This window comes from Oryx dammah, unplaced genomic scaffold (genome assembly GCF_014754425.2).
Source record: "Oryx dammah isolate SB20612 unplaced genomic scaffold, SCBI_Odam_1.1 HiC_scaffold_10, whole genome shotgun sequence".
NCBI lineage: Eukaryota > Metazoa > Chordata > Mammalia > Artiodactyla > Bovidae > Oryx > Oryx dammah.
Genome location: NW_024070194.1, coordinates 23,856,893 through 23,928,511, shown reverse-complemented (window position 1 = coordinate 23,928,511; position 71,619 = coordinate 23,856,893). Strand labels below are relative to the sequence as shown.

At 44.7% G+C, this 71,619-nt stretch overlaps 2 protein-coding genes and 1 pseudogene across 2 annotated transcripts; 1 reads left to right on the top strand and 2 right to left on the bottom strand.

The window, feature by feature from the left end:
• Window positions 1-16,146: 16,146 nt before the first annotated feature.
• Window positions 16,147-17,578, bottom strand: LOC120869357 (annotated as a pseudogene).
• A 2,778-nt stretch (window positions 17,579-20,356) lies between these two features.
• RTF2 (replication termination factor 2) lies at window positions 20,357-64,058 on the bottom strand. Its single transcript, XM_040248638.1, has 9 exons — window positions 63,701-64,058; window positions 59,244-59,338; window positions 58,008-58,101; window positions 56,119-56,258; window positions 48,582-48,660; window positions 24,799-24,912; window positions 21,968-22,022; window positions 21,768-21,863; window positions 20,357-21,009 (listed from the first exon to the last, which is right to left on the bottom strand). The coding sequence occupies exons 1-9, from the start codon at window positions 63,767-63,769 to the stop codon at window positions 20,855-20,857; spliced, it is 897 nt and encodes a 298-aa protein (XP_040104572.1). The 5' UTR covers window positions 63,770-64,058; the 3' UTR covers window positions 20,357-20,854.
• LOC120869355 (beta-1,3-galactosyl-O-glycosyl-glycoprotein beta-1,6-N-acetylglucosaminyltransferase 7) lies at window positions 30,582-40,391 on the top strand. The gene is made up of 4 exons (XM_040248637.1): window positions 30,582-31,569; window positions 36,542-37,570; window positions 38,285-38,380; window positions 39,772-40,391. The coding sequence occupies exons 2-4, from the start codon at window positions 36,601-36,603 to the stop codon at window positions 39,993-39,995; spliced, it is 1,290 nt and encodes a 429-aa protein (XP_040104571.1). The 5' UTR covers window positions 30,582-31,569; window positions 36,542-36,600; the 3' UTR covers window positions 39,996-40,391.
• Window positions 64,059-71,619: the final 7,561 nt, after the last annotated feature.

The window sequence follows — 71,619 nt, the reverse complement described above, 5'->3', positions numbered from 1 at the left end:
TATTATGCCACAGCATCTTTTTATTATTATTATTATTAGAGTACGATTCACTAACAGGCCAGGTCACTGTCACTTAAAACAGAAGCTCCTGACCCCAGCAGTTCTATCCTTCAACTTCTACATCCTTGCTTTCTCATCTCTTGGCAGGATTCATACCCTCCACCCCCGACCCCCGTGACCAGGAAAACGTTGATTGGCAGGTGGCAGGAGATGAAAAGTTATCCTTTTTCTCCATCTTCACATCTAAGCCAAGAGGTACTGCCCTGTTTATCACCAGTCTGTATTAGAGTTCTGCCAAAAGTTCAGTTAATAATAATGAAGCTGCTCTTCCCTGGCAGTCCAGTGGCTAAGCTTCCACTGCAAGGAGCATGGGTTCAATCCCTGGCTGGGTAACTGAGATCCCACATGCCCTAGGCTAAGGCCTAAAGATATTTAAAAAAATAAATGAAGATTTCCTAATTCTATAATGACCATGAATCATTGTATAAACCCTGGGGAAAAAAAAAGTTTAAAATAAATGTTAAACCAACTCTAAAGTACCCCCCGCCTTTTCTTTTAAAGGCAGTGCTAATAACCTGAAAAATGATTATAATGATTGCTTCTTATTTCTTTCTGGCTTTTCCAATCAATCCAGCTAAAAGTCGGTTGCAAGGTGACATGTGCATGTGGGGTGCTTGACATGATAAATACAGGTGTAGAGCCAAGCTTGAGAGATTCGGCTTTTCAAACGCCACTGTTCGCTCAAGAAATACTCTATTGGCTCAGAAGGAGAAAGGCTTATATTTTTCAAGTGAAAATGGTATGAGGAAACTTGACAGAAGTCCAAGGTTATAGGGTCCAAAGATGTCTCTTTTATGAAAAAAAAAAAAAATGCCGAAGAGGCAACACTTTCCAAACAATTCGCTTTCCCCATTGGCCCTGAAGGGTCCCGGGTGACAAAAAGCCCCAGGTCCTCTGCAAATCCAGGTTGTGTTTCTACTTAAGTAAACCCAGAGAAGAATCTTGAGAGTGCCTGGGAACTAGAAAAACTGGTTCAAGCTTCCCTCTTGAATCCTCCTCCTGAATCCAACAAGTCCCCCCTCCCACTCCCACCACCTAAGCTTAATGTATCATGACCCCAGGCAAGCAAGGGATTCTTTAGCAAAGCTTACACTGTAATTAAGGAGGAAATTTTCAAAGAGCTCCTTTCAAACAGTTCAGTGTGGCTGGGACCAGGCTGCAGGAACCAACAGGGACTGTCCTGGATTATCAGTACAGGGCCAGTGGGATTCCTAAAGAAGTGGCCTTAATTTAGGGGTTTGCAAAGTTGCAAGATCTTGGGTCCGCAGGCATGACTTAGAAAATGTCCATTTTTCAGCCCTTCAGAGCTTAGAGACCAGGACTGGGCTGGGAGAGAAGTCAGGCAGGGCTTGGGGAACCCTTGTCCCGTTGCTTTTCAAATTCAGAAGGTGTCTTCCACTGCTGCCAAACTTTTTAAGACCACGCTGTGTGGTATGCGGGATCCCAGCTCCCCGATCAGGAATCAAACCCGGCCCCCCTGCATTGGGAACACAAAGCCCCAACCACTGGACCACCAGAAGTCCCAGCAAACTCAGTTTTGAGAGCATTTCCCGGGGAAATTAACCTTCTCAGCAGAACAACTTTGGAAATGTCTATGGAAGGGAAGGGCTTACCAGGTGGCTCAGTGTTAAAGGGTCCGCCTGCCCATCTAGCAGACTCAGGTTCTATCCCTGGGTCTGGAAGGTCCCCTGGAGAAGGGAACGGCAATCCACTTCAGTATCCTTGCCTGGGAAATCTCATGGACAGAGGAGCCTGGGCGGCTACCGTCTCTGGGGCTGCAGAGTCAGACACGACTGACTAAGCAACGACAAATGGAAGGGAAGCAAAATGCAGTGACTGAAAGTGGTGGTGAGGAAGGGTGTTTACTGACTTGGAAGACATTCATAGTCTGTGACAAGGCTGGTAAACGATTTCCATAAAGGGCTTGATAGGAATTTTAGGTACATATGGTCTTAAAGCAGCCTCAGGCAGTGTGTGAATAATATGGCTGCTGTCACCACAACAGAGGAGTTCAGCAGATGGGACACAGACCAGCTGGCCCTCAGAGCCCCAAATATTTACTGTTTCCGGCCAATTACAGAAAAAGTGTGTGGGCCTCTGAGTATACTAGATGGGTTACAAGCCAGTGAAGGAAGGAACCAGGAGAAGCAGCGCTGCTACTCTCTCATCATTGTCAAGGTGAGAGAATCGACTCAAAGGAAGAATCCACCGGATGCCACCACCACCTGAGCCAGGCGGCCCATGGATGTGACTTGCTCTCTATGGGATGCTGACTCATATCCCCCAGCTGCATCTAAGCTGCAAGTACCTGCCTGTGGTTCCCCAGTCTGGCCCCACCTACCCCTGAGCTTAAGCCCCAATGCTCCAGGTTTTCACTTTACATTCCCATGGAGATGGTATTTGCTGTCCCTTGCCACTTTTCCTCTGTCCTTCAGTGGGGGAAACACGTGCCCTCCATGCCCCTGCTCCCACTCCACAGCTTCCCCCATGCTTTTATTTCTGTATGTGGCTGCACCAGCTCTTAGCTGTGGCACACAGGATGGATATTCGCTGCAACAGGCGGGGTCTTGTAGCTGCAGCATGCTAACTCTTTTCCTCACTGAACACTACCACGTGGAAAAGCTTAATGCTAACTGATAACTCTAGTTCATTCTTCCTCTCTGCTGCACAACATTCCAAGATGGAATATTCTATTATTTCTTTACTTATAGGATTGTGTACCTGGAAAACCCCCAATATGCTAGTTAGTGAAAAAATAACAACAAAAACCCTAGTGGCTTTCCTGGTGGCTTGGTGGATAAGAATCTGCCTGCCAATGCAGGAGACACAGGTTGGATCCCTGGTCTGGGAAGATCCCACTGAGCAACTTAACCCGTGCCCCACAACTGCTGAGCCTGTGCTCTAGGGCTCAGGAGCTGCAATTACTGAGGCCCACAGACTCTCTCTCTCCTTTTCCTATAAGTTGTATAGGATTAAGAGCCCACCCTTCTCCAGCATGACCTCAGCTTAACTTTCATCATAATTACATCTGCTAGGACCCTGTTCCCAAATCAGGTCAGATTTACAAGTCCTGGTGGCTTAGATGGTTAAGAATCTGCCTGCAATGAGAGAGACCTGGGTTTGTGCTCTGCAACAAGAGTCTGTGCTCTGCAACGAGAGAAGCCAGTGCAGTAAGAAGCCCGCACACCACAACTAGAGAAAAATCCTCACAGCAAAGAAGACCCAGCACAGCCAAGAAATAAACAAATAAAATTATTTTGTAAAATACCTAGAATAAATAAGAGACTTTGGTTAGCTGTCTGGGTCCAAGATAAATACACAAAAGCAACAGCTTTCCTACACTCTGGCAATAGACACATAAACATAAGTTTTTAAAAAATGCATTCACACACAAAAAAATGCATTCACAATATAGAGAGAAATGATGAAATACTCAGAAATAAATTTAGCAAGAAAGGCATGGTTCTTTATGAGGAAAATTAAAAAAAAAAAATCTTACTGGATGACAACACACAGAATAGGAACAAAGGAAGGGACATTCCACGTCCTTGAGTAAGAAGAGACAAAAATTATGATATGCGTGTGTTAGTAGCTCAGTCGTGTCTGACTCTTTGCGATCCCATAGACCAGGCTCCTCTGTCCATGGGATTCTCCAGGCAAGAATATTCCCCACCCAGGGATCAAACCCAGGTCTCCCTCACTGCAGGCAGATTCTTAACCATCTAAGCCACCAGGACTTGTAAATCTGACCTGATTTGGGAACAGGGTCCTGGCAGATGTAATTATGATGAAAGTTAAGCTGAGGTCATGCTGGAGAAGGGTGGACTCTTAATCCTATACAACTGGTGTCCTTATAGGAAAAGGAGAGAGAGACTGAGGGAGGAGAGGTCACATGGAGACCCTCACACAGAGGAGAAATCATGTGACCATGGAGGCCCAGACAGGAGGGACGAACCCACAAGCCCAACACCCCCAAGGATTTCCAGCCAGCACCAGAGGCCCCGAGAAGGACCTGGGCCAGACTCTTCCCAGAGCCTTGGGAGAGAACATGGCCCTCCTAGTCCTTGGTTTTGGACTTCTAGCCTCCAGAACTGTGAGAGAATAAATGTCTGTTGTGTTAAAGCCACTCCGCGTGTTTTGTCTCATTCAATCCCTCAGTCATGTCCAACTCTTTGGGACGCCGTGGACTGCAGCACGCCAGGCTTCCCTGTCCTTCGCCATCTCTCGGAGCCTGCTCAAACTCATGTGCATTGAGTCTGTGATGCCATCCAACCATCTCACCCTTTGTCACCCACTTATCCTCCTGCCCTCAATCTTTCCCAGCATCAGGGTCTTTTCTAATAAGTCAGCTCTTTGCATCGTGTGGCCAAGGTATTGGAGCTTCAGCTTCAGCATCAGTCCCTCCAATGAATATTCGGGGTTGATTTCCTTTAGGATTGACTGATCTGATCTCCTTGCAGTCCAAAGGACTCTCATCATTGTTATGACAACCCTGAGAAGCTAATGCACAGTGGAATTACATAAATCTTGAAAGAACAAATAGAGTCCTGACTCAGATGGGTAGATGGAAATTTCCTTTGCCAAGAAAGAGGGTGTATTTGGCAAAATTTCCCCAAACTGCAAAAATAAAATAAAAAGCTAAATAGAGGGGACTGTGGGCATCCTTTTCTAGGCTAGGAGAGTGGGTCACAGAGGGGAACCTCCTCCATGGGGTAACTGTTGAAACCAAGACACATTTGGTGTCTCAGTGGTACCAGCAAGTTTCAGGAATTGGATCCCAGAAGATGGCGGCTTCTCCCACCCCCACAACCCCTGCCCGCCCAACACATCCATCTTCCCACTTGTCCCAACACCTCTCCTTTAAGAGAATGGTTCAGAGGAAGATAAATTCTATGATGTGTCTGTGTGCCCAGTCACTCAGTTGTGTCCGACTCTTTGTGACCCCATGGACAGCCCACCAGTCTCCTCTGTCCATGGAATTCTCCAGGCAAGAATACTGAAGTGGGGTTGCCACTTCCTACTCGAGGGGATCTTCCCAACCCAGGGATCAAACTCTCGGCTCCTGCATTGGCAGGTGGATTCTTTACCACTGAGCCACCAGGGAAGACAAAGTCGACGGAGCAGACTCTCAAAGCAGAGGCCGCTCTGGCCAAGAGGAAAGCAGTGGCTCCTGGCCATGCCTGGAAATTATAAGAACTTTCTCCTGTGTCAGCTCCTGAGCCCTCACTTCCCAGAGGCCTGACTCAGTGGGAGCAGATCCACTTCCAATCTCTCTTTCATCCTCGTGGGCCAGGCACACCGCAGTGACTCACACAGAACTCTGTGCCTGCTTGGAGCTTCCAGTGCAGGAGGAGGGGCGGAAAACCAATAGATAAGGGTAGATAAGTTGGATGATGGCGTAATGACTATGATGGAAGTAAGGGGATATGATTAAGAGTGAGGGAGATGGCACTTTCCTGGCAGTCCAAGTGGTTAAGACTCCGAGTTTCCAATGCAGAGGATGTGGGTTTGATCCCTGGTCAGGGAACTGAGATTCCACAGGCTACGTGGCATGGCCAAAAAATTAAAAACAAAACAGACAAAATAAAATTAGACTGTTATATTATCTAAAAATTAGTTTCAAAAAAAAAAGAGTGAGAGAGATAAGCACCCCAAAGATAGAAACAACCTAAATGTCCGTTGATGGACAAATAGATCAACAAAATGTGGTCCATCCCTGCAATGGAATGGTATTCAGCCGTGAGAAAGAGCAGAATACACAAAAGGCTGCACGTAGCTGACGCAGTTTATGAGAAATGCCCAGAAGAGGCAAATCCACAGAAACAGAAAGTAGAGTAGTGGTTGCCAGGGGCTGGGGTAAGGATGGAAAGTGAGTGTTAAAGGTATGGGATTTATTTTTTATATCATTTTTTTAAGGCTGCACTGCACAGCACGCATTGCAAGGAAGATTCTTAATCCCTGGACCACCAGGAAGTCCCTTCATTCCTTTTCATAGCTGAATAATATTCTACTCCATGACTAGTCCACACTTTATTACTCCATTTATCAGATGATGGACATTTGAGTTGTTGCCACTTCTGGCTATTATGAATAACATTCCTATGAACGTTCGTGTGTAAGCTTTTTATGAGTTATTTTTGTTTGTTTATTTATGGCTGCCCTGGGTCTTCATTGCTTCACCCGGGCTTTCTGCAGTTGCTGTGAGGGGGCTACTCTCTAGCTGCGGTGTGCTGGCGTCTGTTGCTGCAGAACGTGAACTCTGGGGCATGCCAGCTTCAGGAGCTGTGGCTCACGGGCTCATTGCTCCCTGGCATGTGGCGTCTTCTCAGACCACTGATCGAGTCTGTGTCTCCTGCCTTGGCATGCAGATTCTTTATACCCCTGAGCCACCAGGGAAGCCTCATGTACAAGCTTTATACGGGACGTATGTTTTCATTTGCGGCGGGTGTTGACACCTAGGAATAGAATGGCTGGGTCGCACTGTGACTCTGTATGTTTAACCCTTTGAGGAAATGCTAGACTTTTTCAAAATTAACTGCCTGATTTTACATTTCTGCTAGCAGCGTGTGAGGGTTCCAATTTCTCTGCCTCCTCACCAACCCTTGCTATTGTCGGTCTTTTTGATGACCGCCATCCTGGTGGGTATAAAATGGTGTCTCATGCTTGCTTTGATTTGCATTCCCCTGATGAGTAATGATGAGCGTCTTTTTATGTGCTTATTGGCCATTTGTGCATCTTCTTTGAAGAAATATCTATTTAAGTCCTTTGCACATTTTCAGTTGGTTTTTATTGAGTTGTGAGTTTTTCATATATTCTTAATACTAGATCCTTGTCAGATATATGATATTCAAATATTTGCTCCTATTCTCTCAGTTGTCTTTTCACTTTCTGATAGTTTCCTTTTGGAGTGCAAAAGCTTTTAATTTCTACGAAGTCTCACTTACTCATTATTTTTTGGTTTCTTGTGCTTTGAGTTGCATCACTTTTGTAATCAGAAAAAAAGAAAATATTTTTTAGGCATTTCCCTGTGGCTCAGTGGTAAAGAATCTGTTTGCCAAGGCAGGAGACATGGGTTCTATCCCTGGTCCACGTGCTGTGGAGCAACTTAGCCTGTGCACCACATCTACGGACCCTGTGCTCTAGAGTGAGGAAACTGCAACTACTGAGCCCACGTGTGCAGCTACTGAAGCCCATGTGTCCTGGAGCCCGTGCTCCACAACAGAAGTCACCGCAACGAGAAGCCTGTGTACTGCAACTAGAGAGGATCCCCCATCGCTGCAACTAGAGAATGCAGGCATGAAGCAACGAAGACTTAGCATAACCAATAAACTAATAAAATATATTTTTTAGAAAAATAGGCCCAGACATCATGCAGTTTATTTATTCACCAACATTCCTGTCTTCAAGGAGCTGACACTCAGTTGATGTTTCTTGGGACTCCCTCTCTGTGGTTAAAAACCACTTCTGTTTTTCCTCTTGGGTACTTTTCCAGGTTGCTGGGCAAAGTCTTTGATATTCTGATGAACCAGATGGTCCATTAAACAGCTCAGATTTAAGTGGGATGAATCATCACTTAACTGTACTTAGAAATTCTAAAATAAGTCACGTGTAAGCTGTTGCAAGGGTTTTTGTTTTCAGTGCCTTGCCTGGCTGTGCTTTCAGTGTTTGCTGACTGTGGAATAAACCCAAACACTGGCAGATGGCAGTTGTACTGCCTGAAGTGGGAAGCATCAACTCCTGCCCACTCTGGGGAAATAGGAACCATATGTGTTCATGAGAACACAACACTGGGGAGCACCCAGCATCCACAAGGAGGGAACTGGCTAAGTGTGGTACATCCGAACTCTAGAATAAGAATCACTCTTCTCCCCGGGGGCAGGGGAGGGGCACCTCCCTCTATGAAACGTCTACCCTGCTTTGGGGCAGAAAAGGGGAGGCAGAGAGCACTTTCTGCCTCAGCCGCCTCCAGCTCAAAACAATCCTTGTGCCAAAGCGGTATACTTTGGGTCAGCACGCCGTCAAGGACCCAATTACAGCACAAATGAAGGTATAATGAAGGATGGAGGCCAGCCCTCAGAAGGAAGGTGGGTTTCTCGGAGAACCTTGGGGCCTTTGCACTGGCTTCCCATCCCCAGGGCCTCACCTCACACAGCGTGCTGTTCAAAGTGTCCTCCGAAAGGTCATCCCTAACCATCTGGCTTCAGGGGCCCCTCTCCAGAGTATTTTTCTTCACAGCAGTCACCTGCTCCTGAACAATGTTGTATATTTATGTGTTTGTGGCCAATGTCGGTGTTTCATCATTGTCTGACAAAATCCCCCAAAATACTGTAGGATTTTATATCTTTGCATTCTCGGTGCCCAGAAGGAATTTGGCCTTTTTGGAGTTGAATAATATTCAATGTATGGATAAGTCACATTGTGTTTATTGATTCATCCATCCACCCATGGACACTGAGGCTGCTTCTGCTTCTTGGTGGCTGTGAAAATCATTGCTATGAACTAGGATGTGCAAACAGCTTTCCCCAATCCTGGTTTTAATCCTCTGGGGTGTTTACCCAGAAGTGGAGTTGCCAGATCATATGGAAATCCTGCTTTTTGAGTTTTGGGGGAAGCTCCGTCCTGTTCTTCGCCGTGGCTGCACCATGTTCCAGTCTCTTTCCCGGGAGCCGCCTCTAAGGGGTGTGAGGAGGCCCTGTGCGCCACGTTCACACATCACTGGATCTGCCGTGCTCACACAGAGATGCTCCTGAGCCCTGGCTGAATGATGAGCAGATACATGACAGAGCGAAGGGTGAGTGAGCGAAGGGGAGACGGGGTTTCCGGAATATCGAGGTCAAGGAAGGTGGCTATGATGGCAAAGCTCCAGCGCATCTGCCTGAGGGCTGAGGCCACACACACTGGGAGAGGAAGGCGCTGAGCAGCCTCTTCAAGCTCAAGGCTCAGAACCGCAGCCCCAGCAGGGGAAGCAAGGGTCCAGGTGAGGGCCAGGGGCCAGACAAGGAGGGGCTCGGCCCCCAGGAACTCAGGGCCTCCCTGTGGCCCAGGGAGCTCCATCCCAAGTCTCTGCCTCTCCCAGGTCACCACTCTGGGGCAGGTCCCTGCTGGGCCTCCCCAGGTACCCCTAGGAAAGAGAGACAGAAGAGCCTGGGCGGCAGTGGGTCCTCCGACGGCCACTGTCCCCTCCTCTCCACCAGGTTTCCTTGTCTATGGGTTTTCAAGATGGAAGGGAATCTAATTTCTTCATCTCTGGGAGTAATGTACTTCAGAGCTGTCTTCATGTCAGCACTGTCGCTGAGAAGGGCTCAGGGCTCCGTGTAAGGGAATTATGACTCTTTTACAATATGATGATCACATGTCAAAGATGTTACTCAGGGGGCTTCACTGGTGGTCCAGTGGTTAAAGATCCGCCTTGCAACGCAGCGAATGTGAGTTCTATTCCTGGTCAGGGAACAAAGATCTCTCATGCTGAGGGCAAGGAGATCACACCAGTCAATCCTAAAGGAAATCAACCCTGAATATTTCCTGGAAGGACTGATGCTGAAGATGAAGCTCCAATACTTGAACCACCTGACGTGAAGAGCCAACTCATTGGAAAAGACCCTGATGCTGGGAAAGATTGAGGGCAGGGGACAAGAGGGCAACAGAGGATTAGATGGTTGGATGGCATCACTGACTCAATGGACATAAGTTGTAGCAGGTTCCAAGAGATGATGAAGGACAGGGAAGCCTGGCGTGCTGCAGTCCATGGGGTCGCAAAGAGTGAGGCACGACTTAGCAGCAACTGAACAAAAACACACTAAGATGCAACTAAGACCCAACACAGCCAAACAAATAAATAATAAAGAAAGAAACAAAAAAAAAATTATCAAAAAAAGAGAGATGTCATTCAGTAGTTATGGGGGGGCCAGCTGCACGTTATAGATGAGATTCAGACGAGGCTTCAAAGGACCGGCAGTCTACAGGAGGATGACAGACAGACAGACAGAGGCAGAGCTGCTTGACTGGGTCCCCCACGTGCAACCCACCTGCATCTGCATAAAATCTAACGCTGTGTATTATCTGTTTTCTAGAGTAAGTGGTAAGTGGCTCCAAGGCGCCAGAAAGCAGAGCTCACCCTCAGGGCCTCCAGAAGACTCCTTGTTTCCCACGGAAGCCTCGACTCTCTATTGTCCCCTGAGGCCCCCCCTCCCCACCCCCACCAAGGGCTCCTGAGAGACCAGCACTCACTCGGCATCTATCGGTTGTGGCCCAGGCTGGGCCATCTGGAGATACCTGGAGAAATGGGTGCATCCTGGCCTGTTCCAGTCTCCTCTCCCCAAGGCTCGCATCTCACCAGGAGGGAAACTCAAGTCCTATCGGTGGCCTGCAAGGCACCTGCTCCCTGGGCCCCAACTCATCCCCTCTCCAGCTCCACCCCAAGCACAGGACACCCCAGGGCTCCCCATCAGGCTGGGCTCCCTCCAGCCTCAGGGCTTTTGCACCTCCCCTCCCAGTGTCCTCCACACTCATCTCTAGCTGGTCTTCAGGGCCGACCCCCTCCAGTAACGGCTTCTCAGTAGCCCTTCTGTGACCACACCATTTAAGATCTAAAGAACCATCTCACTCACTGACCCCCACACCCTCACCTCCTGCCTTGGAGAGTCTACCTATTGGACTCATGGGCGTGCTTCTCATTTCTCCCTCAGTGGACAGCGAACTCTGTCCTGGGAAGATATTTGTTTGTTTTTATCTTCTCATGCCCAGAACCTGGAGAAGTACACAGAACAAACACTAGAATAAATGAATAAATACAATCAATGACAAAAGTTCATTGTTAATAAAAAGTAATGTTCTTATTACTGCTTTTAAATATATATTAATATATAAAATATATAATGTTAAATATATAATTAATATAAATATTTATTTATTTATTTATTTATTTATTTATTTATTTATTTATTTGGCTGCACCAGCTATTAGTTGAGGTATGTGGACTCTAGTTCTCTGACCAGGAATCGAACCCAGGCCCCCTTCATTGGGAACACAGGGCCACTGGACCATTAGAGAAGTCCTTGTTATTACTACTAGTAAAAAGAATGCCAGTTGCTAACTATGATAAAAGTGTTACGACCACTTCATCAGATGAAGTGTTACCATCACTTCATCTCACACATTATTTTCATCAAGGGTCTTTGAAAACAGTCTGGGAAACCAGAGTGCTGTTTCCCGTGACGGGCTTCGTCTGCCACCTAGCAGCAATCTTAGGTAACTGCAAGCCTCACAAGGCCATCTAAGACAGGTACTTCAGGCAGAAGTGTCCAGTCAGCTGTCCACACATCCGTTAAAAAAAAATAAAAATCTGTATTGGCATTTCTGGTGAGAATTCGAGCTGGCACAAGCCTCCTGGAGGGAAATTTGGCAATACCTAACAAAACTATGCCTGGGCTTATACCTTTCTCCCCAACTAAGCTCATTCCTAGAAATCTACCCTAAAGTTATGTCTCCAACAACACAAAAACAGGTATGTACAAAGTGATTCAGTGCATTATCATTTGTCATTTCAAACTTGTGGAAACTACCTGAATATTTGCATGTAAGACAGAGGCTGAACAAACATGATGGAGCACTCCGCAGCGGGGAAAAAAGCATGAGAAAGACCCTCTCAAAGCCAATAAGAAGGGATTTTCAAGGACATTCTGTTAAATGGAGAAAGCAAAGCCCCAAAGAATATAGAACGCTTGCTCTCCTTCACATCAGAAAGAAGGAGCATAAGAAAATACATGTGTATCTGTTCATTTGCGCAAAAGAAATGCAGGAAAGACAGAAAGCAACGAGGATGATCACAGCCCTGCAGGGCTTTGTGGAGGGGAAGAGGGCATGGGATTTGGGTAGCAGGGATGAGAAAGAGAGGCAGTTCTCTAGGTGCATCTTTTTTTCTAAATCTTTGACTCTCAGTGAAGGCCAAAACCTACACTTCTCATGTGAACCAGTGGCCATAAGCCTGGACATCTAAACCAGAGAAATGAAAGTGTGTGTTCACATAGAAACCTGCACACCATTCTTCATAGCAGTCCTGTTATCATAAGCGAAAACCACAAAAGACTAAAATGTTCCCCCACAAGTGGACGGTTCAACAGACTCAGCAGCAGACAAGCATGAATTGTTGGCGTATGACACCACCTGGATGTATCTGAAGGGCTGTATGGCGTGAAAGAGGCCAACCTCAAGGGTCCCATACTGTGTGATTTCATTCGCATAACATTGCCATAGAGACGGAAACAAACTGGTGGTTGCCAGGGGTCAGGGGAGGTGGGGAAGGCTGCTGAGTGTCTCTGCCAGGATAGTGTAGTTGGGGGAGGGTGGGTCCACGCTTCCACACCAGGGACAGAACAACACAGAACTCTCCCCACACACTGTTGCAACATCTGTCTTCTGGTTCTGTGATTGTTCTCAAGTTGCATAAGATGCAACCACTGGGGAATCCAGGTGAAGGGTCTAAGAAGATACTCTGTTACCTTTGCAACTTCCTGTGACTCTACAATTATTTCAAATAAAATGCTAAAAAATGTGATTATGGTCAAACAAACGTGTCAGGGCAGGGGGAGGTTTGGTCCCTGGGCCAATAGTTTGTAACTTCTGGCTTCAAGGAGCAGGACAATCCTATTCTTGATCCCCTGCCATTCATTATTCCTTTGGACCCATTCTCCTGGTTCAGAGGCCAGAGACTAGGTCAGAGGGAGTGTGGACTTGTCCTCCAAGGCATTGGGAACAACAATGGTGTTCAGCAATTGGGAACAGAAAGATGGGGTGTGGGGTGTGTGTGTGTGTGTGTTACTGATTTTCTACTGTTGTGTCATAAACTATCACAAACTTGGTGGCTTTCAGCAACACACATCTATTCTCCTACAGTTTCTGTGGACCGAGAGTCTGTGTTCCGTGGGTGGGCTCCTCTGTGAGGGTCTCACACAACAGAGGTCCCCTCTGACACATGGTCTGGGGGCTCTTCCAGACCATGTCCTTGCAGCTATGTGACTGAGACTCTGGGCTTCTTTTCTAGCTGTTGACTGGGGACTGTTCTCAGATCCTGGAGGATGCTTTCACATCTCTGCCTCATGACCCACCACCTCTGGCAGTGGCCTCTTCAGGCCGCCAGGAGAGGGTCTTGGCTACGAATCCTGCCAACCCTCCGAGTGAATCTCCTCTGACGGAGACAGCAGGTGTAGACGACTACAGCCATCTGGTGGCTTCGAGCTGCTGAGTCACTGTAGAGTGCAGAAACCCTGGGGTTTCAGCTGACACTCAAACAGCAGAGGTGAGCGGCTTTGTGGGGCTCTCACTCCTTGATCTATATCTATTACATTTTTGTATGAAAATAATGCACGAAATAGACTGGGGCGAGGAAAACACTATTTTCTAGGCAACACCGGGGTCTGCAAATCTTTGTGTTAGTCAAGGCAAAGACTCGGGACACTCCTTTATGGGAATTGTTAAATCCACTTGTACAGCAGATATTGTTCTAATTATATCATAGATCAACTTCCTATAAGAAATTTTGATGTTTTGCTCTTTCATAGGATTCCCATCATTAGCTGGAACAAAACGACACAAAAATGATACGGAATTACATTTTTGCTTATCAGACAAAGGGGGATGTTTGTGAAGGTTATTGAATGTATCAGATCCTACTGAACATATTTTCTGTTTGTTAACATATAAATTAGGACTTCCCTGGTGGTTCGGATGGTAAAGAATCTGCCTGCAAAGCAGAAGACCCAGGTTTGATCCCTGGGTCAGGAAGATCGCCTGGTGAAGGGAATGGCAATCCATTCCAGTATTCTTGCCTGGAGAATTCCATGGACAGAGGAGCCTGGCGGGCTCTAGTCCAGGGGGTCACAAAGAGTTGGACACGACTGAGCGAGATTAGCATAAACTAGGATCAGCAAACTTTTCCTGTGAAAAGCTACTTAGTAAATATTTTCAGTTCTGTGGGTCATAATGGTTTCTGCGCAGTAACTTAACTCTGCCACAGAGCACAAAAGTCACCATAGGCAACATGTAAATGGTAGTGTGTCTCTGTTTCAATAAAAATTTATCTATGGTCACTGAAATTCGAGTTTCATGTAATTTTCACATCATGAAATGTGATTCATCAGTTGATTTTTTTCAACCATTTAAAAATATAAAATCCATTACTGGACTTCCCTGATGGTCCAAGTGATTAACACTCTACTCTTCCACTGTGGGTGGAATGGGTTCTATCCCCGATCAGGGAACTAAGACCTTGCCTGCCACATGGCGTGGCCAAAAATATTAAAATTAAAAATTAAAAAACCACTGTTAGTTCAAGGGCTGTTTGAAAAACAGGCAGAAGCTGATTTGACCTGTGAGTCGTGATTTGGCAACCTTTCGATTGTCTCCATTCTAATCTAAAATATGCTCCATGTTGACATCACAGGTTAAAACCGAAGCCTTTTTTCCTTATCTACATTTCTTCAGAATGTGCTGGGAAAATAACTTTTGCTTGAAAATACCCAGAAAGAGTACAAGAGGCACCGAGGAGACATCTCAACTCCTTCCAGTTTCTTTTTCTTTTTTTTAATATTCTGAAAGTTGAAATTAAGACAAAGAGCAAAGGGTTCAGGGACCACTTTTCAAAGACAGGGTGACAATGATGAGAGGGGAAGAGGTGGGCAGGTCTAACCTGAGGTCTCTCAGATACTGTGTGGTACTGGTCTTGAAGATGGTGCTCGAACCACGAGGATTAACTCTTTTTAGCCAGATGGAAGGCAATGGAGGTTCAAGCACACTTTAATTAGGTGTGAAGTGGAAATAGGGAACCTCCAGAGCGGACGTCTCTGCCTAGGCCTGCATCTGCTCGTCCTAAAACTATCAGGGTGGCCTATATGAGGCGTCATGAGCTAATAGAACAGCCCAGAGAAAGTGTAGTTTCCATTAGCCATACGAACATGCCAAAATACCCATATTTTAATTATTTGTTTGCAAGGCATGTGGGATCTTAGTTCCCCAACCAGGGATCAAACCCTCGTCCCCTGCAATGGAAGCCTGGAGTCTTAAACACTGGGCTGGCTGCCAGAGAAGTTTCCCAAATATCCATACTTTAAACAAGTATTATAAAGAACATTCAGGAGACATAAGAGATGTAGGTTTGATCTCTGAGTCGGGAGGAGGCATGGCAACCCACTCCAGTATTCTCGTCTGGGAAATCCCAGACAGAGTGGTCTACGGGGTCGCAAAGGGTCAGAAACAACTGAAGCGACTTAGCACTCACAAAGAATGTTAACACTGACTGCTTTGGAAGCTCCTGATTAGCTTGCCTATATCCAAATGACATTAGAAACGTGGTTTAAGTCTCTATTTTTCTTAACCCACTTAGATACATGTAATCGTCAGTTTTGTAATAGAAAAAGTCAATACGTTAGACCCACAAGATAGAATGAATAAGTCTCTGAAGGTAAGAAAATGAAGTGAGGGACTTCCCTAGTGATCCAGTGGCTAAGATGCCACATTCCCAGTGCAGGGAGCCCAGGTCAGGGAACTGGATCCCACAGGTCGCAGCTATGACCAGGAGCAGCTAAATAAATAAACATAAAAAAAAAAAGAAAGTGAAGTGAATCCACCATCTTCCGGACACACACACCTCCTAATTCAATCATTTTATAATTTTAAACCTATAATTAAAGTTGTCCTTTGTAATGTAGTAGATTAGGGAAAAAATAGTTTTCTGCCCTTTCCAAAAATAGCTACTATAAAGATAAGCTATTATAGAAATAATATTAGCATCTTATCCCAAAATCTCCCAAGCCTTATTCTACGAAGGTCATGGTGCAGTGGCCAAGCTTGTCATCCAGTGCAAATGTCACTGTCTTCACGCTTCTCTCCACCCTCAGCTCTAGAGGTAAGAAGCAAAAACAGTAACTGCAATGGCTTCTGGCCTCACATTTTTTTTTTTCCAGTTTAAAAAAAAAATGAGAAAGGAAAAAGGTCACAAATTCGAGAATTGCTTTTCTTCACAACAGTTTTATAGTTTGGATACAGTTTGTCAGTACCAAACTTTTCCTCTCCTTCTTGGACACACAAACCCACTCAATCGGCAAAGTCGTCTTTGCCCCAAATCTCATATATTGTAATGTTACGGATTTACATTCCTTAAGTTCTGAAGCCTGAAGTGACTGTTGGTTGCCATGGTGACTTTCAGATTCCGCACCCTGGACACAAATTTCACAAGGTCCATCTCAAGCTGGATTAAGCTATTGAATGCATGGTTTTTGTTGGGTGAAGCGTTTTTTCCTTCCTGGAGGGCGAAATGTACAGCCCCGAATGGCGGGAGGAGTCTGCACCTGTCAAGAAAGATACTCAGGGTGAATGATACCATTGCCATTGCTGGTTTGTGTTGACAGAGTTCTAAGAGAGTTGGGCTCGCCTGAGAGAAGTTGGCTCTAGCATTGATCTAGTCAAGGACTGGCAAATGATGGCCAAATCTGGCCTGCCAGCTGTTTTTGTTGATAAAGCTTTATTGGAACAGCCAGGCTCATTCATTTGCCTATAGTCTATGACTGCTTTCATGCTCAAAGGGCAGAGTCCTTGCAACAGAGACTGAATGGGCTACAAAGCTGAAAATATCGACTATGTGGCCTCTTGCAGAAAAGGTTTGCCAATCCCCTGCTCCCATCAGTTTGGACACAGTATCCTGGAGCTTTGGGTCTGTTGAAGAGGGAACAAGCCACCGTATTTCTCTTCCCATCCCCTTCTCAGAGCTCTTCAGCCACTTCATGGACAGGCTGTTACTTCTTTACACCTCTGACCCTTTATGACAGATCTTTTCCTTTACTTGGAATAATGATACCACTTCCATTCAGTTCAGCAACTGGTAATAATTCAGATGCCAGGGAAATGAAAAGTCAGGGGCAGTGAATCTGGCTCTGTAAATAATTTTGACCTGAAACATGCCAAGTTCTTGAATCTATCCTCATTTGAAAAAAACCTGATTTAACAGGATAAACATTGAGCCAAAGTTTTAGTTGCCTAATAAACAAAAGGTGGCCTTCAACTATATGAGTCCCAACCTCTGTGAGCTCAGGTCTAGTTTTCTCTAAGGATATGTGGGGAAATGAGTTAACTAGCACACTCAGGACTGGGAGTAGATACTCCACATTCAAACTTGTTATACCTAACAGTCTTGCCTGTAATAACGAGAGCATCTCTTTCTCTTGAGTCTGAGTTTTCTGAGATGGAATCAATGTGGAGTAACAAACAGAGCCACCCTTACCTTCTTCTTCTCACCATCTCCTCGAAACTTCAGTATCATGTACAGCACAACAATAAAAATGAGCCAGAGCCACTTGCTCCCAAGCCAGCTTTGGGTATGCTCTGATAGATTCTGCCGAATTCGAAAGTGCCCTCCGCAGGGCACCTTCACCTGGGTTTCTTTGGGTTTATCTCTCAGAGAAGAAAACATAAAGGCATAGCCACAGGACAGACACAGAGGCAAGAACAAGCACCATTTCAGAGGCTGCATGGTGAGCAGAGATGATGCAGAGTGTGGCTCACAGTGGGCTGGTATGCCCTTGCACCTGGAGACAAGGGGCCAGGCAGGGCTGGATCGTTGCTGACGTCATAGAGGCCCCCCCAGCCAGAGCCTGCTCTGGCCATTGTGATGACTTCAGGGTGGAGGATAAAGAGGCTTGAGGGGGTTGCCTGGGAGTAGGATTTAAAGGGAAATGGCGTCATTTCCAGCGAGCAGTCGAAAAAGAGGCCGGGAGTGACAAAATGCCATCTCCTTGCCAGTGTATGCTTTCTCCTGGTGCTCTACTGGGAGGGTGGATCCATCTCCTATTTTTATTTTTCCATTTGTTGAATCTAGACACTGTGGTGAGCAGAGCAGACTCGAGGCATGTGCCCCCACGGAGCAGAAAGCCGAATGGGAAAGAAAGATATTAAACCAGAGGCTGCAAACTAGGAGCTACTCATGTGTTTTGTGTGGCCTACACTGTTCTGAAAAAGGATTGTGCTCAGTCGCTAAGTCGTTTGTGACTCTTTGTGACCCCATGGCCTGTAGCCCGCCAGGCTCTTCTGTCCATGGGATTCTCCAGGAAAGAATACTGGAGTGGGTTGCCATTTCCTCCTCCAGGGGATCTCCCCAACCCAGGGATCAAAGCAAGTCTCCTGCATCTCTTGCTTTGGCTGAGGTATTTAAATGGGGGTGGGGGAGCTCCATTTACAAAAGTCAGATTTCTGATTTCCTTGAAAAGTATGGAAGATCTGATAACACAGGGCCCCTCTCTGCTGGAGCCAAGTAGGAACCGCCCCTTCGGTGGCCACGTTCTACTGCCCCACCACTTCCTATCACCTCACATCCACACTCACTGACATCACCTGAGTGTACAATGCCTGGCTTAATTAAGAGTATCATTTATTTCATTAAAATTGTGATAAGGGAATTAGGAAAGACCTTTTTTGCTTTATTTTTACTATTTCTAAATTGAAGACAAATCAACACTTGAGCATGTTTTACATGACCAGTTATCAAATGGTCACAGTATGAAGTGTGCAGTTGTTCATTAGCAAACTATGTTTGAGTTTTAGACTAATAAGTACTAATAGCTGAGATGAAAACTGAAGAAAAATGCCAATGTGAAGTTTGTGAATAGCTAGCCTTAAAAAAAGCTCCATCCTTTTAGGTGATCTTTTTTTCCTGTTAGTTCTCTGGAAAAACAATGGAGACTGGACATCTCAATTTCAAATGTAAACTAATTTTTAATATTTAATATAACTGCTATTGAAAAAAGTGTTAGTTGTTCAGTCATGTCTGACTCTTTGTGATCCCATGAACACAGACTCCTCTGTCTATGGGATTCTCCAGGCAAGAATCCTGGAGTGGGTAGCAATTCCTTTATCCAGGGGATCTTCCAAATCCAGGGACTGAACTGTTATTACTGTGAAAAAACAAACTGATGAGAGAACTTCCCTGGTGATCCAGTGGTTAAGACTCCAATGCAGGAGACACAGGTTCGATCCCTGATTGGGGAATGAAGACGGCGCAGGCTGAACGGCATGGCCAAAAAAAACAAAAAAATTGTGGTAAGAAATGAGAGCTTTAAGAGTGCCAGGGGGTAGCTGGAGGTTAGTTCAGGCAGGCAGGTTTTCCTGACGAAGACATCCGGGCAGAGTGTGAGGGATGATCAGTTGGCTGGATGAAGTGGGGGAAAGGTTGACATCCAGGCAGGTATGGGTACGGTGAGGCGATAGGGGTGCCGTGGATAGAGGCCGCCGCCAGGAACACAACCAGGCCCACAGGCCACTGCGTTCGAAACCACCAGCTTCTGAAAGTGACACAAAACAAAAAAAATCCCAATCAGCGGGACACAGGGCTTGCACCTGTTCCGCTGGGTCATCTGATTCACTTATTCCTCGGAAAGAAGACTTCTGCTGCTACAACCCAGGGTCCACGGGGTGTCTGCACTCAGCCTCTGACTGTGTCGAGCCCAGGGAAGTTTCGTGAGAGGATGTGAAATCAGAAGGGGAGACAGAGGAGAGTCGGACGTACCACACAGGCTGACCTGGGGCTCACACTCCCCCTAGCTTTAGGGGCGGGGGGCTCCCGAGTAGAGAGCTTACAGGAGTGTGAGACCCCAGGGTTGATCAGAAATAGGCACAGTGATTATAACTAGATGTATCTGTATGTAAATGTACATAAACGGTAATTTTCACATTTCTTCTGGAAAAAGTCCGCAACAAAAATTCACTGATGTTAATATGATCTGATGAGAATGCATCTATACTCACATATCCTGGGGTCCAACTTCCCCAGAATGCTAAGGCAGAGGACAGGGTGACAGAGCAGCCTGGCTTTGGCTCTCCAGCCTCTTCCCCTCCCCAACCCCAGGCTGCTCCCTCCCGCTTCCAACCTCCTCTCCCAGCTCCTTTGCCTGCTTTTAAAAAAATTTTATTTTCCTGAAGTATAGTTGACTTACAGTGTTGTGTTTCCTCTGCCTGCTTTTTAATGGAACCCCATGCCCTGGGTCTCCTATAAAGAACCATGTCAGTAACATGCCCCTGTCTCCAGAAGGCAGGGCTCACAATCTTGATGCTCCTGCCTTTAGAGCAGAGTTTCATTAATTATTGACTTTAACACACTTTATGCATGAGACATACCAATTTTATGTCGTTTCCCTTTTCAAAATCTGCTGAGAGAGAACATGGAATTGACATGATGTCACAGAATTACTGTCACTAACAATGCAATGGCTGCCAAGTTTCTTACTCAAATATTAGTGGAAGAAGGAAAACACAGAGATGAGAGGAAAAGCAGACTTTAGACTTAATTTTTGTACCAAATCATCAGGTGCGCAACTAAATCTCCTTTCTCATCACAGCGATGGAGCAAGGAAACCCCCTAAGTCCCCTGCTCTGGTGCAAAACACTCCCTCCCACAGCCCCGCAGGCAGAATGTACTTGAAACTCAACTCGTCCTTTCTCAAGTTCAGTCTCACTCGGCTTATTTAATTAATTAACCATTGGCAGCAAAACCATGAAAATTTTAGTCAAAATGAGCTGATCACACACCCAGGAGGAACCTGGAGTCTTTAATTATTTTGAGCATAAATATGCAGCCAACATGCTCTTAGGGCCACGGGAAGGTCCAAGTGCACAGAGTGGAGGTGAGTGGGACAGGGTGACGGGCGAGGCCAGCGGGGTCACAGAGTCCCCACTGTGCCTGAAGGCACCGTGCCTGGCTCCAGCTTTAAGGGGACGAGCAAGTGCACCGGGCCCAGCTGAGGCCGCACCGCTAGCCTCAGAAGCAGTAGGATGTGTGGGTGACCCAGTGGGCCGACTCCTCCTTGGAGCGCTTGGCGGAGCTGTGGGTGGTGAAGAGAGACTTGTAAGCTTCTGACTCTTTGCTGTTGGCAATGGACCTCTTTGCGGCTTTTCCAGAAGCGATCCCGTGTGCTGCTGGAAAAACGAAAAGCTTTGAACTCTGAGGCTGGGGCTGCAGACCATTCCAACCATCACATTCTCAAGAGGCCACCAAGCCCAGGAATTTCCCTCCTCCTTTCTGGGGAGGAATGTTGAAATACAGTATCTCAATCACCAAGCCCCAAAAACAAACGAAGCTGCTGTATGTAAATCTGTCATTTAAAATCAGCTTAATCACTACTTGCACTGGCCCCTGCTTCAGAGACTGACGTACATGAGACCCTGAGGCCAGGTGGCTGGTATGTGGAGGGGTAGCTGGAACCCATGACACAAGATGACTCACTCCTCACCTCATCCATCTATGCTTCTCTTCTTTGTGAAATAAATACTCGGGTCTCTAAATTCTGGACTAGCCACCAAACAGCTCCTGGTTGGGAGGCCAGAGGAGGGAGGCTGGCTCCAGCGCACATCTGGTGCACAGAGAACCCAGCCTTAAAACGGGGAACGACCGAGTCAGGTCTTTGGTCTCTGCGCCCCGTTCGCCTGGGCCTATGAGCAGGCTCCACAGGAAAACTGGACAGCAGCACGTGTGAACACCCGCGTCAATTCTGACAGGTCTTCTGCTCCAAGGTGAATCAACTGTTTCTTAGTCACCCCCCAAGAGAGCTCAGGGAGCCCCCAAGAGAGCTGGAGACACGATCAGGATAAGCTCCAGTCTTCAGAGTCACCCCAACAAACAGTGCCACAACCACGCCGTCTGAGTGGCCCACAGTCATCTCAACTGGACCCACCTGAACTTTTGGGAGCCGAGTTGGTCTTCTTCTCTCGAGTATCAAGGCTGGTTTCTTCGGGCTTCCCTGTTTTCATTTTTGATGGTCCTGGGGTTTCTGTGAAAAAACAAAGCAAAACAAAACCAAAGCAGGAACTTATTTATCAAAACAGGCCTAAGGTCTTATTTTTGCTAAATAAGGACTTCTTTTTAGCATCTTACCTTCACTGACATCTGATTTTGAGACAGACTCTGCCGCCTTAGGTTTCCTTGTTTTCTGTGAAAAGAAAGGGAGAGAGGACATGTGCTCCAATTCACTGATTTTAACGTCCCTGTGGCTGCCACTGGCCTGGGAGTCCAACTTCAGGCTGACACAGGTCACCTAGGGCAGGGCTCCCTCTGAAGATGACTCTGACCCTCAGCCCTGCACCTTGGTCCTGCCTAGGTGTTTCTGGCTGCACACTTATGCCTCACGCAATACACATCTGGAGAGATCTGCTCAGCTGTACAGTTATATTCCAAAACCACATCCTCAGACAATTTCAATGAGGAGGGTAAGTTTCGGTGAGAACAGTCTGTTTTAATAGTGACCACTACACACATAAGAGCAGTTAGCTGGATAATAACATAAAATCCAGACAGGGTAACTATGGACTGAATCCTAACCTTTTCAGGAAGACCTCTTCAAAGTGGTCAAAATGCTCTGACATTTGTGTATTTAACTAAGGACTTGAGGCCTGTACTAAAGAACATTTTAGCCAATTCTCACCCGTGGATTACTTCTGTTAGAATTCTGTTGCTCATAATAGTTAAGCTGGTCAGCAAAAAATTACGAAATGGAACTTCTAAAAACCACACAGCTGGGCTTCCCTGCTGGCGCAGCAGTAAAGAACCCATCTAACAATGCAAGAGACACAAGTTCGATCCCTGAACTGAGAAGATCCCACAGGCCGAGGAGCAACTAAGCCCGTACGTCACAACTACTGAAGCTTGCACACCCTAGAGGCCATGCTCTGTAACAAGAAAAGCCACCGGAATGAGAAGCCCATGCATCACAACTAGAGAAAGCCCACACAGCAATGAAGACCCAGTGCAGCCATAAATAAATAAGCATTAAGAGAAAAAGAATAGTAAAAACCACACAGCTGATTCAATCATAGGACAAACAGGACTCTCTTTACTGAGGGAATTTACTTTAATCATGCCATTTCCTTCAGTATGCAAAAGGTGGTGCTAAAGATACAGAGCCTAACCCTTTCAGGAGGCTCCCATATCTAGAAAACAAACATCCCATCTCTAGAAAACATCAGAGACCCTGCTCAGACAGTGGCCTCTTGGGCTCGTAATATATAGATATGCCATGTGATTCATAACACCTGTACAAAACACAATGTCCTGTTCATTTCAAACAGGCAAGACATGCATTCAACTCTGAGGGTCACACATCATGATTCAAAAATAATACAGAAAACTGACTTCTAAGCCCTCCACTCACAGCTAAGGTTATGATGTTTGAAAAGCATGGGCAATGGGGCATTAGAAAGGAAATGCTATGTCCTATTCTTAGCTGTGGGTATATTTGGGAAATATTTTGGTTTCCTGGCAGCCGTCTCTAAGAGGCATTCCCAGAAGCTCCAGGGAGGACCCTGCGGAGATGGGCAGGTTAGCTCCGCTGGGCTTTCAACAGCTTGGCGGAAGCCTGGGACACAGGAGACAACTAAGGTAAGAGGGCTACAACCACACCACCATCTCCACTAACACTTCCTTCAAAACACAATCTTCCCCTTCTGTGCTTTCTAAAAACTGAACTTGATTGATAGTAGCAATCAAGGACAAGCAGATCCTTTTTGGTAAATGTCCTCTGTCAAAAACATCTCAAACTTTTTCTTTTTTTGCTCGTTTGATAATGAGATCACAGCTATTTAGAAAACCAACTTAAAATGAACGCATTTATAGATTTAATTGCTCCTAAACCTAAAGTCACCCCTTTAAAACACAGAGTGGCTCTTTATCCTCATGAATGTTGTAATAACCCTGTACAAGACCACTTCAGGGAACACTTCTATTGGCATTTGATCACATAAGTTGGACACAATTTCCTGTACTACAGAATAATTCACACATATTGTTTATTTTCTACCTAAGTGAGACAATAAGAGGAGGAAACCCAAATGGTTTAGCTCTTTCTGAGAATTCTGGACACATAATACCAACACCACATTCTCAAGCATCAGGCTTTTAAAGTCCCATGAGCATAAATTACATATTATTTGAGAGTGATACAGTCCTTCCTCTATTATGATTTTTAAAAAAGAATAACCTGAAAAATCTTTAATTATTACATCACTGGTAGATGTACTCCAACTGCATAAAAACAGACAGGCTATTTTTCCTTCCCCACAATTTTATGTCCTCAATTTTCTAGTATTTTAGGCATTCTTTTGCCTTCGTTCTGAGGACATGGAAGTTACTCTCACATTTAACCTAAACCTAACTTTTTTTTTTAAGAATGAAAAAAGACCATAGCTATCACCTTAAGTACTCAAGAAATAACAAAATTTACTGCTGGATACAGAATCGATGGCATACTAAACACATTTCTTAGCTGATCAATTGTTTTGAGCCTGGGGCACAAAACAAAGCCTGCACCCCCACACCCCCACCCAGAGCGTTGCCTGCAGTTGATGCTCACCGAGGCGCCACTCAAAACAGGTGGGCGGGAGGAGAGACCAAGCAGCGGCTCCGGTGGTGGGAAGGCTGTTCTCTACTCTCCTGCCCATGCCCAGCCCCTGCGGGTGGGCTGACCACTCCTCCCTCCACACTGATGAGGAAGCTGAGTGCAGAGCAGACCATAGAGCCCAAGCTGCGAGGAATCTTCCTAGAGCCCAGGCTCTTCTAGGTCATAAAAGCCACCTCCATCACAGCAAACCCTGAGGGCACCGCCAGCAGTGTGGTTGTGGGGTTGCAACAGGCTCCAGAGCAGGGGCCATAGCTGGGCAGGACCTACTTTTGCCCAGACTCAGAGGCTGAGGGAAAAGCCCAGGATGTAGTACCTTCCCCAGCTTGGCTCGCAGCCGCCTCTCCTCCATCCTACTCTTCAGCACTTCCACGTCTTCCTTGGTGCCATTGAGCACGATGACGTCATCCTCCTGGAAGGCAGCCCCACACTGGAGAGGAGAGAGGAGACAGGTCCTGTGAGCACGGGGACAGCAGTGATCCCAGGTCCTGGCTCTCAGCCCAGCCCGTTGTTTTCCCGCCTGCACCTCGGCTTGATCAGCTGTGGAGGTCCCGCCCTGCTTGGGGAAGTTTCCAGGCATGGTTAGTCCAGCAGGCCTGCCTACAAGACTGGCCTGGGCTGGTGTCTGGGAACATGCATTTCTGGAGGGTTCTTCCCATTTCCAAACTGTGCTGGACTTCTGCTTACAGTCTCCACCTCCGCCACTGGACCCGACCTCTGGGTGCACAGACCCGAGCACAGGATGGGCATTTAGGAGATGCCTGTTAAGGACTCACCAGCAGTACTTACTGAGCACCTACTGCTGCCTCATCTCATGATGACAGACTTAATACGAGCCCGTGAGGCTCACTTATAGCTGGGCCAAGGCTAAAAGGGAAGAGACCAGGGGATCTCACATTCCAGACAGAGGACACAGACCTCTGTGACCTGGGACCCGCCTCCAGTTTCCATTCAGGAGTTCTGGGGTGGGACCTGGGAATTTGCATTTCTAATGTGATCTCAGGTCCTACAGGTGCTGCCTGTGGGGGAACCAGGCTTTGAGAACCACGGTTCTAGAGTTTAGGAGTTTGGCAATTGGGGCAAATGGGCTGAATTACAGCAGGACGGGGGAGGGATCATTCCAGAGACTCAGCTGCATCTCAGCTCTGTCCTGGGCTGCAGTGGCCACTGGCATCCCCACAGGGACCTGCATTTTCAGCCGCTCCCTGGGGAGCCCACGCTGCTGAGGACAGGGTGTGGGCCAGGGGGCATGGAGGACCTCTTTCTGTGGGCCCTCCAGAGTCCCTCTGCTAGACCCTGGCCTCAGTTACTGCCTCTGTTAAATGGGAATAAACTGAACTCCCAGCAAGGGTAACACTGAAGGGACTAGAATGCCGAGTTGGGCATGGAGCACTCAATCATCCTCAGCTACTGTTGCAGCTTTGCATTTTCCTGGAGCACTCAATCATCCTCAGCTACTGTTGCAGCTTTGCATTTTCCTGGAGCTGAGCTTCGGTTATAAGCACAGGTGGAGCTCCAAGACACAGCCCTCTGCACTATGCTCTAACCAGCTTCCTTAGGCAGAAGCACCGCCTACCCCGAGTTCCTCATCCATGGATTCAACCAACTTCTGACTGAAAATACTGGGGAAAAATTTTTTTTTCATAAAGTTCCAGAAAGCAACACTTGAATACTATTTAAATAGTTACCACACATCTGTGCAGAGCAGTAACCATTTACACAGACCCCCAACTATCAACATAACATTTAAACCGTATTTACAAAGTGTTTACTTTCTATTAGTAGTAGTGTTAGTTGCTCAGTCGTGCCCGACTCTTTGCGACTCCATGGACTGCAGCCCACCAGCCTCCTCTGTCCATGGGATTTTCCAGGCAAGGATACTGGAGTGGGTTGCCATTTCCTTCTCCAGGGGATATTCCCAACCCAGGAAGATCATTAGGTATTATTATTATTCTTAAGTACATTCTCTTAGGTATTTTATATTAAGTAACCTGAAGATGACTTGGAGTACATGGGAAGATGGATGTTGGTCATATGCAAATACTACACCATGCTATATAAGGGACTTCAGCCTCTTTGGATTCCGGTTTTGGCGGTGGGGTGCTGGCCTGGACGAACCCCCTAGTCCCCAGCCCAATAAGAAGGGCTGACAGTCACATGGCTGAGTTCTCCCTGCTGGGAGGTGTGCACCCGCATGTGGGGAAGAACGCAGAAGGAAGCCTCACAGGATTCTTCTAGACTGCCTGAGTCTCCATCTCTCACCATGAGGGCTACACACCCCTGCTGGACCAGTGGACAGAGCTGGGCCATGAGGACAGCTGTAGGGGCACGTCCAGCAGGGTCTACTAGTCCACTCTGCCCGGAACGGTAAGAGACCCACTGTGCCCAGAATCTCTCTGATAGAGAACATTCTCAGCACAAGACTGTTGCAAGTGCTGTTCTTAGAAGCTGCCAAAGCTTTCCCAGCACCTCCCAACTCTCCTCAGCCACTGCCTGGGTTATTTACTGTGGTTCTGGGTCCAAAAAGCATAGCCTCAGGTCAAAGTAAGCTCATGTTCGGGTAAATTTTCTCAACTGAAAAGACATTCCTTTGACCCACCAAGCCCAGGGTTGGTGCCATAGAGATAGTTCTGTGCACAATGAGAGAGGGGTGTCCAGTCTGGCGTCCAGCCAGGGATGCCCCTGGAGAACAGTGAGGCTGGGGGGCCAGGGGAAGGGAAGAGCCCCTCTGCAGGGGGAGAGTCCCCCTAACCCAGAAGCCCCAGGTTGTGGGAGATTTGGGTAGAGCCTCCCCCTGGAGGTGTCCTCCTTGGAGAGACAATGGGAGAAAATCTGCAGAACAGAACTGGGTGGTAGATAAGGCCCAGTGGGGCTTGGGGCCGGGTTCTGGTGTCAGTAACCCTCCCGAGCACACAACCGTGAGGCAGAGGTGTGGCGTCTGCTCTCCCTGCTCCATCACATTCCACGTTGTCCTCCTCTGGGGGCGTTCTGTGCCTCCTTCCACCTTCCGCCATGCCCCACTGCCCTGGTCTGATCATGTCAGCAGCCTGCAGCCTCCTCCCCCTGCACGTGACTGCTTAGTTGCCTGTGTATAATGGTGGGCTCTGCCCTTCCTACTGCTGTGGTGTGCTGCCCCCAGAGTTGTACTCTTAGAGCTGACTTAGCTGCTACCACCACCAAGTCAGGAACTGCTCACATTAAAACTCGTGGTATCTTGCTCTTTGTCTCCAAAATTTAAAAGACCCACTAATGAAAGAGATGGGAATACCAGACCACCTGACCTGCCTCTTGAGAAACCTGTATGACACCATCCTTATGGCAGAAAGTGAAGAGGAACTAAAAAGTCTCTCGATGAAAGTGAAAGTGCAGAGTGAAAAAGTTGGCTTAAAGCTCAACCTTCAGAAAATGAAGATCATGGCATCCGGTCCCATCACTTCATGGGAAACAGATGGGGAAACAGTGGAAACAGTGTCAGACTTTATCTTTTGGGGCTCCAAAATCACTGCAGATGGTGATTGCAGCCATGAAATTAAAAGATGCTTACTCCTTGGAAGAAAAGTGATGACCAACCTAGATAGTATATTCAAAAGCAGAGACATTACTTTGCCAGCAAAGGTCCGTCTAGTCAAGGCTATGGTTTTAGTGGTCACGTATGGAGGTGAGAGTTGGACTGTGAAGAAAGCTGAGCACTGAAGAATTGATGCTTTTGAACTGTGGTGTTGGAGAAGACTCTTGAGAGTTCCTTGGACTGCAAGGAGATCCAACCAATCCATTCTGAAGGAGATCAGCCCTGGGATTTCTTTGGAAGGAATGATGCTAAAGCTGAAATTCCAGTACTTTGGCCACCTGATGCGAAGAGTTGACTCATTGGAAAAGACTCTGATGCTGGGAGGGACTGGGGGCAGGAGGAGAAGGGGACGACAGAGGATGAGATGGCTTGATGGCATCATGGACTCAATGGACTTGAGTCTGAGTGAACTCCGGGAGTTGGTGATGGACAGGGAGGCCTGTGATTCATGGGGTCGCAAAGAGTCGGACATGACTGAGCGTCTGGACTGAACTGAACTGAATTGAGTATCAAACCCACTCCTCCGAGGCCTCAACTGCCTGGACTTGACCTGGCATCCACCAGAGAAGACACCTGGCTCTCTCACCAGCCACAGGCCTGTTCATCTGATCTCACTAGGCTTCTGCAGGACTCCAGGTCCCCGGGTGGAGCAAACTATCCCTGGAGGTGAGTGAAACCAGGGCAGGAATCAGGCTTCTGCCATGATGCCAGCCTCCAGATTGGGGCTGTTCTCTGTGGACTAAAGGGTAGGAATCACTTTAGAAAGGGGGGAGGGCGCTGCTGTAAAGACCCCAAAGGGACCGATCCTCTCTCTGCCTATAAAATTAACATGTACACAAAGCAGAAAACACCACATTTCCCCGTGAATGCATTTTTCTATGTGTGCCATTACCATGCACTTGAAATCATATATTCATTTTCAGTTCTGCTTCATCACTTGGATCTTAGATGTCCAAAAAAATGGGGGGGGGATAGCTAAATAAATCATAATAAATTCCTAAAAAGGAAGTGTATATATAGCTATTTTAGAGTTTTTGACAACACAGAAAATGCTAATGGTATGTTAAAAGGAAAAGTAGGCTAGAAGTTATATATTCATATGATCTCTGGATGTTAATTTTTTTTTAAATATTGGGGAAAAAAGGCTAGTAGGAAAGTGCTGAAGGAGACAGAATTAAGAGTAATATGCTTCTATATCTGTATTTTTACATATGAGACGAATGGAGTAGTGGTTTCTCAATTTTGTTCTTACAAATAACTGTGATGAAGAACTGATTACATGCATCTCTGACCCAGAAAATTCAATTCTGAGACTTGGTTATTCTGTCATAGAATTCTTGTCAGTTTCCTGCATTCACGGCTTATAATATTAATAAATGAATGCATGCCTGTATGTGTGTATGGACTTTTAAAACAGGGCTTCCCTCTGTCACACCGTAAGCTCCAAATGAGAAGGTTTTATCTTTCTTGGTTGTAGCCAAGTCTTGAGAAGGCAATGGCACCCCACTCCAGTGTTCTTGCCTGGAAAATCCCATGGGCTAAGAGCCTGGTAGGCTGCAGTCCGTGGGGTTGCTGAGTGTCAGACATGACTGAGCGACTTCACTTTCACTTTTCACTTTCATGCATTGGAGAAGGAAATGGCAACCCACTCCAGTGTTCTTGCCTGGAGAATCCCAGGGACGGGGGAGCCTGGTGGGCTGCCGTCTATGGGGTCACACAGAGTCAGACACAACTGAAGCGACTTAGCAGCAGCAGCAGCAGCCAAGTCTTAAGCCCAGGGTCCTGCACACAGTGGATGCTCAGTAAATAACTGCTGACTAAATGGATGAGAACATAACCTAAAGAAATATTTCACACCAGGATGAAAGGGAGTGAAATTTTAAAGCCAAATAGCTCCCCTAAAAGGCCGCATAAACCTTACACTCCCTAAAACATGTGAGAATGCCCATCACATCACGTAAAGGCAGGGAAAAAAAAACTTATGGTAAGCTAAAAAGGAGAAGATCGCTCCTCTTGGGCTTTAAGCAATACAAAAGTATCCCACTGTATTCATAGCACATATAAATTCTGTTATTTATATGTTTATGCTGTTTTATTAGGACTTTCATTAAAAAAATTTTAGCTGAATCAAATCTGTATAAGAAGCTGATACATTAAGCCTATCTTTCATCCACTTATTATAACAGCTCCTCCAATATGTTTGATTTTTAATTCTGTATTTTCCTCAGATCTGTGGGAGTATAAAGTGCATGCAGGCAACTCTCTCATCATTTTCTCAGCTGTTTTCTTCCATTGTTTTTTACCCCCAGGTTAAGGATGTGAGATCCAGGTGAAATCCAGCACCAAACCTCTTGCCCCAGGGATGGACCTGCCAGGCCAGTTCAGCAGCACCCAGGGGACATTTAAGACAAGCCCTCAGGATCCCAGGGGGCAGCACTGCAGCAACACTTGATGAGCTGGCAGGGTGGCCTTTCCTTTCTTGGTAAAATCAGTCTCTCGACTCAGGGAATCTGAGCACCTCCATACAAATGTACACAGGGTCTCCCCACTGAAAAGCTGCACAGATCTGTTTTTATATAAAAAGTATGCATGTCACATGCACAGCAATGCTGCAGCCGCTTAAGATCAGACAGACCAGCTTCTCTATGCCCCATTAAGAAACCTTAAGCAACATCTGTTCTGCAAAAGAGCAACAGGTATCTTGAGTGACCGCAGGTGAAGAAAGCTGGACTCGTCTGACTTAATAAAGAGCTCAGGTGTCTGGACACCCATGAGGGTGAGAGTCTCTGCGGGCTCTGAGTCATGTCTCTTGGCTTCACTATCCCCGGCAGACACACATGGGGTAAACCTAAAGAGTGGACCAGCAAGTGGAGGACCTTTTAAGCCAGAAAAGGGACGACTGTTAAGAGGAGAAGTATCCATCAGAGGAGAGTAACAAAGGGGGAGCCACTATTAGTGGACAGAGACTCCACCTCCTCCTCGTGCACAGGCTAGCCGGTGGCTGCGGGAAGACGGGGCAGGGCCAGGAGTCTGCCTGTGTCCCTGAAGTCAGGCCTCTGGAGAGCCATGCTGAGGCACTGAACTGCTCCAATGCTACGTAGGAAGCAAGTGAGATTTTTAAGTGACTTTTATTTACTCCCTGAACGAAAAAGGCTCAATAATCAATTCTAGCCTCCTACTTTTAAAAACATTTAAGAACTCTGATCCAGGACTGCCAGGATTTCACCCAGCTTTTAGAATCCGAGAAGCACCCTGCGCTGCACTTCACCTGGGCCATGTGTTTGTTTTGTAAAGGGAGCCAGCCCTGAAGAAACACTCAGGTTCTGTTTTTCAACCCATGGGTCAGAATCGACAAGACTAAAATCCTCTAGGGATGAAAGGGTAACAAAACCTGCCAAGCGACTCTGGTTCATGTGACTTCAGCAGGAGCCACAGCAAGAGAAGCAACTGCGGGAGAAGAAAAGCCAGGCCGGGTGCAGACACGCCAGGACTTCCAACCCGTGCTAGGAGCATCTCTTGGTAAGTGCTTCGTGAATGCCACAGGCTGAGCAGGTGTTGTTACTACTAATAAAGTGAAATTTAAGTTTTTCTGTATCTCCTCCATGCCTTTAAAATAGAACTATTGGAATATCAGTAATATTTTAAAATTCAGAAGTATTGCGCACCTTTTCCTCTCAAAAAACAGCCCTCATTTTTTCATTTAAGCCAAGAAAATTTAAAGTGGAATGTTTTTAAGAATGAGACCGATTTTATTTTTAAATTTTAAATGCTGCCATTTATTGATTCCTCATGTGGGAAATAAGTAAGTCAGCCTCAAGGCCATGTCCGAACTCTCAGTTCTCAATCTGCACCAATAATAAGAACGTCGTGTTTGCTGTGATTGTTCTGAGTGGATATCCTGAAATGCAGTTTCCCTCTTCATATCAAAGCGGCTGAAGAAACAAATACTCATTTTAGGAATTAGCATGTTGTGATTAAGACATCTATTTTACTAGATAGCTAGATGGTCTGAGTTCAAAATTAGTCTAATATGTTAAAGCTCAAATAGTTCAAGAAAAAAACCATTAACTTGTAGGATGCTCTGGACATCATTCGGAGCTCAGAGATGATAGAAAAAACACACAAAATTTTCATTGCTGCAGCTACAGTGACTTTTTTAGGACAAACGCACAGTAAATGGAGAGAGAGTAGACATTCATGGTCCGAAGGTCTCACTACTCCAGGGGACTGGTGGGTACTAAGCACCCCTATCCGACTTAAGCATTGAGCACCCACCCAGGCCAGGCTCAGGAGGAAACACTCACCCATCCACTCCCACACCCCTGGGTCCCCGGACCTTACGAGACAGGTTCTATCATATACCCCCACCTGCAGTCCAGAAGATAAAGACTACATTGTTTAATCCCTGTTAAGTTGACATTAACCAGGTAATATCAATGCTCTGCTGCTGCTAAGTCACTTCAGTCGTGTCCGACTCTGTGTGACCCCATAGACGGCAGCCCACCAGGCTCCCCCGTCCCTGAGATTCTCCAGGCAAGAACACTGGAGTGGGTTGCCATTTCCTTCTCCAACGCATGAAAGTGAAAAGTGAAAGTGAAGTCGCTCAGTCGTGTCCGACTGTTCGAGACCCTATGGACTGCAGCCCACCAGGCTCCCCTGTCCATGGGATTTTCCAGGCAAGAGTACTGGAGTGGGGTGCCATTGCCTTCTCCGATTAATGCTGTAAAACAGAAGTATACTAGAGTATATGGCAAAATACAAGTTCATCTTTAAAGATGCCCATGATCTATTTACTAACAGGAATAACCTTTAAATAAGTGTAAGTTTCAGCAAAATAATTAATTTATACAGGATGTTGCCAACCTGCCCTGAAAAGTCTATACAACAACTTAAATCCCATCATAATAAAATTCAAAACAACTGCCCTGAAGTGTTCAAGTGGCAGGCAATACCTGGTACCAAACCCACATTACTGGCTTTGTTTTGGGCTGTTTAAGGCTTGTTAGTGGGGTTGGAGAGGAGGATTACAAAAGGACAGAGAAGAAAAAAAGAAGGAAAACATACTCACTGGCTCTCACAGTTAGGATAGTAAGGAATTGTGAAATAACTTCTTGGAAGTATTTTATGCTTGGACAAAAAACATAAAAGGTCAAATTATTCCATTCTGAGAACTAGAATTAGAAATCATGTGTGACTGCTAATACCACAAAAAGGAAAAAATCTTAACACCATCCTTAACCATAGCCTTGGTAATTATTTCTATGGAAGGATATTCTACAAAATCTCTTAGATGTCATATGTCTTCAGTCAACTGACTGTAAAATCTTCTAACATTATTCATTGTCTGGAAGCTATTTAATTCTACTGTACACTATACATATTTTATTATTATTATTTTGGGGCCATTCCCCTACCAGTGACAGAACCCATGCCCCACCCATCCCCTGCCCCTCAGTGGAAGCACAGAGTCTAAGCCACTGGACCACCAGGAAAGTCCCATTATACATACATTAATGATGTTTTTGCTGTGCTCAGTTGCTAAGTCGTGTCTGATTCTTTGCGATCACATGGACTGTAGCCTGCCAGGCTCCTCTGTCTGTGGGGTTTTCCAGGCAAAAATACTGGAGCAGGTTACCATTTCCCACTCCAGGGGATCTTCCCAATCCAGGGATAGAACATTCCTGTGGCTCCTGCACTGGCAGGCGATTCTTTACCACTGCACCACTTGTGAAGCCTTATTTTAATGAGGCTACTCATTTGAAAAAAAAAAAAAAAGGTCTGAACAAAGAACTTCTATATCTGCTCCTGCTTCATGAAACACAATGATAACTGCCACTCTTTCTAAAGCCTTTAAAATATACAGTTTAAATAAAATTTTTGTGGAAGAAAAAAAATGGCTCAAAAATAAAAGACTGTACTTCCCTCACTTGAAAAATATTGCTTATATTTCTTGGAAATTAGTGATAAAAAGTCACATGTTTAACAATTACAGTTTCATGATGACTACAAAAATTGATTTCACATTACAGAAACAAAACAGCAACAAATCACCAAGAACAGAGGCTGGAAATGCCTGCAAAGCAGAAAATGGTGTTCATTTACGACTTCAAAAGAAAAAACTGCCAGGCCCTAAACGGTTGACCCTGTAGGAATTTTCACGTTATCCACCTCGTGGAGGTTAAACCAACAGCAAGAACTATTTACATTCAACAGCATTGGAGTCTCCAAAGGCTTCATTTCAAGGGTGTCCTTGAAAAGCTCATGTTGAAGCAATGAAAATAAAGTTGGTGACCCTTCCCACAACGTGACATTCTAGCACTCCCCAGTTTCTTTCTTTCTTTTTTTTTGCACTCCCCAGTTTCTAAATTTCAAAGTGAACCTGAGCTAAAAGGAAGACTGGGCAGCTGTGAACAAGGCACCACAGAACACGAGGTGCAAAGGCAGCTGGTTAACCCTAACTACGCTCCGCTGCCCTTCTCTTTATAAGGGAGGGAAGGGACTTAGCCCATGTATCGCCCTGAAGGACAACAGGTTACACATGGGACTTGTCTTTATTTAATTATCACAAACCACTGAAAATACCCAATCCTCTGGGCGCTGCATGAGGTAGAGTCTGTCAGTGAAGTGGGGCTAACATTTCTTTGATGAGGCCAGCTGGTTTTACTTTGACTATAAGCTTTAAAACATCAACCAAGACAACAAACTGAAAAATACTCCAAACCTCCTTCCCATGCTAAAGCTAAACTCAGGAGAAAATGTAATAAACTATGGTACATGGTTTACATTTAACCAAAATTCTTAACAGAGAAACATTTCTTTTCATTTCAGGAAGGTACTTCTTTCCAACTGGATTTCTGTTTTCATGATAAAGGTTGTATCTATTTTAGAGACCAGATATGAAATGTGTTAATTATAAGGATGACTCTGTACTTTATAAAAAATGTCTCTAAAATTATGCCATGTTTTCTGTTTGGGACCATCAACAAGCATTTACTGAACTAGAGTAAAATGTAACCTGGCATATCTGGGCAGCAGCTGCTTTTTATTTTTGAAGCATGATGCATAAAAAGAAAACTATACAATGAAAATGCATACATTTTAAAAATCCACAGCCCTCAATCAGCATTTATAGTTTTTCCTGGCTCATAGTTTTAAAAGCACAGAGATAACTCAAAAATGTTGCCTCATCCATACTTTCAAATGGTATTTGCAATAATGATATGGAAAGGTAGGGGCTAATGTGAAATTTGAGATTAACACTGGTGAAAAGTAAATGGGTTTTTAAAAACAGGAAGGAGGAATAGGAAATGATGACTTTTTTTTTTTTTTACAGAAACTTAGAAATAAGACTCATAAATAAGGAAAAAAATTACTAACAATAAAGACATTTTACCTGATCAATTTTCTTCCCTAAATTCCCAAGGATGTTATTTTCATGCTAATAATAATTAATTAAAACACCTATTCATGCACCTCTATAGAGTTCAAGAGAGACAACTAAATTATTATCAAATAATCTTATTAAAGATATCTTGTTTTTAATCACTGAAGCGTTCTCTAAAAAAATTAAAATACATAAATTCATTTCAATAAGTTGAATTATGTGATCACAAAATTTCTCTTGATTTGTTGTTCCTTTTATTGAAAAGATATATCCTCATAACACAATACAGAATAACAGCCTAAGAAATTCAGGATAATGCAAACCAGGACAGGATCTATGTTCAAAATAAATATTTGAGTTTTTTTTTCCTGCCAAGATAAAGGCAATAACACATGAAAATATTCTCAACATCATCAATCATTGGGGAAATGCATAGTAAAACCACAATGAATTACCATTACCAATTAAAAAAATTTTTTTTAATTGACTACACCCTGTGTTGGTGAGGATGTGGAATAAACAGGAATGCTCATACTTTGCTGGTGGGGATACAAAATGGCACACTCACTTTGGAAAACAACCTGGCAATTTCTTAAGAAGTTAAACATAAACACCCGTATGCGAGCCAGCTAGTTCATTCTTAGGTACTTACATCAGGGATACGAAAACAGGTCTACACAAAGACTTATGCACGAGTGCTTACAGCACCTTGTAGTATCCTAAAACTGGAAACAAGTCAGTGTCCTTCAACAGATGAACCACACTGTGCCACATCCATTTGAAGGAATACTGCTCAGCATTAAAAAGGAAAAATGGTGATAAATGCAATGATGTGGATCAAATCTTAAAAGCATTATCCTAAGTGAAAAAAATCCAGGCAAAAAAATACACAAGTATAACTCCATTTATATAAAACTGCAGAATATGCCAACGCATCTATGGTGACAAGAGCACATTAACAGATTATCCAGAGACAAGGATGCAAGAAGGATAGAGTAAAAGGGGCCCAAGAAAACTCTTATGGGGTAAAAGAAATGCGTGACTGTTGTATGGGTTTCACAAGCACTTTCACAACACCCTAAATTCTGTCTATTGTTCCTTTAAAAGGAAGCTGAGAGGAGAACATTTCAAACCATGGTAATAAGAAGGCAACTGGAGCTCAAAGCATGAGCCAGCTGCGAGCCACAAAGCCTGGTCTTCTCGTGTGCACAGCCGTTTGCATCTTCATTTTTATTTATTTAAGGAATCTGACTCCTGAGGAAGCAGAGGAGGAACCCACCCACCCAGCAGTGGTGGAATGCGGCTTCTATCCTGATGAACTGTGCTCGGCTTTGTTTGAAGGGAAAGAGGCGGCTCCCCAGATTGCAAAGTTCTGTAGAAACCCTTATGGATCTGAAATACTTGCTCATTTACACAGACCAGGAAATTGCTCCAGGATTTCCCAGGAGTTGCATTTCATAACCAGGCCCCTGTCTGCAGAGGAGGGCAGCTTCTCTTTGGCATATATTGTAACTATTCATAAGGAGCTGGCTATGTTTGTGCAGCTACTCAGGGCTGTTTATGTGCCTCAGAATGTTTACTGTATTCATGTGGATGAAAAGGCCCCAAAGAAGTATAAGACTGCAGTGCAATCCCTGGTTAACTGTTTTGAGAACATTTTTATTTCATCAAAGAGAGAGAAAATGGCTTACACTGGCTTTAGAAGACTGCAGGCAGATATTAACTGTATGAGAGATCTAGTGCATTCCAAATTTCAATGGAACTATGTCATTAATCTCTGTGGGCAGGACTTTCCAATCAAAACCAACAAAGAAATCATACACTACATCAGAAGCAAATGGAAAGATAGAAATATCACTCCCGGAGTAATCCAGCCACCAAGCATTAAATCTAAGACAAGTCAGAGCCATCTTGAATTCAGCCCTGAAGGAGACATCTACGTGTCTCCAAATGCAGGATTCAAGGCTGAGCCACCCCATAACTTAACCATTTATTTTGGAAGCGCTTACTATGTACTAACGAGGAAGTTTGTGGAGTTTGTGCTGACTGACATCCGTGCAAAAGACATGCTCCAGTGGTCCCAAGACATCCACGGCCCAGAGCGACACTATTGGGTGACTCTGAACCGACTGAAAGGTAAAAACGATCCAGCAGAGGGGTGTCTGTGCAGGCCAGCGGCAACAGCAGACGTGTACCCTTAGAGATTCTATTTCAGCTCTCTGACTAGGCAAACAGCTCTACATATTCTGTAGGACCTCCCACTTGGGTGGCCGTTAGCGGGGGTGGGGGGTACAGGGTGTCTCTGCTTTTAGGGGTCTGGGGTTTGCCAGGCTCACTGCTTTGTTCCCTCTCCAGAAGGAAATGCCAGCATTCTGTGTCTCCCCAAATAGAGCCCTTTGAAAATTCTGAGCACAGATCACTGGAAAGTTCTTCCTTTCTTCATTTACTTATTAGATACCGCTGAATACCTACTAGTTCTATATATCATGCTAGGGGCTCTTTAAGAATGGAAAATATTAAAACTAGCCATTGTGTGTGGGTAGGTAGGTTTTCTGAGAGGCAGAAGGAAATATGATGCTTTCCTTTAAACGGGCTTGTTTGGTCTTTACATAAAGTTGACTGGCTCCAATTGGGGACGTGCCTTTGAGCTTGATTAGCTATGAATAGGTCCAGGAAGACAGTACATACGATGAGTCCAGAAGAAACGGGTTAGGACCTTTTTAACCACTGAAAATCCTTTCAGATTACCCCCAGAGAGCTGTCCTTTGTGCAGACAAGGGCACACATTCTGAACGAGGTGGGGCTTTCTTTCCACCTGCTCACTGTGTGCCTGCCTGTCTTCTCCCTTAGATGCTCCGGGCTCCACCCCAAACGCTGGCTGGGAAGGAAACATTCGAGCTGTTAAATGGAGAAATAAGGAGGGAACAGTTCACGAAGGCTGTAAAGGTAAAAACAAAACCCAAGGGAGCTCCCTGGTGGCCTAATGGGTTAGGACTCTAGGCTTTTAACTGCTGGGGCCCAGGTTCCATCCCTGGTCTGGAAACAGATTCCGCAAGCCAAGCAGCTCAGGAAAACAAAAAACAGAAACAAAATAAAATACACACCACAGGATGCCTTCAAATTTTACAAAAATTGTACAACTGCTGCCTCAGTAACAGTAGGAAAAGGCTAATGGTCATGTATGAGATGATCCAATTAGCATGGTGTCAATTTTTTTAAAAACTTCTAACTACTCTCCAGACAGAAAAGTAAACAAATTCTAAGAATCTGAGTCAATAAATTTTCACAAAGTAAACACACAACAGGACTACAACTTCCAAAGTTTTCAGATAAAAATACATCAGCTATCTGGCTTTCCCCACTTGCTCCTAGAATTCAAACCCAAACATTTATTTAAAATGAGCTCCCTGCCTCCCTGGGTCTATTAGAATAAAACGACTGAAAAACACAAGTCTGTGCTCCTTGGTGGATCAGCCAGCAAGACCCCACACTTCCAACACAGTTCCTGCTGAGAAAAGGTCCCTTTGCTTTGCCCTCAGGAGGCTCTCCCCCCAGGAACTGTGAATTCTTTTGCTCCTTTGACTGGTGTCCCAGAGGTTTTAGTTACTGGGACAAAACACAGAAGCCAGATAGGGGGTGGAGGAGAGAGCAGTATCTCTGTTCTGTGAACAGTCTGGAAGAGAATTAGCAGGCTGCAGTGGGGCTCTCAGGCTCATCAGTTTGGGGAGATCACCTCCAGGTTGAAGAGCCAGAACCTGGCTCCTGGGGAGCGATTCGAGCTTACTCTCCTGGGTTGGCTCTCCCTGCCCACCCAGACCTGCGATGTGAAGATGGCAGAGAGGGGCAGACAGTCTCAGGGAGGAAATGATGAATGACAAATCACAACACAACAGGGACGAGTCCAGTAGAAAGATGGCAAGTTCTCTGGTGTACACACGGAAGGGAAAACAGAGTATGCATGACCTCTGTGGGCCCGCAGCTAGTGGTGAACAGAGAACTCTTGGAAACTGCAGCAAATCCCTGAGTGAGTCAGTTCTTCACAGTAGGGGGCCAGAGTGTTGCAGCTCATGACAGGCTAAAATTCTACAGAATTCAACTACAGCAGCCATTAAAGACTTCAGAAATCACTAACCAAACGAACAGAAGCTTCCCTTCCATCACAAGTTCATAGTTGAAAATAAAAGCCCCTTTCAAAGCAATTGTGGAAATCATGTTTAATCTGAACTTGCAAGAAGCAGAGAGGCCTGAGAGATGACCTTAGAAGTGTGCCACTTGTCCACGTAGACGTAAACTGACAGCAAAACGAAGGCAGCTAAGTTTCTGTGTTCTCTCTGCAGGCCACTATGTCCAGGACACCTGCGTGTACGGACCAGGAGACTTGCCGTGGATCATTCAATCAACTTCTCTGTTTGCCAACCAATTTGACTCGACCGAGCCTCTTGTGGTCTCCTGCCTGGAGCGGTGGCACAGACTCAGAGTTCTAGGGCAGACAGAGGGCCCTGTGGAGGCACACTGGCATTTCCAACGGGAGAGCCATTTTAATATGGAAGTGAACTACTAAGTCCAAAGTTATAGAGACTGTTTGCTTTCTTATTGGTATCTTGACTTGAAATCAGAGAACATGCAACCAAAAAAGAATGGAAAAATAATTCCTTGACAGAAGTTAGTCCTAAAATGAATTTAGAAACTTGCTACTGACAAAAAGACTCTGCTATTGATGATAAGCCACTTTCACAGTTTAGAGAAAGAAATCACAAGAGAAAAAATAATTCAAACTTCCACTGGTGACTAGATAAGTGACATGGAGGCCTGACTGCCTCACTAAACAGTTAATGGAAATCAATATTCTCCAAACACTTAGATCCAGGCTCAAGTTAGAGTAAGAATGTATCTTGTCTTAAAGATACTAATGTGTATGAGATTCTAATAAAGAACAAACTCCCACTGAAAATGAAAATATGCTTCTAGCAGTCCACTTGGCTAGGAACAATGTAACTTTGTTCTAGAAATCCTAGAAAAACAAGGAAGAGTCTACTTCCTTTGGGTAAAAGGCAATTATGGAGTTGAAACACAACTTCTTACAAAGGCTGCCCCCAGATTTCTGCGGGCTTGCAGCTGCGATGATGGGATGGTCTGTATCTAAGCTGCCTATACCAGTCACAACCACAGGGAGCGCTGGGCATCTGAAATGTGGCCAGAGTGACTGATCAAGTGAACCTTAAATTTAAAAACTTTAATTAATTAAATTTAAATAGTCACACGTAGCTGGTGGTTACCATACAGAACAGCACAGGTCAAAGGCATGGATGGTCTTACTTCTCTCTACTCAAAGATTCAGGTCTTTCCAAAATCCACAAATCTTTGTTGTTTTGTCAAGGACTTTTTATACACTCTTTCTAAAAGAGCCCACAGCATCATACAGGGCTAGAAACATACAACTATTAAACAGCACAACTTAAAACAACTAAAGTAAGGAAAAAGTAGGAACCACAGGACAGGACACTAAAGAAATAAATGTATAATTCAAGGACAAAGCATACCCTTCAGTGAACTGATGCTTCTCAAACGCAGAAACTAAATGAGATTCCACTTAAGTCAATGGAAACAGCCCTTGCAAAGCATGGAACTACACAGAAGGAAAAGAGGTTCTGAAAGCAGAGTCTGCAAATCAAACCTGAGCTAACCATAGCACATTAAAATTTCCATTGAAACAAATATTTCTTCCCCAAAGATACGTGATTCCAGGGAAAGCGCACAACAGAAGGTTAAGACCATCAGAGAATGTGAGCGCCCCAGACAGCCTGCTTACAGGCAGACACGGAGTTGATGGTCATGCTCTGAGTGGTGGTTCAGAAAGCTCAGGTTCACCACAATTGTGTCCCTTACATTTCATAACAACTCTTTGCAAGTAAGTGCAAACCCCAGTACACTTTTAAATTAAATTAAATAAAAAATAAAAGAAGCTTACATTGTTTCAAGTTACATAAAAGATAAGCTTTCTTTCATTTCAATGTCAATTCATAGAACACAAATTCACACAGCTGCCCTCAAAAGGCTCAAATGCTGCAATAAATCATTTCTGTAACAGCGAGATAAAAAATAAGAATAATAAGATAACTTAAAGCTAGGGACTTCCCTGGTGGTCCAGCGGCTAAGACTCTGCCCTCCCAATGCAGGGGGCCTGGGTTCTATCCCCGGTGAGGGAGCTAGATCCTGCATGCTGCACTAAGACCTGGTGCAGCCACATAAATAAATAAAAAACAACTTAAAGGTACAGAGGAATGAAGGGGGCTTCCCTGGTGGCTCAGTTGGTAAAGAATCCCCCTGCAGTGCAGGAGACCTGGGTTCCATTCCTGAGTCGGGAAGATACCCTAGGGAAGGAAACAGCAACCCACTCCAGTATTCTTGCCTGGGAAATCCCATGGACAGAAGATCTTGGCAGGCTACAGTCCATAAGGTTGCAAGGGTCGGACACGACTAAGCGACTAAACCACCACCACAGTGGAATGAAGCAGCGTGAGATTTGGGGAAGCACAAGCTGGGTGTTAGTGGGGCATCAGGGCACTTCCCAAGAGGCCAAGACAAAGCCACAGCCTCCATGGACATCAGAACCAGCGGGAAGCTGCTGCACTCTCTAGCCTGAGCCAGCCTCTGACTAACTGTTTATTCGTCATGTAAAAGAACAAAATTAAATCACATGTAAAACAGTCTGAAGAATATTTCTAAAGATTGTATCTTAAAGGTGATCGTGAGACAAATAGGGATCTTGAGATAATTTCTCTTAAGTTTCTGGGAACAGAACCTGCTTGTGACCATGTAGAGTCTACTGTTCAATTTTTCTATTGTTTTCCTTACATGTAAAAATTTAAAGCTGCCTGTGCTGTATGCTATGTGATTTCCTAAGGCTTACTATTCATCGAGACCATGAAGATGGCAGAAAGGAAACAACTGAAGGAGGCTGGGCCCGAGAAGCAGAATTCACCACCCGCTTTTAAAGTGCCTCCTTCTTTATTTTCTCCCCTTTCCACTCTGCTCACTCCATGATAAAAACTAAAACAAAACAAAAAACCAGTGTATGAGTGTAAATTTTTGTTTCATTTCTGACTTTAAAACATCCACACCCTGCGCTCAGTTGTCACAAAGCCTAACTAAATAAAGCCAGGTCAGCAAGCCAAATGCTACTGCCCACACCTTGACTGATTGATGCTTTCCAACTGTGATGCTGAAGACGACTCTTGAGGGTCCTCTGGACGGCAAGGAAATCAAACCAGTCAATCCTAAAGGAAATCAACCTGGAATACTCATTGGAAGGACTGAAGCTGAAGCTAAAAATCCAATACTTTGGCCACCTGATGCAAAGAGCCGACTCACTGGACAAGATCTTGATGTTCGGAAAGACTGAGGGCAGGAGAAGAGGGTGACAGAGGGTGAGATGGTTGGATGGCATCATCGACTCAATGGATATTAGTTTGAGCAAACTCTGGGAGATAGTGAAGGACAGGGAAGCCTGGTGTGCTGCAGTCCATGAGGTGGCAAAGAGGCAGACATGACTGAGCGAAGGAACACCATCACCACCACCTTTAACATCCAGGTCAGCTTCTCAAGCTTACCTGTGCATACCAATCCCCCGGGAGGATCTTGTTAAAATGAAGTTTTTGATTCCACAGGTCTGAGGAGGGGCTTGGGAGTCTGTGTTTCTTAAAAAACAAAAGCAAAACCCTCCCAGGTGACGCCAGTATTCACAGGACCATGGCTCATGTTTTGAGTAACAAGCACACCATTTATTTTGCAACCCGTGGTTACTTCAATGTGTTTCTTCTTATTACAAGCAGGGACGAACACAGTGGGGAATACTATTAGTTTTGTGGCTAGTGTTTTGTTTACCATGAAAACAGAAAAGCCTAGCAACTACATCTCTTTGGTCTCTGTTTCCTGAAGTCAAGCGCACGGCGTGTATTTTAGAACACAGAGCCCGGGCAACTTCAAACCCTGGAGTCCCTTCTGGTGAACCAAAAAGCCCAGTGTCCGTGGAATTACAGAGGGAAAAGTGGAGAAAGTGCACACCCTCAGCATCACTCCTGATACTGTTCTTCTTCTTTTTAAACATAACATTCTATCATGTTTGTTTATGTGTTTATTCCTTCCTGTTTCCAAGAAAGTGTTCTTGTGCAGAGGAAACACAGTTCTAACCCCTGGACTGCCAGAGAAGTCCCTGACACCGTTCTTATGACACTGGTTCCTCTAAATTTCAGACATTATTGAAAACATGAAAAATACTTGCTTTAGATTTCCACACTGTGGCCTTATCTCCCTTCATTCACATTTTCACGGTGCACCACAGCTCCTGAAACTGCACCATCATTCCTCCTTTGGGTACTTGGGCAGAAGTGGTTGGTGTTCACCTCTTCTTCTGGGGTGTCCAGCTAGACCGCAATCCCTAGGCTCCTGCAGGTAGGTATGGTCACATGACTAAGTTCTGGCCAATGGCATGTGAGCTGAAGCAGTAAGTACTATACCCAGGTCTGGCCCATAAAATACAAGGCTCTCAATGTTGGCTACATGAGTGACTGAATGAATGACTCCCACCAAGGGCACCACTGACTGTCCCAGGCTCTAATTTTCTAAACCACAGTGTTATCAGTTGAATTATGCTTCCCCTCTCCTAACAAATGTTGAGGTCCTAACCCCTGGGATGTTAGAATGTCACCTCCTGCCGATACAGTTAGTTAAGATGCAGTCACTGCGTGGGCTGGTATTATTATAAAAGAGGGGAGAATTGAGACACAAAACACGCTCCACAGAGGGAAGACTGTGTGAACAGATACAAGGAGAGGCAGCCATGGACAAGCCAGGGAGAGAGGTCTGGAACAGATCCTCCCCTCACTGCCCTCGGGAAGAACCAGCCCAGCCAACACTGTGACTGCAGACTTCAAGCCTCCAGAAGGGTAAGAAACTAAATGTCTGTTAGGTCACCCAGTCTGTAGCGCCTGGTTACAGGAGCCCTAGCAAACTAACACTAATAGGTTGAGGTAGGTACTCAACCTACCTGTGAGTGCAAAGGCGATTTTTAAGGAGATGACCTAAGTGAAAAGAGTTTATTGCTCTTCTGACGACAGACTGATTTTTAAGGGAAGCTGGTCCCTAAGGTTGGTTCCTGGGTTATATAGCCAGGGTGCCGTCTTGACTGTGGGCAGTCTCGGCTGCCCTGCGGCCCATTAGGTGGTAGGAGGAGCCGGCACTCCAGTTCTCACCTGGTCTTGGCTGCCACTTGTGCAATCCTGATGAGGTCACTTCCCCTTTCCCCCTGCTTCCTTCCCTTCCCTTGGAGCGCTGGACGATGACTTTCAGAAGTTGACTAGCACTTTGTTCCGAGACAACAACAGAATGACTTTACAGTTCCCAAGTGGCACTACCTTTCCATGAAATAACATCAATTTTTCTGTAGAGCTGTTCTGCAGAGCACACTCCTGTTCTGCTGCAGGTCTGTCACAATGGCTACCACCAAGGACATCCAAGGTCAGCCAGAGAAGAAGACAACTGTACACCGATATAAGAGATGGTCACCCACTGTGGGTCAGGGGGAAAAGCCTGATTCCTTTAGATCATTGAGCCTCCCAGCAGAAGTCAAAAACAAAGAAAGAAAGAAAAGAAATATGTGGGGACTCCACACTAATTCTGAAATCCTGACGTAGGGCCTGAGGTTGGGAGTGGGGACTTAAAAAACCACCTCAGTGACTCTATAGCACGGCCTGGGCTGGGAACCACTGGTTTAGGGCATTGTCGGACTGCTTTAAGATTTCAGCTTAATTTCCCACCTTCTCATATTTACACTCTTTCAAGCAAGCTTCCAGAGTGCACCTGTGGATGTATCTGACACAGACAATGCCTCACACACTACTTGTTAAAACACAAACACACTTGAACACAGAGAGATTCCTTTTCTGCTCATGGGAACCCCAGGCCAGCTGAGTTCCCTCTCCTTCATGACGCTTCTCTCACAGGCTCCTTTTTCTTACTTGCTCTTGTTTAATCTTTTCTCTCTGTCCATCTTGCACAGACCTACACACTGTCGCCCCCAGGGCTCTCTGCTGCTGCAAAGGCATCAACAGCCCCCGATGACAGCACTGCCCTCCCGCCCCCACCCCCGGGGAGCTGCTCCTCAGCCTGGTGCTCCTAGTTTCCACCAGGCAGTCTGACTCACAGCCCTGGCTTCTCCCTGCTCCTGAGCGGCCCGGGCAGTGATGGCACCTCGAGCCCCCACCTTCTCAGGCTGCCTGGGCACTTCCTCTCCTGAATACGGCTGCGGCTCTTCCTCTCCCACCTATTGCCACCCCCACAGCGCACCCACCATCACTAACAGCATCTCTCAAACTGCAGGCCTTCTTCCCCTGCCTAATGTACTGTCAGCATCTTAATATTTTTCTTTAAATCTACCCATTGTTTTTACTTAAATTTACTTGAAACATTCACTTGATCTTGCTAAGTATAAAAATAGTGTGTGTGTGTACATGCTAAGTCATTTCTGTCTCTTTGCAATCCCATGGACTGCAGCCCGCCGGGTTCCTCTGACCATGGATTTAGGAAGCATAGAAATGCAGAGAACAAATCTCTGGAGGCCCTGCCTGCCCAAGCTCTGAGCGTAAGGCCCATTCTCCTGGGAGCTCAGTGAGTGTTGGAGATGCATTTAAACCATCCCAGGACCAAATGGAGACTTTCCCTGCAGGGCAGGCACGTGACAGAAGGCGCGGGAAACGGGAGCTGCCGTCCTGCCAGGCAACGTCTCGTGAGGATGTCTGGGGTCCTTCCTGTGGTCCCCGCACCAGCACTCCTACACTGACAGTGACGTCCCAATCTCTGGGACAGCCTGACTGATGAGAACACGCTCTGCTTCCAAGGCCTAGAACAAATGCCTCCTTCATAAAGCTACTTCTCACCAGCACGGCCAGAAAGTTCTCTGGCCCCTCAACTCCAATAACATCCTTACATCCACTTGGCGACTGGCCTCAAGAAACAAAGAAGGGAATGGCAACCCACTCCAGTGTTCTTGCCTGGAGAATCCCCATGGACAGAGGAGCCTGGCAGGGAGTCCACAGGGCTGCAAAGAGTTGGACACAACTTACTGACTAAACAACAACAACTCAAGAAATAAAGTAGAATACGATTTTTCCTGTAACTTGATTCCTGCAGGACTACAGTCTCCTTAAGCACAGGGACCGAGTCATCCACATCCCACTTTCCCTGGGAACCCCTATAACATCGTCTTTAATACCAGAGACATAATCAATACTAGACGATAAATGACACGGATTGATTCCTAAATGCACTCTTTAAATTTCTCTTTTTTTGGTAAAAGCTTCATGAGACAGATTCCAAATTTTGTGATGGGCTCGATCCATAAGCACTCCAAAGTGGAAACAACTAGATGCCCTTCGACTTCTTCACCACCCATCACGCTCTGTCTGCCTTTGAGCCTTAAATTAATGAAATCACATTTCAGTGAGTCCTCCTCTGCGTCTGGCTTCTTTGCAGATAAGTCATTCTGAAACTAAAGTCATCCAGCCTAGCTGGAAGCTGCCCCCAGCTTCCCACTGTTCTGAGGATAAAATCCACAAGCCCCCGTGTGGCCACCCGGGCCTACGGAAGGTGACCCCTGCCTAGCCCTCCACCTCACCCACTTCTCCTCTCCCGTCCCCACCCTCCACCACACTTTCTGTTCCTTTAACTAGCAAAATCCTCTGCCACTTCTGAGCTTAGGCACAAACCTTCCTCAGCGGCTCCTTCCTGCCCTCAGGTCTTAACTCAAACCTGCAGAGCCGCCTCCACTGACCACTGGGAGGCCTTGCTCCCTCTGGTACCTCAGCCTCTGCATTTCATTTCTGGCTGCTGTCACAATCAGCATTACCTTGCTCAGTTACCTGAGTGTCTCTCCAACTGGAAAGTGGGCTCCATGAAGGCAGGGACTGGATCAATCTTACCTACCATGTACCCCATTCCACAGTTGCCAGGATGGGGCTGGCCCATGACAGCTGTTTTATGAAAGCTGCTGAATCAAAGAATAACTCACAACAGGGAGAAACACCATCCTGCGAAGCCTAAGGAAACCCAAGCAGAGCTAATGTGGGTGAAAATGCAGTCAGTGACATTTTGGAATCCATGACCTTAAAATAAATGCCAGGTTCTCCATGGACAGGCGCAACACCAAGACACAGAGGTCCCAGGCTGTGGAGCAACCCCGGAGAGCAAAGTCCTCTTGTACCCTCTCATGTGAGGTGAGCAGGCACTCTTACATCACCTGTGTGCGTGTCTACTGAGGACATGCAACATGCCTGGACAGAACAAGGCAAGGGTGAAGAGACAGACAAGCCCTGCTCCCACTTTCAAACACGTCCCAGCGGAGCACAGGGGATGGCAAGGGCAGTGCAGACAAACTGTGAGCCTGCAGTGACAGACGCACACCATTACATCCTTGTCCTGCTCAGGAATGCTCGCTGCCAAACATGGACCCTAATGTGAAGGGGCCTCAGGTGATGGTGAGGAATCAAGATAGGTTCATTAACTGGAACGAATACACCACTGGCATGGATGTGGATACAGGGGGAGGCCGTGCACACATGGGGGTAGAGGGCCTGTGAGAAACCCTTTACTTTCCTCTTAATTCTGCTATGCACGTCAAACTGCTCTAAAAGGAAAGTCCTATTTATAAAAATAAAAAAGAAAATTGGAAAGAAGAAACTCTCATAGTTCAGTGGGAAAAGTACCACACAACCAGCAAGTACATTCTAATGAGATCCGTGGGATAACCAGGTGCCCAGGGAATGGGGAAGGAGGCTGGGCTCACACAGGAAGCAACGGCTCTGAACTAAGGTTCTGGGAGCAGGTCTCTGCCCGCTAGAGGGAATAAAGGCACCAGAGAGGACAGGTAGGCAGGGACACGACACCAGAGTCTGAGTCTCTACCTCCAAGGAGGGGACAGAAGATGGATTCAAAGCAAGGATGGGGATACAAGGGTTTTATGCAGAGAAGCAACTGATGAGATCCATGTCTCAGAAAGAATTGAGAGATGCTGAAATAACACATAGAGGGAGGGAGCCCAAACCATCTGATGACTTCAGCTACTGAGAAGGAACAAACGATGTCAACGACTCACCGTGTGACAAACTTCTGCTTTGATCTCTTTTAGGGCTCGCTCAGAAAACACGCAACCACAGCACCGGAGGAAGCAAAACCTGGAGAGAGAATCCAACGTGGACAATGACTTAAATAACAACTTAAAGATTATTACCCACATTATTGATTAATAGTTATTCTGTTTACACAAAGGCCAAGAACCACAAAGAGAAAAATGGTTATATCTGATTTCCTTAAGAAAAAAAAAAGTCAGTGTGTCCTAAATAAACAAATAAGTACAGACCCACACATGAGGTATCCCCCACTTTTTGAAAGTTTGCTTTAGGCTACTTCATTCTTTACAAAAGACCTACACTTTCATTTTTTCAAAAGACCTACATGAGCACCTATTTTTACTAATGGAAAGAAATTCAAAGGGAATTTTTGCTTTTATGAAACAAGGCAGAAAAGTAGAAAATAGCATTCAGTGTTTGTTTTGCAGAGAACTATTACATAGGTAGCTTGCACTCCAAACTCCATCTCAGCATCAAGCTGGCACAGCTCTGAATTATGTCTGTGAGCATCAGGCCTTTATCCCTATTTATTCTGTGCATGTATGAGCAAGGTGTGTCCTAAGGTAACTGCTTCCTCATTTTATAACAAAAATTCTTAAAATATCGTACAAATTTAGGGAAAGCTCTACTTTTCAGATAGAGGAGAAACCCGTATATTGAAATTAGAACCACAAACACAGGCCACTGTTCCACTCCCACCTCCGTGCAATAATCCTTTGGAAAAAACACTAACGATAAAAATAAATAAATGCATTTTTACAAAACTCCACAAAAGTCAAAAGACAGAATAGGAACTCAGGGAGAAAATATTTTAAATATATGAGACTCAGGGGTTTTTTTTTTTTTTTGGCCACTACATGCAGCATGTGGGATCTCAGTTCCCCGACCAGAAACTGAACCCACGTTCCCTGTATTGGAAGCACACAGTCATAACCACTGGACCATCAGGGAAGTCCCAAGATTCAGAGTTTAGGAATATTCAAAATGGTCTTTAAAAGCAATAATAAACAATACAAAAAAATGGGCAAAGGGCCTTAACACGTGGTTGACAAGAGAAACATAAACGGTCAGAACACATAAAAGATGCTTAACCCCCATCTGTGAAAAGAAGAGAAGCGAAAAGCAAAGGAGAAAAAGAAAGATATAAGCATCTGAATGCAGAGTTCGAAAGAATAGCAAGGAGAGATAAGAAAGCCTTCCTCAGTGATCAATGCAAAGAAATAGAGGAAAAGAACAGAATGGGAAAGACTAGAGATCTCTTCAAGAAAATTAGAGATATCAAGGGAACATTTCATGCAAAGATGGGCTCGATAAAGGACAGAAATGGTATGGACCTAAAAGAAGCAGAAGCTATTAAGAAGAGGTGGCAAGAATATACAGAACTGTACAAAAAAGATCTTCATGACCAAGATAATCACGATGGTGTGATTACTAACCTAGAGCCAGACATCCTGGAATGTGAAGTCAAGTGGGCCTTAGGAAGCATCACTACGAACAAATCTAGTGGAGGTGATGGAATTCCAGTTGAGCTATTTCAAATCCTGAAAGATGATGCTGTGAAAGTGCTGCACTCAATATGCCAGCAAATTTGCAAAACTCAGCAGTGGCCACAGGACTGGAAAGGGTCAGTTTTCATTGCAATCCCAAAGAAAGGCAATGCCAAAGAATGCTCAAACTACCACACACTTGCACTCATCTCACATGCTAGCAAAGTAATGCTCAAAATTCTCCAAGCCAGATTTCAGCAATACATGAACCGTGAACTTCCAGCTGTTCAAACTGGTTTTAGAATAGGCAGAGGAACCAGAGATCAAATTGCCAACATCCGCTGGATCATTGATAAAACAAGAGAGTTCCAGAAAAACATCTATTTCTGCTTTATTGACTATGCCAAAGCCTTTGACTGTGCAGATCACAATAAACTGTGGAAAATTCTTCAAGAGATGGGAATACCAGACCACTTGACCTCCCTCTTGAGAAACCTATATGCAGGTCAGGTAGCAACAGTTAGAACTGGACATGGAACAACAGACTGGTTCCAAATAGGAAAAGGAATACGTCAAGGCTGTATAGTATCACCCTGCTTATTTAACTTATACGCAGAGTACATCATGAGAAACCTTGGGCTGGAAGAAGCACAAGCTGGAATCAAGATTGACGGGAGAAATATCAATAACCTCAGATATGCAGATGCCACCACCCTTATGGCAGAAAGTGAAGAAGAACTAAAAAGCCTCTTGGTGAAAGTGAAAGAGGAGAGTGAAAAAGTTGGCTTAAAGCTCAACATTCAGAAAACTAAGAGCACGGCATCTGGTCCCATCACTTCATGGGAAATAGATGGGGAAACTGGCTGACTTTATTTTTCTGGGCTCCAAAATCACTGAAGATGGTGATTGCAGCAATGAAATTAAATGATGCTTTCTCCTTGGAAGGAAAGTTATGACCAACCTAGATAGCATATTAAGAAGCAGAGACATTACTTTGCCAACAAAGGTCCGTCTAGTCAAGGCTATGGTTTTTCCAGTAGTCATGTACGGATGTGAGAGTTGGACTGTGAAGAAAGCTGAGTGCCGAATAACTGATGCTTTTGAACTGTGGTGTCAAAGACTCTTGAGAGTCCCTTGTACTACAAGGAGATCCAACCAGTCCATCCTAAAGGAGATCAGTTCTGGGTGTTCTTTGGAAGGACTGATGCTAAAGCTGAAACTCCAATACTTAGGCCACCTGATGCGAAGAGTTGACTCATTGGAAAAGACTCTGATGCTGGGAGGGATTGGGGGCAGGAGGAGAAGGGGACGACCGAGGATGAGATGGTTGGATGGCATCACCGACTCGATGCACATGAGTTTGAGTGAACTCCGGGAGTTGGTGATGGACAGGGAGGCCTGGCGTGCTGTGATTCATGGGGTCGCAAAGTGTCGGACACTACTGAGCAACTGAACTGACACGACTGAGCAACTGAACTGAACTGAACCTCCATCTATTAATTACACAAATGCATTTCAAACAAAGACACATACTGTTTTACCGATCAGGCAGTAATGAAAGTGTGAAGGTGACCAGCTGGAAACTGTCTGGGGAAACAGGCACATTTGTGGGTGTGTGTGTGTGACACACTACAGCATTTCAGGAGGACAAGTGGCAGCACTGGATAAAGCATCACTCTTCTGAATTTCTCCTACAGAAACATTCCCTATGGAATCAAGTGTTCAGTTCAGTCACTCAGTTCTGTCTGACTCTCTGTGACCCCATAGACTGCAGCACGTCAGGCTTCCCTGTCCATCACCAACTCCCAGAGCTTGCTCAAACTCATGTCCATCGAGTCAGTGATGCCATCTACCCATCTCATCCTCTATCATCCCCTTCTCCTCCCACCTTCAATCTTTCCCAGCATCAGGGTCTTTCCAAATGAGTCAGTTTTTCGCATCAGTATTGGAGTTTCAGCTTCAGCAGCAGTCCTTCCAATGAATATTCAGGACTGATTCCTCAAGGATGGACTCATTGGATCTCCTTGCAGTCCAAGGGACTCTCAAGAGTCTTCTCCAACACCACAGTTCAAAAGCATCAATTCTTCAGTGCTCAGATTTCTTTATAGTCCAACTCTCACATCCATACGTGACCACTGGAAAAACCATAGCTTTGATTAGATGGACTTTTGTTGGCAAAGTAATGTCTCTGCTTTTCAATATGCTATCTAGGTTGGTCATAACTTTCCTTTCAAGGAGTAAGCGTCTTTTAATTTCATGGCTGCAATCACCATCTGCAGTGATTTTGGAGGCCCCCAAAATAAAGTCTGTCACTGTTTCGACTGTTTCCCCATCTATTTGCATGAAGTGATGGAACCAGATGCCATTACCTTAGTTTTCTGAATGTTGAGCTTTAAGACAACTTTTTCACTCTCCTCTTTCACTTACATCAAGAGGCTCTTTAGTTCTTCATTTTCTGCCATAAGGGTGGTGTCATCTGCATATCTGAGATTATTGATATTTCTCCCAGCAATCTTGATTCCAGCTTGTGGTTCATCCAGTCCAACGTTTCTCATGATGTACTCTGCATATAAGTTAAACAAGTAGAGTGACAATATACAGCCTTGACGTCCTCCTTTCCCTATTTGGAACCAGTCTGTTGTTCCATGTCCAGTTCTAACTGTTGCTTCCTGACCTGCATACAGATTTCTCAAGAGGCAGGTCAGGTGGTCTGGTATTCCCATCTCTTCCAGAATTTTCCACGGTTTGTTGTGATCCATACAGTCAAAGGCTTTGGCATAGTCAATAAACGGAAGTAGATGTTTTTCTGGAACTCTGTTGCTTTTTTGATGATCCAGCGGATGTTGGCCATTTGATCACTGGTTCCTCTGCCTTTTCTAAAACCAGCTTGAACATCTGGAAATTCATGGTTCACATACTGTTGAAGCGTAGCTTGGAGAATTTTGAGCATTACTTTGCTAGCATGTGAGATGAGTGCAACTGTGTGGCAGTTTGAGCATTCTTTGGCATTGCCTTTCTTTGGGACTGCAATGAAAACTGACCTTTTCCAGTCCTGTGGCCACTGCTGAGTTTTGCAAATTTGCTGGCATATTGAGTGCAGCACTTCCACAGCATCATCTTTCAGGATTTGAAATAGCTCCACTGGAATTCCATCGCCTCCACTAGCTTTGTTTGTAGCGATGCTTCCTAAGGCCCACTTGACTTAACATTCCAGGACGTCTGGCTCTAGGTGAGTGATCATACCATCGTGGTTATCTGGTCATGAAGATCTTTTTTATATAGCTCTTCCGTATATTCTTGCCACCTCTTCTTAATATCTTCTGCTTCTGTTAGGTCCACACCATTGCTTTCCTTTATTGTGCCCATCTTTGCATGAAATGTTCCCTTGATATCTCTAATTTTCTTGAAGAGATCTCTAGTCTTTCCCATTCTATTGTTTTCCTCTATTTCTTTGCACTGATCACTGAGGAAGGCTTTCTTGTCTCTCCTTGCTTGTCTTTGGAACTCTGCATTCAAATGGATATATCTTTCCTTTTCTCCTTTGCCTTTCGCTTCTCTTCTTTTCACAGCTATTTTAAGGCCTCCTTAGACAACCATTTTGCCTTTTTGCATTTCTTTTTCTTGGGGGTGATCTCGATCACTGCCTCCTGTACAACGGCACGAATATCCGTCCATAGGTCTTCAGGCACTCTGTCTATCAGATTGAATCCCTTGAATCTATTTCTCACTTCCACTGTAAAATCGTAAGGGATTTGATTTAGGTCATACCTGAAAGTCTAGTGGTTTTCCCTACTTTCTTCAATTTAAGTCTGAATTTGGCAGTAAGGAGTTGATGATCTGAGCCACAGTCAGCTCCTGGTCTTGTTTTTGCTGATGGTATACAGCTTCTCTATCTTTGGTTGCAAAAAATATAATCAATCTGATTTTGGTATTGACCATCTGGTGATGCCCATGTGTAGTCTTCTCGTGTTGTTGGAAGAGGGTCTTTGCGTTCCCTTAGCAAAACTATTAGCCTTTGACCTGCTTCGTTTTGTATATTAAATATACAAACTAACCCCCAAATCAATTTTCTAGTGTGGAGGTCCTACAAATAGCACCAGGGCAAAGCCAAAACAGGCAAAGCTCAATGAACTGAGAAGAGAAAAAGGAGAAGAGATTAACTAACAACTGAAAAGAAAATCTAGGGGAAACCACAATCGGAGCAATGTACTGCAGGTAACCCCTGCTCAAGACCCCGGAGCTGAGACTGTTTCTGCTAAGTTCCTCTTTTGAGGTGAACCATGGTTTCCTTAAAAAGAAGTGGGAAGTCAGATATAAAAGGTCACATAGTGTATAATTCTGTGGGGGCGGGGGGAGGAATGGGGAGGGACTCCTTAATGGGTAGGGGGTTTTTGAACTAGATAGAGGTGAGAGCTGCACAACACTCTGACTGGATCAATACTAGATGCCACTGAAACATACACCTTAAAATGATCAATTTGATGTTATGAACTTCATCTCAAAATACTGTGTACGTACACAACACACACAGAACAAGGTTAGTGACAAGTCTCATTCCTCAGAATATCTCTCATGGAGTTTAGCCTTTCATTTTATTCATTTTTCTTTTTTTCAGATTTAGGTATAACTGACAAACAGAAATTCTATATATTTGTGTACAACTTGATGACCTGCTGTATGTATAAACTGTTAAGATAATCCTTGCAATCAAGCTTGTTAACATACCCATCACCTCAGTTCAGTTCAGTTCAGTCGCTCAGTCATGTCCGACTCTTTGCGACCCCATGAATCACAGCACGCCAGGCCTCCCTGTCCATCACCAACTCCCGGAGTCCACCCAAACCCATGTCCATTGAGTCGGTGATGCCATCCAACCATCTCATCCTCTCTCGTCCCCTTCTCCTCCTGCCCCCAATCATTCACAGCATCAGGGTCTTTTCCAATGAGTCTGCTCTTTGCATCAGGTGGCCAAAGTATTGGAGTTTCAGCTTTAGCATCAGTCCTTCCAAAGAACACCCAGGACTGATCTCCTTTAGGATGGACTGGTTGGATCTCCCTGCAGTACAAGGGACTCTCAAGAGTCTTCTCCAACACCACAGTTCAAAAGCATCAATTCTTCGGCACTCAGCTTTCTTCACGGTCCAACTCTCACATCCATACATGACTACTGGAAAAACCATAGCCTTGATTAGACGGACCTTTGTTGGCAAAGTAATGTCTCTGCTGCTTAATATGCTATCTAGGTTGGTCATAACTTTTCTTCCAAGGAGTAAGCATCGTTTAATTTCATTGCTGCAATCACTATCTTCAGTGATTTTGGAGGCCAGAAAAATAAAGAGGGCCACTGTTTCCCCATCTATTTGCAATGAAGTGATGGGACCGGACGCCATGACCTTAGTTTTCTGAATGTTGAGCTTTAAGCCAACATTTTCACTCTCCTCTTTCACTTTCATCAAGAGGCTCTTTAGTTCTTCTTCACTTTCTGCCATAAGGGTGGTGGCATCTGCATATCTGAGGTTATTGATATTTCTCCCAGCAATCTTGATTCCAGCTTGTGCTTCCTCCAGCCCAGCATTTCTTATGATGTACTCTACATATAAGTAAATAAGCAGGGTGACAATATACAGCCTTGACGTACTCACAAGGTCACCACTAAACGTAAACTTTAAGAGAGGCCTAAACAATTTCCATTCAGACTATCTGAAGAATATAATCTTTAAAAGTAGAAGATCATTGGGACTTAAGTTTTCCTTCTCCACAAACCCATTAAGCCTTAGGTTATTTCATTTCAGAGCTGGGTAGTTGGTTCCTCTGGTGTAGTTTTCCACATACAATGTACATATGTCTCTTAGATGGCCATGTACAGATGTGCCAGAACACTCCAGATTAGCTGGAGCACTTCCCTAACCAAAAGACACCTTAGAGAAACCAGTGTGATTATGAAGCTACAGCATACGTAACAGCCCTGGGATCACTTACCCAGCGTCCACATCACCTGTCCACATCAACCACCTACCTGTGTCGGCCGTTCATCTCCAAGCCCACAACAGGGCAGATGAAACGCGCCTGCTGGAGGTCATCATGCTTGTCGCCTTTCGTGTTTCCTTTATCACCTTCCCAGGCAGGGTTGTCAAAGAGCCTCAGTTCTGTCACATTCTGTGAAAAAAACAGCAACAATTCCTTTGACAAATGGATCATCCTTAGCCTTAATTACTGTTCTAGTCCCTTCCCATCCAAACCTCTTTTTCTACTTTTCTTTTGCATCAATTAACACAGAAATGAAATTAAACCATAAGTTGTGATAGAAAACAAGATTTTTTAAATGTACTGTCTAGCAAGTTATTAATTTCTATTTTACAAGCATTTTGCTAAAGAAGGCAAAGGAACTTTGGACATGAAAATTTATCCCACTAAGAGAAGAAAGCTTCATATTAGTATCCTCTGGAAAGGAACACCTTCTTTCCTGACTAATGAAGCCTCAGTCAGGCTGTTCATATTACTGACCTGCCATGTTAATTTAATAGCTGAAGAGACAGTAAAATCTGTGAGGCCACGGTCTAATAAGTCCAAGGCAGGCTATCAGCTGGGGATTACTGTCATACTCCAAGACCGAGTTATTTGGGTTTTCAAAATTCAATTTTACAAGGAATGACTTAACAGCCTCACTTTAGCATCTGAAGCATTTCTTCATAATTAACTGTACCAATTTGATTTCAACACTCCAGGGAGCAGCTGAGCATGTCCAAAGCAAAGCTACCACACAAACAACTTCTTGCTTGAAAGCTGGTGTGTGCTTATTAGGTTCTTTGCTCAGAGTATTTGTGGACTATTAATTATAGTAATAATAACTTTTGCATTGTTTTATTTGAATCCTTCTATCTTTATAGTTATGAGTTCTTAGAAAAAAATTTTGCATTAAAAGTTCAACCACATACATTACATATTTTAAGTATAGACTTGTATAAGTTAATTTCAGTGGTCATCACATTTTTGAGATAAGGTAATTCTGCTACTGTGGGTTTTTGAGAAATGAATTTTCTTCTCAAGGAAATGATGACAAAAATCAACATGGATATCTCCACAGCATGACCATCAGCCACAACTCAGAATTACTAATTTGTCTGAAATGAACTATTCCAAATCACTGTATCCTTTAATTACCCCCCAAAACTCAAACAAAATGCCTATTATAGTAATAGGCTAAAATCTTAAAAAAGAAAGAGGAGGAAGAAAAAAAGGAAAAAACTCAAAGCCTCAGCCTGGGAGTCAGGGGCTCTGGCTCTGATTTAAGCAACCCTCTGACAAGCCATGAGGCCTCACCATGTCACACACAGTGAGATGAAGTCACACACAGTGAGATGAAGTGTCTGACAAGCTTTGCAGTTCTCACTTTCTTCACTACTTTTTTGATTTTTCTCCCACTGACCAGATTTGAAAGATTTTGTCTTCTCAACAAAGTTCCTTTACTAAAAAACTTGTTTTTCCACTTCTGTGATAGAAATGTGTCAATCAGAACATCTAATCAGCAGGAGATAACCACAACGACTGAAAAGTGATCTATCTATAAAAATCTCTAATTGTATAAAAGTGTCTTCTAAATAAAAAAACTCAAGTAGCTGAGTTTTAACTTCAAAAATTATGCCTGTTAACATTTATACAGCACACTGAGAGTTTCTGAAGCTCTTTCACACATATTAAGTCACCAAAGATTTATAATCCAGTAAGTACAGGTGTGGGGACTTCTGGCTTGAACTTTAAGTGATGTGTCCTAAGTCACACCTTTATTAGATGGGTGGATGGGACTGGAATTCCAATTTCCAAGTTCAGTCTAAAACATACATGAATTCCATACAATAAACCTTAACCACTGAGACCCCCAGAGCACTTCAGAATCACCTGTCTTACCTTAATGCTTTTAATGTGAGAGGCTGCCTTCCCAACAGCCTTTTCGGAAGATTTGTCCAGTAAAAACTCAATGACTGCATCTTTGTTGTAGAGTCTGCAACAATAAAGATCAGTCAAGACATTCTGGCAACAATCAACCTTCATCCAAGGGAAGAAGACTAAACTCAGTACAATCTAAAGTCGTTCACATCTGATAACAGAAATGTCCCTGCACTCCTAAAAAAGTAAATTTAATCCTGTCTCAACCACTTCCAAAGCATACAAAGAAAGAAACCAGTTTAAATCAAGGGCTATGTAGACTGGCAGTCAGAGGACTGAGTGTGACCCAAACCAAGATTTTTTTAACTGGGAAATTTAACATAAAACATTTTCAGGCTTCCCTGGTGGTTCAGTGGTAAAGAATCTGACTGTCAGTGCGGAAGACACAGGTTCAATCCCCGATCCAGGAAGATCCCACCTGCCGAGGGACAACTAAGCCAGTGTGCCACATCTATTGAGCCTGTGCTCTGGGTCCTGGGAACCACAACTACTGAGCCCTGTGCCACAAACACAGAAGCTTGAGCACCCTAGAGTCTTGTGCCACAACAAGAGAAGCCACCACGGTGAGGTGCTTGTCACTGGAACCAGAGAAAAGCCTGCTCAGCAACAAAGATCCAGCATAGTCATAAATAAATAAATAAATAAAATTATTTTTTTAAAAAATACACATTTTCAACTTTTCCTGGAGAAAAAAAAAATCAAATGTTTTGGAATCAGTCTACCTTCTTCAAATGTAACAACAAGCTGGAATTGAATAGCAGCTGCCTTTTATTTTATTATTATTATTTTTTTGCTATGCAGCCTGTGGGATCTTAGTTCCCCAATCAGGAACTGAACCTGGGCCCTCAGCAGTGAGAACAAGTCTTAACCACTGGAACACCAGGGAACACGAACTCTCCAGTTCACCCAGTCCTCACCATGCCCTGCAGATCCCACATGGGTCCATGCATGTCTGTTTGTAACTCAGCTCCCTCCTATCGGACCCTGAGTTTTCAACCCACGGATTAAACAAATCAAACTGAACAGAAAAGTGCAGAAAAACAGAAAAGTGCTCTGAGACAGGGAATGACAAACCAGGCTTCACAAATTTGTTTGCAATTACTCACATCTGATGAATAAAGAACTGCATTTACATGTTAAAATTCTTTTTAACACCATGTAATAAAAACTCATCTCCATTAAGTGAAGGAACTATACCTGCCAAGTTCACAGGCAACTATTGGTCGTCTTAGTATTTCCTGACTTAGAGTACAGTAGTTCCACTGGGCCACTAATTCAGCATCCTTGTCGACCTGAGAAGAGAAAAAAAAAAAAATCCTTTCAGTTAATTTTCTCCTCTGAAAGACACACGCTCCACAGAATTCTACATATAAAGGCTTATTCAGGAATACCACGCTGTGATGATTTTTGTTTTTTAAATCAAATTACTGACACATGAAGCTGGGATTTAAAAAGTCACAAGTAATTAATAGTATGTCAAATAAAGGCCTCTCTCTATATGATGTGTACAAAGAAACAGTTTACATCAAGTCATTAAATGGCTTATGTCAATTACATATAAATATTAATATTTATATCCTAATAGTAAACTAGGAAGCTCATGCAGAAAAAAACAAGCAGTACAGGTTGACTTCTAACAGGGGGAAGAGCTCCAAAGTTGTAGCAGAATTTAAGGGCAAAGAATTGAGAAGACAGGCATTAAAAACAAAAACAAAAAAAAAGAAGTTCAGCACAAAGACTGTATAATTCCTTACAAAAATCATCCATTTAACAGAAATGTTTTTTTGCAGAGTACTCATTACAAGGCATATCAAGTCATTATCCACACTCTAAAGATTCAGATCTGAGACCCTCCAAAGCCCTCAAATGATATTTCCACCTATTAAATATCCCATGTCCCACTCTTTACTGTTCCTAAAATGTCAAAGCTGAATAATGTAACAAGATGGCACACTTGGGGGAAAAAAAGGAAGAAAAAAATAAAGAATTTAAATTCCCTCAAATTTAATTTTTGCAGGAACTATTTAAGGGTTTACTGTGTGCCAGGTACTGTGCTAGACAGTTTCTGTGACTTAGTCTTTTCAGTTCAGTTGCTCAGTCGTGTCTGAGTCTTTGCAACCCCATGGGTTGTAGCACGACAGGCTTCCCTGTTCATCAGCTCCTGGAGCCTGCTCAAACTCACATTCGAGTCGGTGATGCCATCCAACCATCTCATCCTCTGTCGTCCCCTTCTCTTCCTTGCCCTCAATCCTTCCCAGCATGAGGGTCTTTTCCAATGAGTCAGTTCTTTGTATCAGGTGGCCAAAGTATTGGAGCTTCAGCTTCAGCATCTTTTAGCCCTCATAAAAACTTATGAGTTAGGATTCTTATCTTTGTAGTTGAGGAAACTGAGGTACCAAGAAGTTAAATTGCGTGTCAAGGTCACACACTCAAGCAGAGGAGCGAAGATAAAAAGTCAGGCAGGTGGGCTCTAAAGACCATTTAATCGCTACTCTCTATTACATTTCTATTATTTTGTATAACTTCTATATTATTTATTTTTATTGAAGTATAGTTTATTTACAATATTTTGTTAGTTTCAGATGTACAGCATAGTTATTTGAGGTTTTTGCAGATTATGTTCAATTATAGGCTGTTACAAGATATTAGATTTAATTATTTGTGCTATACAGTAAATCCTTGTTGCTTATTTATTTTATGTATTTGTTGTTCAGTCGCTCAGTCACATCCGACTCTTTGTGACCCCATGGACTGCAGCACACCAAGCTTCCCTGTCCTTCACTATCTCCCAGAGTTGGCTCAAACTCATGTCCATTGAGTGGATGATGCCATCCAACCATCTCATCCTGATTTTATGTATAGTAGTTAGTATCTGTTAATCTAGATAAATGTGTCCTTCCCCTCTACAGTTTAAAACAAAACCAAACACACAAACAACGAAAACCCCACCACACTACTGCAAATGTCCTATTCAGTCCCAAGATCCAACAGCCACATTTCAGCATCTTAAATAGCTCTTATCATCAGCCACACTGTAGAAGAGCCCTGAGAGAGACTTGTCAGCAGTGAAGCTGATATACTATACCTTTTGTAGATTTAAAAAGCTACATTAGGCAAGTTTAGGATCTATTTTCTAGATTCCCCACCCCTGCTTCACACCACAGTCCTTCACTGCTTCAAAAAAACCACCTGGGAGAGTTGGGGACAGGGAAGGAATTACTCCTTCCCAATTTAAAATTTGGTCCACCCAAAGTCTTAAACCTGAGGACTGTCTTGGGCCAAATAAAACATACTGTATGTGATCGAAAAATGTTATTATATACCTATCTGAAATGCAAGCTCTACAAGGGCTAGACTCTGTTCACTGCTATAACCCCAGAGCCTAGAATGGTATATGTCATAAGCACTTAATATGTATCTGTTGAGTGAATAAGGATAATAAAAATCCACCCTGCCTGGGTACTCTAGTTGTTTCAGATCACCCTTTCTTCTTTTTTCCCCTTCTGACATCTATTCTTAGCCAAGCCTGTCAATAAGCTACTCCTCTTCAGTTCTGGGCTCAAGGCAACAAAACCGAGCTAAATACTATTTGGGTAAAAGCTCGCTCACACAAGTGGTAGCTACCCAGCATTAATCTCTGTACACTCAGCTGTGAACAGAAGGGCAAACGCCATCACCTTGGGTGTTCACTCACTCTCAAATTCTATATACATTTGTTGGGAGTTGACTGTGTGGCAGACACATCACAGGGGTCTCAAAAGTGACACATACATGACCCCTGTCCACATAAGAAATAGACAAAGAATAGTGCTAAGCACAATAAAGTAAGGCAGCAGAAGAGGATAGAGCGATCAGAAGAGAGATGTATTTTGGCTACAGTGGGCTGGGATGACATTTCAGTAAAGAATTAACTGATGTTTTAAAAAAAAAAAAAAACACCAAATGATATGATTGTCTCAGTGAAGAACACATCAGGTTGAGGAAATTATACTCCAGGTTGAGGAACAAGGCCTATGAGCTGGAACAGAATAAAAGAACTGGAGAAGGGCAGAAGAGGAGGTAAACAGATCACATCCTGTTTGATCACACAGGGTCTTGTGGGACTTTTTTTCTGAATACAATGGGAAATGACTGGAGGGGTTTAAATACAGCAGTGATTTAAATACAGTAGTGATACATGGAATTTACTTAAAAAAAAAAAAAGACTTCTCTGGCTACTGATTGGAGACTCATACTGACCACCCAGTATGGCAGTCACTTATATTAATATTAGGTAAACACCTTCTATTATTAAAAAGTAATCACTGGTGCTAACTCTGAAATCCTGAATAACTGGATGGGAATCCTGGTTTCATTACCTAACAGTTGTGTGATCTTGGTGGTGTTACTGACTCAATTTCCCTGTTAGTAGCTTACGACTTAGCGACTGAACAACAACAAAAGCAGGGAAATTATAATACATAATTTGCTCAATCATTGGTGAGAATTATGGATTATTCAATCACGTGTTTATCTACCCTATTTATAGTGCTGAGGAGGGGGAAAAGGTGCAGCCTCAGCCCCCAGGAGCTTACCACCCTCTGAAAGTTAAAGTCGTTCAGTCCTGTCCCACTCTTTGCAACCCCATGGACTATACAGTCCATGGAATTCTCCAGGTCAGAACACTGGGAAATTTTCAGTAGCCTTTCCTTTCTCCAGGGGATATTCCCAACCCAGGGATCGGAACCCAGGTCTCCTGTATTGCAGGCGGATTCTTTACCAGCTGAGCCACAAGGGAAGCCCAAGAATACGGAGTGGGTAGGAGAAGGCAATGGCACCCCACTCCAGTACTCTTGCCTGGAAAATCCCATAGACGGAGGAGCCTGGTGGGCTGCCGTCCATGGGGTCGCACAGAGTCGGACACGACTGAGCGACTTCACTTTCACTTTTCACTTTCATGCATTGGAGAAGGAAATGGCAACCCACTCCAGTATTCTTGCCTGGAGAATCCCAGGGACGGGGGAGCCTGGCGGGCTGCCGTCTATGGGGTCGCACAGAGTCGGACACGAGTGAAGCGACTTAGCAGCAGCCTATTTCTTCTCCGCGGTCTCCTGCACTGCAGGCGGATTCTTTACCAACTGAGAAGCCCAATCACCCTTTGAGACCAACAATAATCAACTTGAACGCAGTGTACACGGTGGTTACTTCTTAAGTGGAGGCCCTGACCTCAAAGGTAACGGTTTGAGAAGACTTCACTGAGAAAACGATGTTAGTGTGTACAGAACTCAATAAACAGCGACCATTTGTATCATTGTTACTAGCAGCAGACAAACTTCAAATCCTGGTTCTGTCACTTACTAGCTTTGCAACTTTCTCCTCCTGAGCCTCAATTTCCAAGTCTCAAAGTGAGGCTTCTGAAAGTATATACCCTTAAGGCTGTTTTGAAAATTACATGAGACACCCTATATTATGCGTACTGTCGGATGAATGGCAACAGCCTGCAGTCAATAAAGGTCCCTTATTAACACTGTGGTTAATTTTGAGTTCTCTGAAAGGGATAAATAAGCCCGGTTGTATGCGGAAACCCGTTAACTCCTCCTCCCACCTCCCTTCGCTTCCTGCGAGCGTTCGCAGCCCGCACCACCCCCAGGCCCCACTGGGTCCACATAACTCACCTTCTCAACCTTCTTCGGCCCCTTCACCAGTTCATGCCTCTTAGGGATTGTTCCTCCGTCGCAACCCATCGCAAGCCAACAGACTCCAGAGCAACCACCTACAGCAGCAACTTCCGGAGTCCCCGGCGACTGTTGGACTCACTTCCGGCGCGCCGCAATGACGCAATACGCCAGTCTCCACGCGAAGGGGCGGGGCGGGGCGGGGCGGGGCTTGTGCCCAGTCTTGGTTGCTATGGAGAGCGTCGCTAGACGCTGGGCGTGGTCCCGCAGCGGCGGCAGCTGCAAAGCGAAGGCTGGGTCTTGGTGCAAGGAGTGCGCAGAGAGTTCTCCCACTCTCAGGCTGCAGCCAGTCCCTTCCTCTTTCCGGTGGACGTGGGATTCCTGCTGCAGCCGCCTAACCGTTCTTCCACCCTTCGGGGGCGGGGTCCGGGGGCGGCGCGGGTGGGGACGACTCAGGAGTAGCAGCGTGTTTTTGGGCCCCATCCCACCCCAGCCTTTCTGACTGGGCAGACATCCCTAGACTGGGACCGCGTGGAGGAAAAGACTGAGTTTTATAAGTGCAATTAGCGATGAATAAGGATGGATCCATCATTTCAGTTAACGTTTATGTGTCTGAGAACGTATCTTTTTACTGGGCGTCGGCCGTGATCGAAGCACTCACAACAAAGAAGTGATGTTAACTGAGATTGTGCGGGAGTGAGATTCTATACGGCCTTAAACTTTCTGGTACTGCCATGCATATTGTATATACATGAAATAGTTCACACAGTTTGTACATGTATATATTTAATTCACAGCATCCTGAAGCCCAGGCTAAATTTTTTTTTTTTTTAAATTGAAAGATTCCTCAGTGGCTCAGTAGAAAAGAATCTCCCTGTAATGCAGGAGACACAGAAGATCCAGGATCGTGAAGATCCGTGGGTCAGGAAGATCCCGTGGAGAAGGAAATGACACCCTACTCCAGTATTCTTGCCTGTAAAATTCCATGGGCAGAGGAGCCTGGCGGGCTACAGTCCAACGAATTGCAAAACGTTGGACACGACTGAAGCGACTGAGCACACATATAAAAAACTGACAACAAAGAAAAAAGCAGGTATAATTAACAGGCAGAGATATAATTATAAAATGTGCACTGATGTTGCATGCCTTTTCTGAGAGACAGACTGTATCATATCTATAATGAGAACTCAAAACCTGTTAAAATCCATGATTGTCTGCTTTCATGCTCTTGACCATCTTTCCATTTGTTCCTTTAAATATTATAAATATTAGAGGAAAGCTTATCCACTGCTAGTAAAGCAGACCTTTTATGACTGGGTGTTTCCACCTTGATCAAAGTGAAACAAAAAGACTAAAAATACTCCCCACTTGGGAACAGAAAATACAGTATATGTGGACTGGAAAGCATCAAGGGCTAGATGATTGAGTTATCTGATACTGCAATTAATGAGAATTAAAAGAAAATAAATCCTTTAATCAGTTGGTCTCTGATTAGCACCTGATTTATTTTTATTAACATCTCAAGAACTGTAAACTCCCTGAGTGAATGGAGTGAGTGAAGTCGCTCAGTTGTGTCCGACTCTTTGTGACCCCATGGACTGTAGCCTACCAAGCTCCTCTGTCCATGGGACTTTCCAGGCAATAGTACTGAAGTGGATTGCCATTTCCTTCTCCAGGGGATCTTCCCGACCCAGGGATCGAACCCGGGTCTCCCGCATTGTAGACAGACGCTTTATAGTCTGAGCCTTTGTTTTACTCCCTCTTGCATTCTCAGTGCCTGCAAGAGTCTTCAGTCCTCCATAAACCAAAGAGTACAGATTCATTCTTAGAGGGTTGACCAGCAGACCCTAAAAAAGTTTCATTCAACTAGAATCTCATTTCTAGGGTAGGGAAACAGAAGGCTGGAAAGATCAAAAGCACTGGTCCAAGGTTAAACAGCTAGTGAGAGCTGGGGATGGGTTCTAAGATTAGTTTTCTCTTAAAGCAATGGACAGAAAAACAGAGAATAGCAAAAATAAAGAATCTTTAGACACACTCTCAAACCAGTGTTCTTTTCGGACAAGTACAACTACCCCTCACGAAGTTCATTTGGGGCGGAATAAACAAAAATAGCTGCTCTTTATCAAACTGTAATGCTATGCTGGGAGAGTTGGAAGCATTCTTGCCTTCTGTCCTCTCAACCTTAGTTTGGGGTATAGTGCCTTCTGTTACCAGATGACAATCCTGAGGCCCAGATGTGCCAGATGTCTTGGGTCCATGGCACACATCAGGAAGTAGAAGGGAAAGGAGGTGAGGGAGGGGCTTTTTCAAATGAGGCCCATCTAACCACAGATGCCAGGATCCTTCACCTCCTCCCCCCAAAGCTACTGGTGACACCCAGTGATAATGACTATGCAGGCGTTAAAGTTCAGGCAGCTGGATGCTTTTTCTCTTCCCCCTTAGTTTCCTCTTTTAGAATATTGGTTTCTAAGCTACTCTGTGTTGCAGACTATACACAGCTAAAATGTACAGGTTTATTTTTATCATCAGTAGCAACTAGTTTGTGTTGAGAGCTGTCAGGCATTGTATTCTGCCTTTATTTCATTAGAGTATTTCATTTCCAGCCACATTGGGAAGTAGGTCTGTTATCTGCTGCTTCTTCCCACTGTCTCTGTTGAATGAGCCAGTAAAGGATATTCCCTTATGAGGATCCTTGGTGACAAGTTTGATCCCTGGATCAAGCTGTGAACTTGAAGGGCAGGAGAGGAGTGAAATCATGATAGAGAAAACCATTACCTTCTACCAAAATTAGTATTCCTTAGAGACATCTCTGGTGGTCCAGGGGTTAAGACTCTGCTCTTCCAATGCAGAGAGCATGGTTCCATTCCTGATCAGAAAACTAACATCTCACATGCTGTTCAGCCAATTAAAAAAATCAGTATTCCAGGTTCGATGTATGATACCGGATGCTTGGGACTGGTGCACTGGGATGACCCAGAGGGATGGTATGGGGAGGGAGGAGGGAGGGGGGTTCAGGATGGGGAACATGTGTATACCTGTGGCGGATTCATGTTGATGTATGGCAAAACCAATACAATATTGTAAAGTAATTAACCTCCAATTAAAATCAATAAGTTTATATTTTTAAAAAACTCAACATTCAAAAAATAAATAAATAAATCAGTATTCCTTAACCTTTCTGGGGTCATTGGGCCTGTTGGAGAATTTGGTGAAAACTTTGGACTTATTCCCCAGAAAAATTATCCATAAGCACTCAGGATGCTACAGTTTGTTTGTTATTTTAGTTGCTAAGTCATCTCTGACTCTTTGTGACTCATGAACTGTAGCCCGCCAGGTTCCTCTGTCAATGGCATTTCCCAGGCAAAAATGCTGGAGTGGGTAGCCATTTCCTTCTCCAGGGGATCTTCCTGACCTAGGGTTTGAACCCTTGTCTCCTTCATTGGCAGGTGGATTCTTTACCACTGAGCCACCTGGGAAGCCCAGCTGTACTTTATACATATATGCATTTTATTCATGGTTTCCTGAAGCCCAGGCTAAGAACCACTACTTTAAGTGCTTCTACTGCTTGTTAAAATAGTTCCCAAATACTTCCGACTTCTAAACCATTGAGGGTTTTATTTCCTGTTAGCTCTGCCCATATGCTCTTCCAGAGCTGCAGTTTTAAATTCTGTCTGGAAAAAGCTGATATGCAGAATAACTCATTCCAAGAGTTAAGCATGAAAAAACAAAAACGCAAAACTACATGTTAGGATTCTTTAAGAATTCCACAGCCTGGGGACTTCCCTAGTGGTCCAATGATTAAGACTCTATGCTTCCAATGCAGGTGGCATGGGTTCAGTCCCCGGTGGGGAATTAAGATCCCACATGTCTCTTGGCATGGCCAAAAAATAAAAAGAATTTCACAGCCTCATTTAAGGTTTCACTTGGGAGTGTGTCCCAAAGACAGTTAAAATAAAGTAGAAAATGGAAGTGATTGCGGTGGTAATTAACGACAAAAGTTACTTTTCGTTGCAGTTTTAGTGAAATATTAAAACTATTCCAGGACTCTGCAGGGCTTTACATGAACTGGGCTCCTAACTACACCTCCCAGCTCATGTCATTCATTTTTCTATCCCACACTGGCATCTCCTCCACTTGGTAGAACTCTCCAGGTATACGTTTATTCTCCAGGCCTACATTTATTCTCAAGGTGTATGTTTGCTCTCCAGGTGTACATCTACTCTGCACACCAGAACACTTTTCCCCTGCATTTGCCAAGCTGACTCTCTTCAGTGATGCATCATCACTTGGCTCCTGGTCCCCTCTTCAGAGCAATCTTTCCAGACCTCTCCATTTGAAAAGGCACATTTTGGTACTTCTCTGGTGGGCCAGTAGTTGAGGTTCTGTGTTCCCAATGCAGGGGGCATGGGTTTGCTTGTTGGTCGGGAAAGTAAGATCCCCCATGCTGCAGGGTGCGATTAAAAACAACAACAAAAAACGAACAAACAAAGAACTCAGGCTTCCCTGATGGTCCAGTGGTTAAGAATCTGCCTTGCAATGCAAGGGACACCAGTTCGAGCCCTGGTTCAGGAAGATCCCACATAGCACAGAGCAGTTAAGCCCACATACCACAACTACTGAGCCCACCTGCCCTAGAGCCCGTGCTCCGCTACAAGAGAAGCCAGCACACTGAGAAGCCCACCCACTGTGAGGAAGGGTAGCCCCTGCTTGCAGCAACTAGAGGAAGCCTGAGTGCAGCAGTGAATACCCACCCCAGCTAAAAAATAAAATAAATAAATCTTTTTTAAAAATGCACATCTCCCCCATCACCCTACCTACTACCCTGATTTAATTTCTTCCTCGCATTTACCATCACTGATAACCTGTTGATGTCTTGTTCACCATGGAGTTTTTGCATTTAGATTTTTTAATGTATCAAAACATAATTTATATTTATTACCAAGTGCTGGATGTGCCCGCCTGCATTTTGCATCCAAAGAGAGTGCCTCACTGGCCTTCACCCTCATTCTGGCCCTGGTATTCCATCTCCCTCAGCTGAGAAGAAAGCTGCATGATGAGACCCTTTGTTTTGTCTACTGCAGCACATCTAGTGATCAGAAGAGGCCTGGGCAGATAGGAGATGCTCAATAAATGATTGTTAAATGAATGAAGGAAAGGAAAAGGACATTAGCAAATAATCTACAAATATGGGCAACTTGCAAAGGGAAAGCTTCAGGAGACCTGGGGTGCGTACTTGGGGAGAACAGAATATTTTTAAAAGATGCTTTGTTAAGAAAAATCATTGCCACCCACCTAGGTTCTTGGCTCCCCCAGTGCCTATCACATTGAAAGATCTCTAAACGAGGCTTCTCACCACTTCCATCTTCCTGAGGAAATTTAACTTAATTGAGGTCAGGTTGCTACCACCACCACCACCACCACTATACACCCACCCTTTCCTCTTCCTACCTTGAGAGGAAACAGCACAGAATTCTGGGCATTGAAGAAACAGACTTAGCAAATTTCTTACCCACTGGAGACTAAGTCACTTATAAAGGACTAAATGAGTTAAAACATCTAAAGCATTAGAATAGCATCTGAAATGTAGTAATCACTTAATAGATACATCCCGTTGCTATCAGTAGTTTGTAACACATCACTTTGCCTCCTGGAGCAAACACTGACTGGTGTCTCCCTGGAGCAACCCTTTCTCTTTACGGTGCCATTTCTCACTTTGCTAGGGGTTCCGGCTGGGACACAGTGCTCCAGGGGTCTCTCGTGTTTCTGCATGTCTTCTGAACAGAGGCATTGGCTTGATATTTTGTTCCAGACTATCTTGTCAAGGATGTATGTAGCAAACCCCCTTGGAAGACAGAGACAACTTCTCCCTCCAGAGCAGAAGGGCAAGATTGTTTGCTGTCTAGTGTCATAAAGATAAAATCTCCCTCTGAGGCAAAGCTTGGTCAGGTTTACACAGAGACTGCTATAAAAGATTGGGAGCTTCCTAGGTTCAGGGTTTTTTTATGGCTTTGATGCAAACCCTTTGTCTGCACAGCATCACATACACACACCTTTGCATTGCCCTTGGGACTTGAGGGGTATGGGGAAATGATGTAAAAATGAAGCATTAGCGGACTTCCCTGGTGGTGGAGTGGCTAAGGATCGTCTTGCCAGTGCAGGGGAGACGGGTTCTGTCTCTGGTCTGGAAAGATCCCATGTGCCATGGAGCAATTGAGCCTGTGCGCCACAACCAAGAGCCCTGAAGTCACAACTACTGAGCCTGCATGCTCTAGGGCCTGAGAGCCACAACTGATGAGCCCCTGTGCCACAACTACTGAAGCTCATGAGCACTCGAGCCTGTGCTCTGCAACAAGAGAAGCCACCGCAATGAGAAGCCCATGCACCACAACAAAAGTAGCCCATGCCCACTGCAGCTGCAGGAAGCCCACGAGCAGCGATGAAGACTCAGCACAACCAAAAATAAAAATAGATAATTTTTTTAATTTTAAAAATCAATCAGTAACCGCTTGTGAGGCTATAAGAGGAGCCGTTTGACTCTGTGCAGGAGAGCTGACATAATAACAGGTCTGACTAATATCCTTAGAAAGGCCTGCTGGCAAGATTGGCTTTGGTGGTTGTATAGGAACTAGGTTTCAGGGAGAGTTTCCACCATCCCTGAGTTGATAAGAATGGAGCAGGGCCTAAACCATTTGTACAAACAATGTGATTCACACAGGACATCTACTTCCCTTCAAAGAGTCTGGAACTTTAGTCCATGCCACACAGAGGCTCACACATGATCAACCCTAGTGAAACCCTGGAGGCCAGGCTGTCATGAGTTTCTCTGGCCGGCCACACTCCTTGTATATTGTCATGGCTCCCAGCTAGGGGAATTAAGGGGGTCCTAGGTAACCCCTGGGAGGGGACTCTTGGCAGCCTGAGCCTGCCCTGGCGCTTCATTCCCACATGACCTTTCCCTTTGCAGATTTTGCTCTGTCTCCTTTCATTGTGACAGATCAGAGTGGTGAGACACTATATGTGGGAACCTGTGAAGCTTCCTACCGAATCAGGGGGTCTCAGGGTGGTCTTGGGTACCCCCGACATGGTCTCTGACCCAAGAATCTCATGTCTTCTCTCAGCATCCATGAGATTATGGCAGGCTGACTTGTTACTTTGAAGTAAAGGAAGACATTTCACAGTTCTTACTAGAGCCATCTCCTTATCTGTTTAGGAACACATGGCTGTGTGTGTGTCTGTGTGTGTGTGTGTGTCTGTGTGTCTGTGTGTCTGTGTGTAGGGGTAAATCCCAGGTCTAGGACACCTTGGGTATTATACACCTATCTTACCATGGAGTTGTTAGGGGCAGACATCTGATCTAAACTAGTCCAAGCAGAAAACAAGACTCTTTCTTCCTCTCTAGCCATAGACCAAGAAAGACCATAACTCATGGCAGACACCTTGAAACCATGAGAGTTAACACAGAGAAAGTGGGACTCATAAATTGGGCCTTGATGATTCTGCTGGGGGTACTCAAAGCCGCTGTTTTTGAAGCCAGCTTGCCCCTGGATTATGTTAAGATACTTGAGTCAATACATTCCTTTTATTGCTTCAGAGAGATGGTATCAGAAGGAGTCCTAACTGACACAGATTACGGCTGCTCCCAGAAAATGTCTCCATTCTAGTGCAGAGAACCAAGCCTCATCAGGACAGGATCCTTCTTTAGGGACCCTGAGAATAACTCCATGTATACAATCAGTCTTTTGGTAGTCAACAATTTAAAAGTGCAGAGTAGCAGATAGGAACTGCAGCTGGTACCATTTCAGGTAATTTCCAGCCTAGAGATGGATCATGGCAGAGGGGCACATAGAAGACATGAACCTCCACTTGAAGTGATAATGTAACCATAGAAACGTGAACTAAAGCCCCAGCTGCAAGGACAG

What these genes read in the sequence shown, in the direction of transcription:
- LOC120869355 (XM_040248637.1), top strand. Translation starts at nt 36,601, where the DNA reads ATGAGCCAGCTGCGAGCCACAAAGCCTGGTCTTCTCGTGTGCACAGCC. An exon ending in GACTCTGAACCGACTGAAAG is followed by an intron (nt 37,571 to 38,284) that starts GTAAAAACGATC and finishes CTTCTCCCTTAG; the next exon opens with ATGCTCCGGGCTCCACCCCA. An exon ending in AGTTCACGAAGGCTGTAAAG is followed by an intron (nt 38,381 to 39,771) that starts GTAAAAACAAAA and finishes TTCTCTCTGCAG; the next exon opens with GCCACTATGTCCAGGACACC.
- RTF2 (XM_040248638.1), bottom strand. Translation starts at nt 63,769, where the DNA reads ATGGGTTGCGACGGAGGAACAATCCCTAAGAGGCATGAACTGGTGAAG. An exon ending in GGCCGAAGAAGGTTGAGAAG is followed by an intron (nt 59,339 to 63,700) that starts GTGAGTTATGTG and finishes TTCTCTTCTCAG; the next exon opens with GTCGACAAGGATGCTGAATT. An exon ending in AAGCAGAAGTTTGTCACACG is followed by an intron (nt 24,913 to 48,581) that starts GTGAGTCGTTGA and finishes TCTCCTCTCCAG; the next exon opens with TGTGGGGCTGCCTTCCAGGA.